The 70,641-nt window shown below is 46.1% G+C and overlaps 3 protein-coding genes, 1 long non-coding RNA gene and 1 other non-coding gene across 5 annotated transcripts; all 5 read left to right on the top strand.

Moving 5' to 3' along the window:
• Window positions 1-915: 915 nt before the first annotated feature.
• LOC117039773 lies at window positions 916-1,050 on the top strand. The gene has a single exon (XR_004425792.1).
• A 17,676-nt stretch (window positions 1,051-18,726) lies between these two features.
• LOC117039610 (disks large-associated protein 5-like) lies at window positions 18,727-24,196 on the top strand. The gene is made up of 6 exons (XM_033136783.1): window positions 18,727-19,002; window positions 20,197-20,321; window positions 21,304-21,433; window positions 22,695-22,780; window positions 23,546-23,706; window positions 24,063-24,196. Exons 1-6 carry the CDS (start codon window positions 18,914-18,916, stop codon window positions 24,162-24,164), a joined length of 693 nt encoding a protein of 230 aa, XP_032992674.1. The 5' UTR covers window positions 18,727-18,913; the 3' UTR covers window positions 24,165-24,196.
• Window positions 24,197-28,510: 4,314 nt separating this feature from the next.
• Window positions 28,511-30,255, top strand: LOC117039763 (tigger transposable element-derived protein 1-like). The gene has a single exon (XM_033136947.1). The coding sequence runs from the start codon at window positions 28,555-28,557 to the stop codon at window positions 30,253-30,255; it is 1,701 nt and encodes a 566-aa protein (XP_032992838.1). The 5' UTR covers window positions 28,511-28,554.
• Window positions 30,256-36,976: 6,721 nt separating this feature from the next.
• LOC117039464 lies at window positions 36,977-39,398 on the top strand. The gene is made up of 3 exons (XR_004425781.1): window positions 36,977-37,018; window positions 38,359-38,380; window positions 39,334-39,398. It is a non-coding gene; the product is annotated as an uncharacterized LOC117039464 (long non-coding RNA).
• Window positions 39,399-41,814: 2,416 nt separating this feature from the next.
• Window positions 41,815-43,515, top strand: LOC117039762 (tigger transposable element-derived protein 1-like). Its single transcript, XM_033136946.1, has one exon. It carries the CDS (start codon window positions 41,815-41,817, stop codon window positions 43,513-43,515), a length of 1,701 nt encoding a protein of 566 aa, XP_032992837.1.
• The last annotated feature ends 27,126 nt before the right edge of the window (window positions 43,516-70,641 follow it).

Below are 70,641 nucleotides of genomic sequence, written 5' to 3'. Positions count from 1 at the left end.
GTTTCATGGAAAAAATCACGAGGCACACCACCATTAGAAAATGTTTAAAAAAATTAACTCTGTGCCTATATTGACTATACATAAAGTAATTTTTCAATTTTTCCCACGGCACACCAGGCAACATCTCGCGGCACACTAGTGTGCCACGCAACAGTGGTTGAAAAACACTGAGCTAGACCACCAACTAGACCACCGCAATCAGTGGTTTGTCTTACATTTTTATTACTTTACATGTGGTTTGAACAGAAAAATGAGCCGCTAGAACTATGGCAGCTTGGTAATAAACCAGGGGTAGGTAGTCTTTATTGTTGGTCTTGTTATTTATTTATTTCTGCATATGGTCTTAGGTTTGTGTGTTATGTGTTTGCAGCTTGAAATTAAGGGTCATAGCCAACTCAAAAAGTTTGTAGCTTTGCAAATGTTTTGTTAATTTGAGCCCTTATAGAAATTTAATAGCAAAGCTAATCCTAACCTACCTATATATATGTGGCCAGAATATTTGCAAGTGGGCTTATTTGCAAGAATAGATGTAAGGTTCATATAACTGAGGCAATTGTCTCACCACAGGCTCTTATTTGGGAATTAAAGGAAGGCTCTGTAGAAGTAAAGGGGTGGTAAACTGTGTGTGTCTCCCAGTAACACAGGTATGCAGTTATGAAACCCTGGCTCCATTTCTTTCTATAGATGATACCTAGCAAGGGCTCCACTCTGCAAAAAGCTCAGCATAACCAGAGACAGATCTACGTAGACAAACCTCCCAAAGAGAGAAAAGGTATGCATCACCATACTGCAGGATTGCCCCAAACCTTTTGGGACTGCTGTACATGTGAGTTTCTGGATAGCGTAGTGCTAAAGCACTGCTCCTGGAGCTCTGAGTTCAAGTCTTCCATTGAACTCCTGGACATGTAAAGCAATGTGGCTGCAGTTGGAATTGGTTGCATTTGTTAATCGTATGAGTGTGACTCTCAACAGCCACATACAGAAATCTCTTGGCTCCCACGGCAGGTCCTGTCCAGTTATCAGGTCTTCTGTGAATTAATGCCACGTACAGGCTATGCTAAAACACAGTGGGACTTGATTCTGAGTAGGTTGTGCTTACGCCCAGAATGTGAAATGTTTTAAAGAGTACACATCATCTTCCCCCCCTTTCTCTCCTCCCTCATTTCAGGGGTGCAGCCTTCAACTTCCACTACTGCCGCTAGAAGAGCTACAAGGGCCACTGCTGCTGCTCTGACCAAAATACCACAGATATCTCGGCCCGCTGTGAGCACAGGTGAGTGAGGTAGCAAGTAGTTGTGGATTTAGGGAGTGAAACGTCAAGCAATCCATACAGCGACAACTTCTGCATTTTCTTCTTGGCCCAAATTGAACTTTCAACATGTTTCTTTCTCCAGGAACATAGGAAGCTGCCTCATACTAAGTCAGCCATTGGTCCATCTAGCTCAATATTCTGTACACTGACTGGAAGCAGCACTCTAAGATTTCTTTAGACAAGGTTCTATCCCAGCCCTAACTGGAAATGCCAGGGATTAAACCTTGGACTTTCAGCGTGCAAAGCAGATGCTCTATCACTGAACCCTCCCCAAATATCTGGGATGTATCCCCACAGAAAGCTTTTGAGAAACTTCTCTGACTTGTCCTTCCTTGTTTTGATGAGCTTTTCAGAACCCTGCAGCTCTTCTTGTTTTAGGTATTCCATTGCAGAAAAAGGAAGCAAGTAACAGCAAGCCGCAGCAGAGAGAGGTCAAAAATGCAAAGGTAACAGTAAGTGTCTTGGCTTTTCCTAGTGTTTCACACACACTGCAACCTTAATATCAATAAACTCTACAGCCCTGTTTGTTAGATTGATGTTATCAATACGTTGTGGGGAAAAGATTAAGAATCTTGAGCAGGGTTCGGGACCAGGTGGCTCTCCATACGTCAATGGACTTCACTTCCCATCAGCCAACATTTCCAATGTTCTCTGCTGTTCTAGTTCTCCTATCTGCATGCATATTTCTAGAAGTGTAACAATGATGGAAAGTGTGTGTGTGTGTGTCTGTGTATCACCCTTATAATGCATTTGGGGTGACAGGTTGTCTGCTCCTTACCGACTGAGAAAAGTCCATATCATTCAAGAAAAATAAACCTTTATGTCCTGTTACAGGTGGTTGTTTTTTTTTAATGTCCTGTTACAGGTGTTGTGTGGCGTGAAAGAGAATCATTCAGTGGAGCCTCTGATCACCCAAATCACTTTGGCTACAGCCACAGAGCTGGAGAAAGAGGGCTTCCTGTTTGGTGCCGGTTGATGGCGGACGGGAGCTGAACAGCTCCGGCCCTCCGAGGGGTTCTAGGGGTTTCCTTGCCTGCGCCAAGGGCCCCTTAAAGCCACGGGAAGAGCGTCCCGTGGACCGTGGTCTCGTGGGTCCCAGACGTGCCGTCTCTGCTCTTGATTGACCCTCGTAAGGGGGGGAAATCAAGCGAGCGGAGCTCCGACACGGGACTGAAGAGACGGATGCACCCCCCTGGAGATCAAAGCAGCGATTTCGCCAGACTCGAGCACCAAGCATTTCCTGGCAATTTAAAGAAAAAAAAAGAAAAAATCCTGGCTGCAGTAAGTACGGAATTAATTGGATTATAATTTAACAATTGGCAACCGGGAGGGATGTCAAAAGGAAGCCCGTCCCTTCCCTTTGTTGTGCAGAGAAGATAACTAAGTCTTAAGAAACTGCAGCTGCATTGCTAATTACAATGTTGCTTTGAAGTACTGTGATAATTGAGACGGATTAAGTCCCTGCGAGGGGATTGAAGACTATGGAAATATCTCTTTTGTGACTTCTGGGTCTTTCTTGGCACTCTGCCTCAGGGGAAAATGGCGCTGAGAAACTAACAGTCGAGGATGGAAAATTACTGACACTTGACACCCTTTATCTCCTTCGACCATGCTCGCTTTCGTTTTCAAACTGGCTTTAGATCCGGGCACCACCCAGGAACAAAAGACAATTCTTTTAAATTTTGAATTGATGAATCAGAAAATGGCTTGGATAAGTTTGAACCTCAAAGAAATGTTTTATGGATCAAGAGAAAACAGTCAGCTTTGGGAGCTCTTCTTGTTTTAGGTATTCCATTGCAGAAAAAGGAAGCAAGTAACAGCAAGCCGCAGCAGAGAGAGGTCAAAAATGCTTCGGAGCTCTTGAGATAACACGAGCGGTAAGTATCGCCCACTGCTCCCAGGGAAGTAAGCGGCTTTTAATTTCGCTAATTTTAATCATTATCCTTACCTTCCTATGGAATTTTACCGATAACACTTATAAGCTTCCACGAGACACCCTGGGCTGGCTGCCAGCCGATAGCCGCTACTCGTCGCTACTCGTCAACTCCCTTCTTTATCTTGGTTTTAGTTTTATGAAGTTGGGCTTTTATCTCTCTTCTCGTCTTTCTTGTCGTTTTGGCTTTCATCCCACTTCATTATGATACCTACTAGTAAACGCTGCAGAGACCCAGAGGAAGTAGTCTCAGCACCAGCTCCTAAACAAGCTAAATTGGAGGACTCTTTTAGTAAACTGACCTTCATGGTGCCAATAAAAAACAGGTTCTCTCCCCTTAAAGATGTCTGTGATGTCTGTGATAACGAGGTGGCTACTCTAGCGGAGGATTTGAATACTCCACAGACTATTAATGTAAATGGGAAAGATACAGGGGATGGATCCCCCCTGGCGTCAGGTCCAGAAATTGAACGGAGGGATTGTACTAGTTGGGAACAGCTCCATCTAATAATCAGAACTCTTCACTGTATTTTTGAAAGACTCGATGGACTATCCTCGCAATTCTGCAAACTTCAACAAAAAATCATTCTCCCTCCGTCGAAGGCAGCCCAATCTGTGGCAACAGATGTTCCAGGCAGACAGCGATACCTCCCTTCGATTAACAAAGAACTGGATAACCTTAAGTTTCAACTTAATCCCCTATTGTCCCACCAATCGCTGATCCTGCAACCAAGGAAACTATGCCTCACTATCTGGGATGGGTCTCCGCGGTGGGGTACCTTGCGTGGTGTTAAAGAGCAGCTAAGTAAACTTCTAAACATGGTATCATCTCAAGTTGACCTTATTGCAGTGCTACCACTGAACTATCAGCGCAGACACCAGAAAGTAATGCTCGCTTTTTATTCCTCAAGGATTCCCTCTATCTCCATCAGGCGGAAAGCATTCCTGGCAAGTTGCGGCATTATACCAACAAGAGTTTTCACCGATTCCAAGATAAAACCACTCCTAATCGATAGATCACCTGATAAGACCCCCTCATTTATTATCCCAGATACAATCCGGGACCCTGAGCCACCTACCTTAGACACGTATGTCCCGCAACAATCCATGTCCCATGCTTCCACTGTAGTAGCAAAGAATCATAGCTGTGAGGACAACCACTGGACACCCCCGGAGGAAAGATGTCTTATCGCCTCTTTTGGTGAGCTACCATCAACCGAACAACAGGAAATAATCTGTAGGCTGGACTCACTTAAACAACAGCTCTTGCACATCTTCTACACTAAATCGTTCATGAACATCAATCACCCCAATTCAGCAGAACCGTGTTCCATGGAAATGGATGAGTTAATCCCTCAAAGCCCTATGCCAAAGTGTGCGACACCCTTGCTGGGTGCCAGGGCCTCTCCCCAGGAAACAGATCCTCGCCCCATACCTCAAGCTGGACAGCTATCTCCACCATTAATAGATCTTCATTCATCCCTCTTGGATAACGAGCCAAAGAATGATGTTCAAAATCCTACCTCTCCCAATAAATCATTGCCATCCTACTCCTCTATGCCGGAACTGGAGTCTTCCTACTCTACCGACATACAAAGAGCGGATGCATTAGTGAATTCTCCTTGCTTAGCCCCAGAGGCAGTTCTAGATCTACAGTCTCCTCTGATATCGAGACAAACACAGGAGGATGCTGCCCCAGCCCTGAGAGTTAACACCGTGTTGATTGAAGATCCTGCAGGACATATAAATCAGATCATCTCAACTACATCTGGTTGGCCTACTAGGGGGCCTGCCTCTGCCATCCCTGTGAGAACTGATACACAAGCCCTTAAAGACCGACGACTCTACTTGGAGGCCCTCCACACATCGTCCCCTAACATCATGGAGGCGTGTGACCCGACTGTATCAGAAACTCCACCTAATAGAGAGAACGTCCATCTGCGTCAGCCTGTCTATACCTCCTTAAACTCTATGCCAATGCGGCCCCCACTCGAGCCACTCCTACAAAGTAAAATAACTGACTTCTTCGCGGGGTCCTACTTGGAGGCCCTCCACACATCGTCCCCTAACATCATGGAGGCGTGTGACCCGTCTGTATCAGAAACTCCACCTAATAGAGAGAACGTCCATCTGCGTCAGCCTGTCTATACCTCCTTAAACTCTATGCCAGTGCGGCCCCCACTTGAGCCACTCCTACAAAGTAAAATAACTGACTTCTTCACGGGGTCCTCTCAGCCACCTAAGGACACTACCTTTCCCCCTAAATGACAGTTAACTGCTGACCTGTTGCATGCACAACCTACACGGATCGGCGAAGCCCATAGCGAAGCTCCCGTTATTAAAAATCAGCTAATATCTTTGAAGAGGGGAAAATCGGAAAAGGTTGTAACTCAAGCCCAAGAAAAACAACACCCTGTATATCCAAAGAATGGTTGCGACATCTCTGAATTAGAGGGAGAGCTGATAACAACTTCCTCACCACAACAACGCCACGCCACTTATGGATTGAGTAGCCTCAACATTATTTCATGGAACATTGCGGGATGGGCCAACAAATTAGGGGATGAGGCATTTTGTGAATATATAACGCGGTTTGATATAATAATGTTACAGGAAACCTGGGCAACAGACAACATAGCTCTGGATGGTTACCAGGCCTACGAAATCAAGGCCTCCAAACCGTCAGGAAGGGGACGACCAAGTGGGGGCTTAGTAACTCTGGTTGCCACGCATTTGGCACCTCAGGTCTCTGAGTTCTCAGTCTTCGAGCAAATGGCGCTGAGGATCACATTGCAGTTGGAACCCAAGAGTATCATTATTATCTCAGTCTATATGCCACCACTTACAGTGCAAACACAGCGCAAATTCCACAGTTTCCTGTACGCCTGCCAAATTAAGTACCCCGGCTCATTATTTTACATAATGGGAGATATGAATGCTAGAATAGGCTCAAATGAAGACAGCCTCGAAATAAAATTCCCAGTATTAAGAGAGCTAAAGGAAAATAGCGCCCTTCTCCTAAATCCGCCCCCGTGCAGACATTCAAAAGACAGCCAAATCAATTATGCTGGCTTCTGCCTGGCTTCTTTACAAATAAGCCTTGACCTAATCATTGCAAATGGGGCGCTACCCGGGGATAGAGAAGGAGAGTACACATTTATAAATACAAAGGGAGCCAGCACAGTCGACTACTGTCTCACCAACAGGGAGGCTTTCGAATCGATCAAAAATTTCAGCATTGATAGTAGAACTGAAAGCGATCACCTACCTCTAATTGTCTGCACTACTGGACAAAATACAAGTCAGCGTGCTTACAGAGTAGAAAAAGACATAGATAAAGACAAAGTAAATGAGCCAGTAAGGTGCAGGAAAAGATGGACACCTGAGATAGCGATTGAAGCTGAGAATAGACTGAATCTACTAACTGTAATTAAGTTAAGATCAATTATTATCAACAATTCATCTACAGAATCCTCCCTGATGGCTTACGAAAATCTTATTGAGTCCCTGCAGGATGTGGTCTCCGTTAGTATAAACCCAGCAAGCAAGCCTCGCATAGCTAAAGGGCGTTATTGGTTTGATCAAGAGTGCCGTACAAAGAAGGAAGCTTTAAGGAAGGCCTACTTGGCCTTTAGAAATGCCAGATTAAATTACTTACCTCCATCCTATCTTAAAATGAAAAAAGAGTATAAAGCCCTTTTGGCCTTAAAAAAAAGGCAGCATAAACAACATTCTTGGTCCCTGCTACTGAACGCTTCACTAAATAACGAAACTAAACTCTTTTGGCAACTGGTCTCCGACTCAATGAAAAACAGCTCCCCAGCACCCAGATGTGCCATCCCAGCTCAAGTTTGGGAGAATCATTTTAGGAATATATTTATGGAAAACACAAACCTCCCTCCCAGCTTCCAGGATGATGACAGGGCTAAACTGGCACTGCTGCCACAGTGGAGACCTGTTACAGTGGAGGAAGCCTATACACTAATTGAGACCCTGAAGAATGGCAAGGCTCCAGGAAAAGACTTGATCCCAGCGGAACTGATTACATCAAATCAGCACTGGTGGGCTCCACTTCTGGCGGCTCTTTTCACAACAGTAAACAACTCGGGCAAGGTACCACATAGCTGGAAACATGCTATAGTCGTTCCAGTCTTTAAGAGAGGCCACCCAAATGTACCCTCCAATTACAGGCCAATTAGCCTGCTTTCAGTAATTGGGAAGCTGTATGCTCGGTACCTCAGTAGTAAACTGACAATGTTTCTAAATGAATATAACATTCTATCTGAAGCCCAGGCAGCCTTTCGCGAGAACCATTCAACATCAGACCACTGTCATATGCTGTCCTTCCTAGCCGAAAAGTATAATAAGCATCTACACAGCAAACTTTTTGTGGCCTTCATGGATCTGAAATCAGCATTTGATTCAATCCCCAGATCCCAGCTATGGTCCAAATTAGATTTGATATTGCAGGATAAAAGACTTCTCTTCCTTATAAAAGCTCTGTATAATGGAACTAAACTGCAGGTCAGATGCGGTCGACAGGGACAGCTTTCGAACAACATTGAGATGACTAGGGGGGTGAGACAGGGTTGTATCCTGGCCCCCACCTTGTTTAGCCTATTCTTAAATGACCTAGAAGAGAGCCTAATGGACCCAGACGGACACCTTCCCAAAATAGGAACGAGACGGACCCCCTTGTTGCTATATGCAGATGATGCAGCCATCATCTCACGTTCTAGACCAGGTTTGAAATATCTGCTAAGGAAGTTTTCTGATTATTGTACTGAAAATGGCTTATCCATTAACTATGGGAAATCAAAAATATTAGCATTCGAAATAAGCTTCTCCCAGTCAAACTGGGTGCTGGATGGCCATAACCTTGAACAGGTTAGGTATTTCAGCTACCTAGGGCTTACATTCCACCATACAAGATCATGGAGATTCCATTGGCAAACTTCCCTTCAAAAGGCAGAGATCACAAAGCTAGCCATAAGCAGATTCTTTTTCACAAAGGGCGGCAAGTTTGTACCAGCAGCCTTAAGGGTTTTCAACGCAAAATCCGTTCCCCAACTCCTGTACGCTGCAAATGTATGGCATATTGGGGACCTGCCTAAGATAGATGGCTTTCAAGCAAAATTCTTACGATCTTTGCTTCAGGTACCCAACTGTGTTCCCAACTCTATACTTTTGTTAGAAGCTGGTGAATGCCCAATTACAACTAAGGCATGGTGGGCTGCACTAAAACACTGGCTCAAGATTGCAGTGTTTGAGCTTGGAGAGGGTCTGTATAAACATCTGAACAACGAGGAGTATGTCAGCAACTGGAAGAAAACCATGGCTAGGAAAGCCACCTCCATTGGCCTGGCACCCCCCCAACTCTATTGCCTGGGATATGAAGGTGCCCTAAAGACCCTAAAGCAAAGACTCTGGGATATTGCACACGGTGAACTGCAGTGTCGCTCACACACAGTCTGTAGTCCGCTGGCAATGGGACTGCAGTATGGGCACGCCTTTAGGATGGCAGCTTATATCAAAAATTTGACAGTCCCTAATTACCGAAGGCTATTTACAAAAGCCAGACTTAATGTCTTCCCTTCTGCAGTGTTGGATGGCAGATTGAGAGGAGTTCCTTATCAGGACAGACTGTGTTCGTGTGCCCAAGACATTGACTCTGTAAAGCATATTTTGCTGCACTGTGTGAAATTCGAGCAAGCCAGGGATGAACTGATATTACCCCTGTTAAGACTTTTCCCGGGGAAATCAGAGGCTTACTATGTCAGGTTCCTACTGGAAGACCGGATAAATGATAGAACATTAGCAGTGGCGAAGTTTTTATCGGTGGTGGCAAGAACTAATGATCTCTCTTCCTAGGTCTGTACATAATGCTTATATAACCTGAAGGCGGGCAGCCAAAAACTGTGAACTGTTTTTAATGAATTGTTGGGTCTCTGGACCGTAATAAAGAAATATATATATATAAAGGTAACAGTAAGTGTCTTGGCTTTTCCTAGTGTTTCACACACACTGCAACCTTAATATCAATAAACTCTACAGCCCTGTTTGTTAGATTGATGTTATCAATACGTTGTGGGGAAAAGATTAAGAATCTTGAGCAGGGTTCGGGACCAGGTGGCTCTCCATACGTCAATGGACTTCACTTCCCATCAGCCAACATTTCCAATGTTCTCTGCTGTTCTAGTTCTCCTATCCGCATGCATATTTCTAGAAGTGTAACAATGATGGAAAGTGTGTGTGTGTGTGTCTGTGTATCACCCTTATAATGCATTTGGGGTGACAGGTTGTCTGCTCCTTACCGACTGAGAAAAGTCCATATCATTCAAGAAAAATAAACCTTTATGTCCTGTTACAGGTGGTTGTTTTTTTTTAATGTCCTGTTACAGGTGTTGTGTGGCGTGAAAGAGAATCATTCAGTGGAGCCTCTGATCACCCAAATCACTTTGGCTACAGCCACAGAGCTGGAGAAAGAGGGCTTCCTGTTTGGTGCCGGTTGATGGCGGACGGGAGCTGAACAGCTCCGGCCCTCCGAGGGGTTCTAGGGGTTTCCTTGCCTGCGCCAAGGGCCCCTTAAAGCCACGGGAAGAGCGTCCCGTGGACCGTGGTCTCGTGGGTCCCAGACGTGCCGTCTCTGCTCTTGATTGACCCTCGTAAGGGGGGGAAATCAAGCGAGCGGAGCTCCGACACGGGACTGAAGAGACGGATGCACCCCCCTGGAGATCAAAGCAGCGATTTCGCCAGACTCGAGCACCAAGCATTTCCTGGCAATTTAAAGAAAAAAAAAAGAAAAAATCCTGGCTGCAGTAAGTACGGAATTAATTGGATTATAATTTAACAATTGGCAACCGGGAGGGATGTCAAAAGGAAGCCCGTCCCTTCCCTTTGTTGTGCAGAGAAGATAACTAAGTCTTAAGAAACTGCAGCTGCATTGCTAATTACAATGTTGCTTTGAAGTACTGTGATAATTGAGACGGATTAAGTCCCTGCGAGGGGATTGAAGACTATGGAAATATCTCTTTTGTGACTTCTGGGTCTTTCTTGGCACTCTGCCTCAGGGGAAAATGGCGCTGAGAAACTAACAGTCGAGGATGGAAAATTACTGACACTTGACACCCTTTATCTCCTTCGACCATGCTCGCTTTCGTTTTCAAACTGGCTTTAGATCCGGGCACCACCCAGGAACAAAAGACAATTCTTTTAAATTTTGAATTGATGAATCAGAAAATGGCTTGGATAAGTTTGAACCTCAAAGAAATGTTTTATGGATCAAGAGAAAACAGTCAGCTTTGGGAGCTCTTCTTGTTTTAGGTATTCCATTGCAGAAAAAGGAAGCAAGTAACAGCAAGCCGCAGCAGAGAGAGGTCAAAAATGCTTCGGAGCTCTTGAGATAACACGAGCGGTAAGTATCGCCCACTGCTCCCAGGGAAGTAAACGGCTTTTAATTTCGCTAATTTTAATCATTATCCTTACCTTCCTATGGAATTTTACCGATAACACTTATAAGCTTCCACGAGACACCCTGGGCTGGCTGCCAGCCGATAGCCGCTACTCGTCGCTACTCGTCAACTCCCTTCTTTATCTTGATTTTAGTTTTATGAAGTTGGGCTTTTATCTCTCTTCTCGTCTTTCTTGTCGTTTTGGCTTTCATCCCACTTCATTATGATACCTACTAGTAAACGCTGCAGAGACCCAGAGGAAGTAGTCTCAGCACCAGCTCCTAAACAAGCTAAATTGGAGGACTCTTTTAGTAAACTGACCTTCATGGTGCCAATAAAAAACAGGTTCTCTCCCCTTAAAGATGTCTGTGATGTCTGTGATAACGAGGTGGCTACTCTAGCGGAGGATTTGAATACTCCACAGACTATTAATGTAAATGGGAAAGATACAGGGGATGGATCCCCCCTGGCGTCAGGTCCAGAAATTGAACGGAGGGATTGTACTAGTTGGGAACAGCTCCATCTAATAATCAGAACTCTTCACTGTATTTTTGAAAGACTCGATGGACTATCCTCGCAATTCTGCAAACTTCAACAAAAAATCATTCTCCCTCCGTCGAAGGCAGCCCAATCTGTGGCAACAGATGTTCCAGGCAGACAGCGATACCTCCCTTCGAGTAACAAAGAACTGGATAACCTTAAGTTTCAACTTAATCCCCTATTGTCCCACCAATCGCTGATCCTGCAACCAAGGAAACTATGCCTCACTATCTGGGATGGGTCTCCGCGGTGGGGTACCTTGCGTGGTGTTAAAGAGCAGCTAAGTAAACTTCTAAACATGGTATCATCTCAAGTTGACCTTATTGCAGTGCTACCACTGAACTATCAGCGCAGACACCAGAAAGTAATGCTCGCTTTTTATTCCTCAAGGATTCCCTCTATCTCCATCAGGCGGAAAGCATTCCTGGCAAGTTGCGGCATTATACCAACAAGAGTTTTCACCGATTCCAAGATAAAACCACTCCTAATCGATAGATCACCTGATAAGACCCCCTCATTTATTATCCCAGATACAATCCGGGACCCTGAGCCACCTACCTTAGACACGTATGTCCCGCAACAATCCATGTCCCATGCTTCCACTGTAGTAGCAAAGAATCATAGCTGTGAGGACAACCACTGGACACCCCCGGAGGAAAGATGTCTTATCGCCTCTTTTGGTGAGCTACCATCAACCGAACAACAGGAAATAATCTGTAGGCTGGACTCACTTAAACAACAGCTCTTGCACATCTTCTACACTAAATCGTTCATGAACATCAATCACCCCAATTCAGCAGAACCGTGTTCCATGGAAATGGATGAGTTAATCCCTCAAAGCCCTATGCCAAAGTGTGCGACACCCTTGCTGGGTGCCAGGGCCTCTCCCCAGGAAACAGATCCTCGCCCCATACCTCAAGCTGGACAGCTATCTCCACCATTAATAGATCTTCATTCATCCCTCTTGGATAACGAGCCAAAGAATGATGTTCAAAATCCTACCTCTCCCAATAAATCATTGCCATCCTACTCCTCTATGCCGGAACTGGAGTCTTCCTACTCTACCGACATACAAAGAGCGGATGCATTAGTGAATTCTCCTTGCTTAGCCCCAGAGGCAGTTCTAGATCTACAGTCTCCTCTGATATCGAGACAAACACAGGAGGATGCTGCCCCAGCCCTGAGAGTTAACACCGTGTTGATTGAAGATCCTGCAGGACATATAAATCAGATCATCTCAACTACATCTGGTTGGCCTACTAGGGGGCCTGCCTCTGCCATCCCTGTGAGAACTGATACACAAGCCCTTAAAGACCGACGACTCTACTTGGAGGCCCTCCACACAGGGGCGTCGTTGGGGAGGGGCGGTAGGGGCGGTACGCCCCCAGTGACAGAGTGATAAGTGGCGGGTTGGGGTGACAAGCGGCGGCCCCTCTCGCCACTCCCACGAGCCGCCGCTCCCTCCGTCACCAGGGCCGGTGCCTAGAGCGCCAAAATGGAGGGGGCGCTGGCCAGCCCACCCTCCCGCCGCCGCCCGGTGCCGCTCTGCCAGCAGCAGAGTGGCGGGGGAGGGGGAGCAGCCCAAAATCGGGCTTCTCCGCTCCGCCCCCTCCACCAGCGGCAGAGCGCTTGACAGGGAAAGAGAGCCCCGCCCAGGGGCGTAGCGAGGGGGAGCGGTCGGCTCCGAGTACCGCCCTGGGGGGGGGGTTTGACACTCAGGGGCCTGCCCCTGCGATTGGCGACTCTGAGCCCCAGCCGATCCCAAAACCTTGCTTGGCGCGTGGGGTGGCTGGCTTGTGCTTGCTCACACTCTCTCTCTTGGCCAGCTCGTGCTTTCCTTTATTTTTTTTATTTTCCGTTATTTTCGGCGCTGGGGTGGGCACCCTGGGCGGAGCCGCGGAGGGGAGGGGAGGGGAGGGGTGGGCCAGCGAGGAGGGGCGCCGCGTCACGCCAGCCTTCCGCAGCTCCGCCCAGCAGCAGGAAGGGAGAGCGGAGAGGCTGAGCAGGCACCGGCTGAGCGAGCAACCCGCGTCGGCGGTGGCTGCTGCCTGTCGGGAGAGACTTTTTTCCTCCGGAGGAGAGGTGTCCGTGCTGCCGGGGCGTGGACATGACTCTACGACGCCGCCTCCTTCCCCCCTCCCCACTCTCGTTCGCTCTCCTCCTTTCCTTCTTTCTTCCTTTGTCTCTTTGGCTGCTTCCCTTCCTTTCAAACACGCCACACAAAAGAATAAGCCAGGAGGAGGGTTGGAAGGAAAATATGCAAGGCTGGGAGAATTTGCGCTGTCTCTCTCTCTCTCTCTCTAGCTCCCTGTCTCTTTTTCTCTCCCCCCCCACCCCCTTCTCTCTTTACTGCTGCTGGGTGGGAGTGGGGGCGAAGGAAACGAAGACAAACCAGACCCTTGACTGTTTCTCCCTCCCTCCCCCTCTCTCTTTGCTGCTGCTGCTCAGCTGCGATTTCCCTCCCTGCTCGCTGCCTCCTCCTTTTCTCTCGCCTCCTGTCCTGCCGCTTTGCTGCTTTGCTTTGCTCGCAGAAAGGGGGAGGGAAAAAAAAAAAGTTGGCTGAGGCTATCCTCGGCTCCAGCTCCTTTAAGAGCTGCTGTCGCTGCCTTGGCTGCCTCCGAAGCTCTCTGATTACATTCGCTTGTCAGCGGCAGGAGCAGCATCCAGAATACCAGGGAGAGACCTGCAAAGCACCCTGGGGTGTGTAGTTCTTTCCACTAGAAAGGGGAGCGTGAGGGAGGGAAGGTGGTGGTGGTAGCAGCAGCAGCAGCAGAAGAAGACGACTTTAAAGGGGAAAAAGCAGCGCCGGCACGGAGGTCTGCTGGCGCACGCGCAGCCCGTCCTGACATGCGTCGTGACGTCAGGACGCGTGACGCTGCGGAGGGATGCCCCGCCCCCCAGGGGTGCCTCTTTGCTTCCCGCCCCCGGCGGCCAAGGGGCTAGGAACGCCCCTGCCTCCACACATCGTCCCCTAACATCATGGAGGCGTGTGACCCGACTGTATCAGGAACTCCACCTAATAGAGAGAACGTCCATCTGCGTCAGCCTGTCTATACCTCCTTAAACTCTATGCCAATGCGGCCCCCACTCGAGCCACTCCTACAAAGTAAAATAACTGACTTCTTCGCGGGGTCCTACTTGGAGGCCCTCCACACATCGTCCCCTAACATCATGGAGGCGTGTGACCCGTCTGTATCAGAAACTCCACCTAATAGAGAGAACGTCCATCTGCGTCAGCCTGACTATACCTCCTTAAACTCTATGCCAGTGCGGCCCCCACTTGAGCCACTCCTACAAAGTAAAATAACTGACTTCTTCACGGGGTCCTCTCAGCCACCTAAGGACACTACCTTTCCCCCTAAATGACAGTTAACTGCTGACCTGTTGCATGCACAACCTACACGGATCGGCGAAGCCCATAGCGAAGCTCCCGTTATTAAAAATCAGCTAATATCTTTGAAGAGGGGAAAATCGGAAAAGGTTGTAACTCAAGCCCAAGAAAAACAACACCCTGTATATCCAAAGAATGGTTGCGACATCTCTGAATTAGAGGGAGAGCTGATAACAACTTCCTCACCACAACAACGCCACGCCACTTATGGATTGAGTAGCCTCAACATTATTTCATGGAACATTGCGGGATGGGCCAACAAATTAGGGGATGAGGCATTTTGTGAATATATAACGCGGTTTGATATAATAATGTTACAGGAAACCTGGGCAACAGACAACATAGCTCTGGATGGTTACCAGGCCTACGAAATCAAGGCCTCCAAACCGTCAGGAAGGGGACGACCAAGTGGGGGCTTAGTAACTCTGGTTGCCACGCATTTGGCACCTCAGGTCTCTGAGTTCTCAGTCTTCGAGCAAATGGCGCTGAGGATCACATTGCAGTTGGAACCCAAGAGTATCATTATTATCTCAGTCTATATGCCACCACTTACAGTGCAAACACAGCGCAAATTCCACAGTTTCCTGTACGCCTGCCAAATTAAGTACCCCGGCTCATTATTTTACATAATGGGAGATATGAATGCTAGAATAGGCTCAAATGAAGACAGCCTCGAAATAAAATTCCCAGTATTAAGAGAGCTAAAGGAAAATAGCGCCCTTCTCCTAAATCCGCCCCCGTGCAGACATTCAAAAGACAGCCAAATCAATTATGCTGGCTTCTGCCTGGCTTCTTTACAAATAAGCCTTGACCTAATCATTGCAAATGGGGCGCTACCCGGGGATAGAGAAGGAGAGTACACATTTATAAATACAAAGGGAGCCAGCACAGTCGACTACTGTCTCACCAACAGGGAGGCTTTCGAATCGATCAAAAATTTCAGCATTGATAGTAGAACTGAAAGCGATCACCTACCTCTAATTGTCTGCACTACTGGACAAAATACAAGTCAGCGTGCTTACAGAGTAGAAAAAGACATAGATAAAGACAAAGTAAATGAGCCAGTAAGGTGCAGGAAAAGATGGACACCTGAGATAGCGATTGAAGCTGAGAATAGACTGAATCTACTAACTGTAATTAAGTTAAGATCAATTATTATCAACAATTCATCTACAGAATCCTCCCTGATGGCTTACGAAAATCTTATTGAGTCCCTGCAGGATGTGGTCTCCGTTAGTATAAACCCAGCAAGCAAGCCTCGCATAGCTAAAGGGCGTTATTGGTTTGATCAAGAGTGCCGTACAAAGAAGGAAGCTTTAAGGAAGGCCTACTTGGCCTTTAGAAATGCCAGATTAAATTACTTACCTCCATCCTATCTTAAAATGAAAAAAGAGTATAAAGCCCTTTTGGCCTTAAAAAAAAGGCAGCATAAACAACATTCTTGGTCCCTGCTACTGAACGCTTCACTAAATAACGAAACTAAACTCTTTTGGCAACTGGTCTCCGACTCAATGAAAAACAGCTCCCCAGCACCCAGATGTGCCATCCCAGCTCAAGTTTGGGAGAATCATTTTAGGAATATATTTATGGAAAACACAAACCTCCCTCCCAGCTTCCAGGATGATGACAGGGCTAAACTGGCACTGCTGCCACAGTGGAGACCTGTTACAGTGGAGGAAGCCTATACACTAATTGAGACCCTGAAGAATGGCAAGGCTCCAGGAAAAGACTTGATCCCAGCGGAACTGATTACATCAAATCAGCACTGGTGGGCTCCACTTCTGGCGGCTCTTTTCACAACAGTAAACAACTCGGGCAAGGTACCACATAGCTGGAAACATGCTATAGTCGTTCCAGTCTTTAAGAGAGGCCACCCAAATGTACCCTCCAATTACAGGCCAATTAGCCTGCTTTCAGTAATTGGGAAGCTGTATGCTCGGTACCTCAGTAGTAAACTGACAATGTTTCTAAATGAATATAACATTCTATCTGAAGCCCAGGCAGCCTTTCGCGAGAACCATTCAACATCAGACCACTGTCATATGCTGTCCTTCCTAGCCGAAAAGTATAATAAGCATCTACACAGCAAACTTTTTGTGGCCTTCATGGATCTGAAATCAGCATTTGATTCAATCCCCAGATCCCAGCTATGGTCCAAATTAGATTTGATATTGCAGGATAAAAGACTTCTCTTCCTTATAAAAGCTCTGTATAATGGAACTAAACTGCAGGTCAGATGCGGTCGACAGGGACAGCTTTCGAACAACATTGAGATGACTAGGGGGGTGAGACAGGGTTGTATCCTGGCCCCCACCTTGTTTAGCCTATTCTTAAATGACCTAGAAGAGAGCCTAATGGACCCAGACGGACACCTTCCCAAAATAGGAACGAGACGGACCCCCTTGTTGCTATATGCAGATGATGCAGCCATCATCTCACGTTCTAGACCAGGTTTGAAATATCTGCTAAGGAAGTTTTCTGATTATTGTACTGAAAATGGCTTATCCATTAACTATGGGAAATCAAAAATATTAGCATTCGAAATAAGCTTCTCCCAGTCAAACTGGGTGCTGGATGGCCATAACCTTGAACAGGTTAGGTATTTCAGCTACCTAGGGCTTACATTCCACCATACAAGATCATGGAGATTCCATTGGCAAACTTCCCTTCAAAAGGCAGAGATCACAAAGCTAGCCATAAGCAGATTCTTTTTCACAAAGGGCGGCAAGTTTGTACCAGCAGCCTTAAGGGTTTTCAACGCAAAATCCGTTCCCCAACTCCTGTACGCTGCAAATGTATGGCATATTGGGGACCTGCCTAAGATAGATGGCTTTCAAGCAAAATTCTTACGATCTTTGCTTCAGGTACCCAACTGTGTTCCCAACTCTATACTTTTGTTAGAAGCTGGTGAATGCCCAATTACAACTAAGGCATGGTGGGCTGCACTAAAACACTGGCTCAAGATTGCAGTGTTTGAGCTTGGAGAGGGTCTGTATAAACATCTGAACAACGAGGAGTATGTCAGCAACTGGAAGAAAACCATGGCTAGGAAAGCCACCTCCATTGGCCTGGCACCCCCCCAACTCTATTGCCTGGGATATGAAGGTGCCCTAAAGACCCTAAAGCAAAGACTCTGGGATATTGCACACGGTGAACTGCAGTGTCGCTCACACACAGTCTGTAGTCCGCTGGCAATGGGACTGCAGTATGGGCACGCCTTTAGGATGGCAGCTTATATCAAAAATTTGACAGTCCCTAATTACCGAAGGCTATTTACAAAAGCCAGACTTAATGTCTTCCCTTCTGCAGTGTTGGATGGCAGATTGAGAGGAGTTCCTTATCAGGACAGACTGTGTTCGTGTGCCCAAGACATTGACTCTGTAAAGCATATTTTGCTGCACTGTGTGAAATTCGAGCAAGCCAGGGATGAACTGATATTACCCCTGTTAAGACTTTTCCCGGGGAAATCAGAGGCTTACTATGTCAGGTTCCTACTGGAAGACCGGATAAATGATAGAACATTAGCAGTGGCGAAGTTTTTATCGGTGGTGGCAAGAACTAATGATCTCTCTTCCTAAGTCTGTACATAATGCTTATATAACCTGAAGGCGGGCAGCCAAAACTGTGAACTGTTTTTAATGAATTGTTGGGTCTCTGGACCGTAATAAAGAAATATATATATATAAAGGTAACAGTAAGTGTCTTGGCTTTTCCTAGTGTTTCACACACACTGCAACCTTAATATCAATAAACTCTACAGCCCTGTTTGTTAGATTGATGTTATCAATACGTTGTGGGGAAAAGATTAAGAATCTTGAGCAGGGTTCGGGACCAGGTGGCTCTCCATACGTCAATGGACTTCACTTCCCATCAGCCAACATTTCCAATGTTCTCTGCTGTTCTAGTTCTCCTATCTGCATGCATATTTCTAGAAGTGTAACAATGATGGAAAGTGTGTGTGTGTGTGTCTGTGTATCACCCTTATAATGCATTTGGGGTGACAGGTTGTCTGCTCCTTACCGACTGAGAAAAGTCCATATCATTCAAGAAAAATAAACCTTTATGTCCTGTTACAGGTGGTTTTTTTTAATGTCCTGTTACAGGTGTTGTGTGGCGTGAAAGAGAATCATTCAGTGGAGCCTCTGATCACCCAAATCACTTTGGCTACAGCCACAGAGCTGGAGAAAGAAAACCTTCCAGCCCCTATCATCCTGGCTCCTGCACCACAAAGGAGAGAGCGCTCATTTGCCCCTCAGAATTTTGTGTTCAAGCCTCTGGAGGGTTTGATGGCCTACAAAGCCAAGCCCATGTCACCTTCCAAGGCAGATGTATTCTTGTCGCCCAGTCTTTGCTGGAGCCCTGCAGAGACCACCAGGTAATGGGCTACCATAGGGTCCTCTGATGAGATAAGGAGTTGCCCAAATGTTTTTGTGACATCTCTCTGACCTCTGCAAAAATTGTCCTTTTTAGAAGTAAAAAAATGTTACTTCCAGCTCCCGAAGGTTTTACCGTGGCCTTTATCCCCAAAGACATTAGCCACTCTTGATGTGCATCTTTTGATAGAGCCATGAGATCTGGGAAGTTCTTTAATAGAGTTGGCACCTTGACCCAGGCCAGTACAGTGGTACCTCGTGTTGCGAACAGGATCTGTTCTGCAGCCCCGTTCGCAACATGAGCAGAACGCAACCTGCAGCGCCGCTTCTGTGCACGCACGGGTTGTGATTCGGCGCTTCTGCACGTGATGTCATTTCCGGCATCTGCACATGCGCGAACCGCCAAACCCGGAAGTAACCCGGAGGAGAAAGGTTGTTTTCTGCTGCTCCAGAGAAGCGGACACGGGGCAATGGATTCAAACTACAAGAAAGAAGATTCCACCTAAACATTAGGAAGAACTTCCTGACAGTGAGAGCTGTTCGACAGTGGAATTTGCTGCCAAGGAATGTCTCCTTCTTTGGAGGTCTTGAAGCGGAGGCTTGACAGCCATCTGTCAATAATGCTTTGATGGTGTTTCCTGCTTGGCAGGGGTTGGAGTGGATGGCCCTTGGGGTCTCTTCCAACTCTAGGATTCTATGGTACTTCCAGGTTCGGTGCATTCGTAACCCGTGCCAAATGCAACCTGCAGCGGCCGCAACACAAGGTATAACTGTATTATGAAGGCTCAGATCCAGTGTTCAGATTTCCTGAGTGATCTGAATATTTGCAAACCTGACTTCATTAAAAATACCAGTGGAAATCTGCCTACTGTTTGTTTTGAAGTAGCTGTGGCAAATGAGTGCACTGCCTTGACCCAGTCAAAAAATGCCATGTAAGAGAAGGTCACCCCCCCTGCCATTCCTTCCCTTGCAGGAGAGTTTCTGTGCTATGTCATTAATGGAACTTAAACTGCCTAAATGCTGTAATGTCCTGTCTATTCCGATGCTTGCCATATAATAATAATTAATTATTATTTATACTCCACCCACCTGGCTGGGTTTCCTCAGCCACTCTAGGCGGCTTCCAACAAAAGATTAAAAATACATTGAAACATACATGTAAAACATAATGCCAAGTAAATTATTATTCTTCCTAGCAAAGTCCCTGGAGAAGGTGCTCTGGAAGCTTTGCCACAGGACTGTGGGCTTAAACAGAAGGTCTCTAGCCCAGGAAAGATAAAGGAACATCCATCTGTACTTGAATTTCCAGATGCTAACACAGGTGTGTCTGGGGGGGGGGAGAGCGCTTTTGTAGCATAGTTGTCAACTTTCAGCCAAATGTCCCATATTCCACTTTGAACTCACAACTGGTCCTAGTCAAGTTGCCCTTCCTCTAGCCCCTTCACCTGCAATGCCAACCTGCCTTATAGGTTTGTTGTAAGCGGGTGGCACTGTGGGTTAAACCACAGAGCCTAGGGGTTGCTGATCAGAAGGTCGGTGGTTCGAATCCCCGCGACGGGAGTGAGCTCCCGTTGCTCGGCCCCAGCCCCTGCCCAACTAGCAGTTCGAAAGCACGTCAAAGTGCAAGTAGATAAATAGGTACCGCTCCAGCCGGAAGGTAAATGGCGTTTCCGTGCGCTGCTCTGGTTCGCCAGAAGCGGCTTTGTCATGCTGGCCACATGACCCAGAAGCTGTATGTCGGCTCCCTCGGCCTATAGAGCGAGATGAGCGCCACAACCCCAGAGTCGGACACGACTGGACCTAATGGTCAGGGGTCCCTTTACCTTTTTAAGGCTTTCCTAAGCTATCTGTTCATATGGAATATGTATCCTGCTTCATAGCCCCACAAGGCTTTCAAAGCAGCTAATGAAAGTTTCAAATTTAGGAACAGGAATTGCATGCTGTTCGTGTGATGTCCACCCAAAATACTTCAAACATTGTAAAACACAATTAAAATGCTAAACCTGTTTTTAAGATTGTGCCATTTAGTGGTCTGAACCTCAAGCTGATTTATCATTGCGGCTGAGACTGGAGAGTGATACAGTCTTGAACTGTAAGCCGTTGCAACTTCCTGTATCCTCCAATAGCACCTATATTATGGTTTTATGGATATACAGTATAAGTTTAAACTTGGTAAGTCGTCAAAAGGTAGACAATTAGTTCAACCAGGAGGACTGACAAGAGTTATATTTCGGCATGATGTTTCTCTGCACTTTTTACAGAGTTCTGCAGCTTTCTCTGTAAAAATATCCTTCATCTTTCAGAATGTGTAACTAAAGAAACAATGGATGCTGCTCCCTTTGAAAAGCAGGTCAATCCGCAGAAAGTGGATCTGCCAGCAAGCGATTCATCTGACCCAGCAGGAGAGCCACAACACGATGTGCCCTATTTCAGGTTTGTACAAAAGGGCAGAGGGGTCCAGACTGATACACTTGGGAGTGTGACTGAAGGGAACACTGGCTGATGGAACACTCTTGATGGGTAGTCCCTCTGCTTGTATGAGAGTCACTTTGCCATCAAAGTAACTGCAGAGCCAAATGCTAGACCCAGTAAAAGAGGCTTTAGCTAGCTGCCTTCTTCCCTTTTGAGCTGTAGTGTCTCTAAAGCTCCTTTTTAGCCCATTAATCTGGCACACTTTCCCTCTCAGCTCAGAGCCCATTGACACCTCAAACACATCTGAACTCTTAAATGGAGGGGTTGGCTCGGTTGGCATTAGGAAAGCCCGCCACAGATGTTTTGCGACTTAATAGAACAGCATGAGAACTTATTAACCATCCAAGGAGTTCACCTCTCTTCCAGATTCATCATTATTATTTCTCTCAAACCATTTTATGCTGTCCATCGTTAGTGCAATACTCAATATATGCAGCAATATCTATAACTGAATTAAATGCATCGTCATACTAACGGGGCCTCAAATGGTAAATAAGTTTTTGCGGACCATTTTATCCTCACAACAACCATGTAAGGTTGGTTAGGCTGAGAGACCAAGGTCATGTGTGTTGCAGTGGATGGTTGGTTGGTTGGGCCAGGGCCTGGCAAGACTGGGCTCAGATCCTTACCTGGACGCACAACTCCCTGAATGACTTCAAGGCAGTCACCCCCTTTCAGTGAAACCTCCAGTGCAGGGCACATTGTAAGGAAGAAGCGGGGAACCCCTAGGGATGCCACCTGAAGCTGCTGCTGAAGGGTGGAATGCAAATGCAAATTATTTTCAAGGGCTGGGGATTGGAGCAAGGTTTGTGTGATGTGGGTGGCGCTGTGGCCTAGGGCTTGCTAGTCGGAAGGTCGGCAGTTTGAATGCCTGCAATGACGGGGTGAGCTCCCGTTGCTCGGTCCCAGCTCCTGCCCACCTAGCAGTTTGAAAGCACGTCAAAGTGCAAGTAGATAAAGAGGTACTGCTCTGGCGGGAAGGTCAACGGCGTTTCCGTGTGCTGCTCTGGTTTGCCAGAAGCAGCTTAGTCATGCTGGCCACATGACCCGGAAGCTGCCTGTGGACAAACACCGGCTCCCTCGGCCTATAGAGCGAGATGAGCGCCGCAACCCCAGAGTCATCCTTGGCTGGACCTTACGGTCCGGGGTCCCTTTACCTTGCCTGAAGCCCACCCTGTCTCCAGTATTGCCAAGTACTCATTCCGTCTGTGCTTTTTTAAAGAAACCTCCTTCGGTGCGAGGCAGAGAGACTGGCATCGCATTGCCTTGAGTGGGATGGAGCAGCTGAGGCAGATATTCCAGAGGATGGTAAGCGAAGAAGCTGAAGGAGGAGTTGCAAAATTGCTGCCCTGGATGGGGCAGTTTACTTGAGTCTGTCAGCCTGAGTGGGTTTGGCTTTGACACGCCCAAGCTACACAAGCGAGATTTGTAAGAATGAGGCTTCTTAAATGTCTCGTCAAACACTTTACGTACATAAGCCCTATGCGGCTTAGGACCCACATACTTACGGGACTGCCTCTCCTGGTATGCCCCACAGAGGACCTTAAGCTCCACAAATAACAATAGCCTAAGGGTCCCGGGCCCAAAAGAAGCCAGATTATCCTCCACCAGGGCCAGGGCTTTTTCAGTGTTGGCTCCGACCTGGTGGAATACTCTGTCCCACGAGACTAGGGCCCTGCGGGACCTGACCTCCTTCCGCAGGGGCTGTAAGACAGAGTTATTCCGCCTGGCCTTTAATCTAGCCGGATCCCCTTTTCTTTTTCCCCTTCCCTTTTTTCTGAAGAAACCCTTCTGGGTCCCCACATTAAAATTCCTCTCTGGTCTCCCTACTGGCCTAGCATGACTAACCTCGCCAGTTAGCCCTGGGGATCCCACTGATGTTTGTCTTTTATGCTGCTTTTTAGTTGTTTTTAAGTTGTTTTAATCATTGTTTTATATTTGTTGTTAGCCGCCCTGAGCCCGGTCTTTGGATTGGGAAGGGTGGGGTAGAAATAAAAACTTATTCTTCTTAGTATTATTATTATTATTATTATTATTATTATTATTATTATTATTAAATATTCCTTTCTACAGCCAAAGATCTGGTCCGTACCACTGTTGGGCAAACCAGGCTGCTGATAGCAGAGAGATTCAAGCAGTTTGAAGGGCTGGTGGATAACTGTGAGTTCAGACGCGGAGAAAAGGAAACAACCTGTGATGATCTGGATGGATTCCGGGATATGGTGAACTTCCAAGTAAGATTTCTGTTTTTTTAAAGTTTGTCTCATATTCAGGTGGTTCTTCAAGAGCGCATTGTCACCCCACAACCTAAATACAGGACGCTTATCCTTCCTACTTGCATTGTGTGCAAATCAGCTTTGGGAAGCTGTTCCATGATTTCTGCAGGTTTAGCCCCTTTGCTTTTTACCCTGTGAGTTTCTTGGGCATTTAGGGCGTCAAAGAGTGCAGCCAAGTGAAGTTTTAAATTTAAGTCACTTGGGGACCTTTTAAATAACAAGCAACATTAATCAGTTTAATAACTAAGGCTAATTGAGCTGGTTAGTCCTGCAGTTGTTGTTTCTTTCTCATTGCTTTGGTTTTCTGAATATAGGTAGAAGACGTAAAGAAAAAATTTGAGAACTTGAGGAAGCTCCAGGAGAATGGATGGCAAATGGCAGATGATGTCCAGGCCAAGAGACCCCTCAAGGTATGAGAGGCTTCTGTAATTCTGCTCTTGGGTTGTCAATCTAACATGATTACCAAAAGACAGACTTTCCCAAAGGGGGGGCAGAACTAGTTGAGTATTTTTATTGATTTTGGGTGGGCAGGTGCCCCCCCCCCCTGACTATGCCCATTGGGGAGGGCAAGGGCCCCTACAGGAGCAAGAGGAACTCTGCATGTGCTTGCTGCCGTTCTGGAGAGGGGAGGCACTTTGCCCCCCTCCTGCCACAGTCTTTGGAAAAGCCGCTCCTGACATGCTCAGAGGCACCTTTCCTCTTCCCGTGTCACGCTTTTTCTCTTTTGCCTCCTTTCTGCCTCCTTAGGGGGAAGAATCGTGCCGGCAAGATACCTCAACTATAGAAAAGGACCTGGAAAGGTGAGATTTGGATGTGAAATTCCTCTTTTTGGCGTTTCCGCTTTAGGTTTGTGTGTTACTTGCTCTTGGTAAAATAAAATAATAGCTAATAAATGGGTTGTGGCTCCCCGTTTGTGGATTGCTCTTCTCCCAGGAGGTTTGCCTGGTGCCTTTATTATAGATTTTTAGACTCCTGGTGAAAATGTTTCTCTTCAGCCAGGCCTTGGGCTGATTAATATTCTACAGGCTTTTAAATGTGTCCGTGAGAAGGGGGCCATCATTGTTTTGCTGTTTTGTTTTAATTGATAATTTGTTTTTTATCCTGTGTTTTGCTCTGTGAGCCACCCTGAGGTCTTATGACAAAGGGCAGTTTATAAATGTAATAAATAATAATAATCCTTGAAATAAATGCCGTGCTTGGGGTGGGTGTGGGGAGAGGTGTTAACCTCTTCATTTTGATTTGTCCAGTTGCTGGAGTGTGCTGAAACACTCACACTCCCCAACCATGACATAACAGCACATGCCTAACTTGCCGTGTCTTACTCTTGTTTTCCAGGCCGCTGCCAAAGCCACAGCTGGTGAGTTTGGGGGGGGGGGTCAAGCACCTTGAAGGGGCTCCCTGGGGTGGACCTGCCTTTCTCAGGGGCAAGTTCACACAATGGTGGGGTTCCTTCAGACATGGTTTGAAAACTATGGACCTACGGTTAAATTTGTCGAGAAGGCGATCTGGGTTGGTAATTCCCTCCTGGAATACAAGACGTGCCCATCGCTTTCGGTATGCAACTGGCTCTTAGAAGACGTGTCTGCATAAATCAGCATCTTTCCGATCGCCTGCCCTGGTTAGTAGCAAGGTAAAGGTAAACGACCCCTGGACAATTAAGTCCAATCCAAGGTGACTATGGGGTTGCGGCGCTCATTTCGCTTTCAGGCCAAGGGAGCCAGTGTTTGTCCAAAGACAGTTTTCCGGGTCATGTGGCCAGCAGGACTAAACCACTTCTGGCACATGGTAGAAACCAGAGCAGCACACGGAAATGCCGGTTACCTTCCCGCCGCAGCAGTACCTGTTTATCCACTTGCACTGGCATGCTTTTGACTTGCTGGGTTGGCAGGAGCTGGGACAGAGCAACGGGAGCTCACCCCGTCATTGCAGGGATTCGAACTGCCGACCTTCTGATCGGCAAGCCCAAGAGGCTCACTGGTTTAGACCACAGCGCCACTCGTGTCCCACTCAAGGTTGTGTATGTGGCTGTACCCCCTACTCAAAATAATCCCTGCACCAGCCCTGTGAGATAGCCTAGGCTGAGAGGCAGTGACTAGCCCTTAGGGTTGCACCCAGCGAGCTTTGTGGCTGAGTGGGGATTCAGACCCTGGTCTCTCCCAAGTCCTAGTCCGACCCTCTAAACACTGTGGCACGCTTGCCGCTCAAACTGGGGTTGTTGATTTATATAAAGTGTTTATATATCAGCCTTTTTAATAAAAAAACCACAGCGGTTTACAACAGTTGTAATTGGGTTTTCCTCCCCTCCTCTAGACCCTCACGAGGTTTTGCAGCCCACTCTGGTGGAGAGCAACAGAAGATCCCGGCCCGAACCAAAGGTCTCTGCCATCAGAAGTACGTGTGTTGCCTCGAACTGGGTGCAGAGGTGCTGGCCTCCTTTCTCTCTGGGGGCGAGCTCAAGGGGAGAGCCAGTGTGGTGTAGTGGTTTAGAGCGGTGGACTCGTAATCTGGGGAACCGGGTTTGCGTCTCCCCTCCTCCACATGCAGCTGCTGGGTGACCTTGGGCTAGTCACACTTCTCTGAAGTCTCTCAGCCCCACTCACCTCACCGAGTGTTTGTTGTGGGGAGGAAGGGAAAGGAGAATGTTAGCCGCTTTGAGACTCCTTCGGGTAGTGAAAAGCAGGATATCAAATCCAAACTCTTCTTCTTCTTCTTGTTTCCCCAGGACATGTGACTGACTGATTAGATTATCTGTCTAGAAACAGTAGAAACGGCTCCCTTTCTTTAAGATTTTTCAGAAATGTGAGTTGAACCCCATAAAAATGGGGCTTTTCCTCTTTGCTTTTCCCCCTTTGCAAAAGGAGCTTTGCTTTTCCCCCTTTGCAAAAAAAGCTGCAAAACTGTTAGCTGATCCTCAAAAAAAGGGGGCGAAAAATGTGGTATATTTGTTTGGAAACCTGTTACGATGCCCTGCAGTATGCAAATGGATAATGTCAAATCTTTCCCCTTCCCTCTCCATCTTCGCCTCACCTGCCAGGAAGTCAGGGTTTTTTGTTTGTTTTTTTTTTTTTGGTTTTTTTGCACAAACCCCCATAAATGGGAACTTTATTAAACTAGCAAGATAAACTCAGAAATGTAAAAATGGTCCATTGAATATATTCAGTTCATTTTTACAGATACGTCTTATATAGAAATTTACTTAGTTTCCAAACATGTAACATTTAAAATATTTTCTACAGTGGTACCCCGCAAGACGAATGCCTCGCAACACGAAAAACTCGCAAGACGAAAGACTTTTTCGTTTTTCGAGCTGCTTCGCAAGACGAATTTCCCTATGGGCTTGCTTCGCAAGACGAAATCGTCTTGCAAGTTTGTTTCTTTTTCGTAAAACCGTTAATACCCAGGGTGCATTGCTTGAAGAGGTGCAGTTGCGACTTGACTTCAAGGAGCAACTCATAGCACGAGGTCTGGGAGCCTTTTTGGAGGTTTTTGAGGACTTTGGCGATTTTTCAAGCTTTTTGAGAACTTCTTTTGCAGCCATTTGGTAAGTTAAACTTTTAAAACTTTTTTTGTGGTTTTTGGATTTTGGATTGGGGTGTTTGGGATTCTAGGACTTGGTGTTGGGGAGGGGTTTGCAAGGTTCTTGAAGCTTGGGTGATTTTTTTTTTAATTTTTCTGCTTTTTTGCAACCATTTTTTAAGTTAAACTTTTAAAACTTTTTTTGTGGTTTTGGGATTTTGGATTGGGGTGTTTGGGATTCTAGGACTTGGTGTTGCGGAGGGGTTTGCAAGGATCTGGAAGCTTGGTTTTGTTTTTCTGCATTTTTTTGGTTTTTCCTGTGACCATTGGGGCACTCTGCTGTTGTTAAAAAAATGGTTTTTGGCTTTGGATTTCTGTGTGGTGGGTGGCTGGGGGGTCAGGGAAATGTGGGGAAGGGGTGTGCAAGGATCTGGAAGCTTGGTTTTGTTTTTCTGCATTTTTTTGGTTTTTCCTGTGACCATTGGGGCACTCTGCTGTTGTTAAAAAAATGGTTTTGGCTTTGGATTTCTGTGTGGTGGGTGGCTGGGGGGTCAGGGAAATGTGGGGAAGGGGTGTGCAAGGATCTGGAAGCTTGGTTTTGTTTTTCTGCATTTTTTGGGTTTTTCCTGTGACCATTGGGGCACTCTGCTGTTGTTAAAAAAATGGTTTTGGCTTTGGATTTCTGTGTGGTGGGTGGCTGGGGGGTCAGGGAAATGTGGGGAAGGGGTGTGCAAGGATCTGGAAGCTTGGTTTTGTTTTTCTGCATTTTTTTGGTTTTTCCTGTGACCATTGGGGCACTCTGCTGTTGTTAAAAAAATGGTTTTGGCTTTGGATTTCTGTGTGGTGGGTGGCTGGGGAGTCATGGAAATGTTTTTGAAGGTTTGGTGTGTTTTCTTGGATTTCTTTGCAGTTGGTCTGCAGACATTGGGGGACGGTGCTGTTTATAAAAACTGCAGCCTTTTGGTAAGTTAGACTTTAAAGCATTTTTTGGGTTTTCTTTTGGGGTGGGTGGTTGGGTTTGGAGTGTAGCAGTAGGGGGTGGAAGGTTCTGGGAGGTGAGGTTTGGTGCTTTCTTTTGAATTTTTTGGCAGTTGGTGTTGCTCTGCAACCATTGGGTGACACTGCTGTTTTTACCAAAAAAAATTGTTTTTCTTTTGGGGAGGGGGGGTGGTGGATTGTGAGTCTAGGAGTAGGGGGTGGGAAGGTTCTGGGAGGTTTGGTGCTTTCTTTTGAATCTGAAGCACTGATTTTTTTTGGGGGGGGGGTTGCGAAGGTAGGAGCTGTGCTGCCATGGGGCCCAAGAAGACTGCTGCTGCAGAGTCCGGCGAGAGGAAGAAGGAGAAGGTGACGCTGGAAATGAAGAAGGAGATCATCCGGAAGCACGACGGTGGAATGCGTGTGACAGACCTCGCCAGGGAGTACGGGAGGAATCCATCGACCATTGGGACCATCCTGAAGATGAGGGAGAAGATCCTTGCGACTGATGTAGCCAAGGGAGTCACCAGGATTGTGAAGAACCGCCCAGCTGTTCTGGAGGAGGTCGAGAAGTTGCTGCTCATCTGGTTAGAAGAGAAGCAGCGTGCAGGGGACACAGTGACTGAGGCCGTCATTTGTGAGAAGGCCAAGGCCTTGCACGCAGACCTCGTCCGGCAACAGCCAGGAACCTCAGGCGAGCCAGAAGTCTTCAAGGCAAGCAGAGGCTGGTTTGACCGGTTCAAGACAAGATCTGGAATCCACAGCGTGGTCAGACATGGAGAGGCTGCCAGTTCCGATGTTCCTGCGGCTGAAGACTTTGCAGCGGAGTTCCTGGAGGTTGTGACGACGGAGGGCTACCTTCCACAGCAGGTCTTCAACTGCGACGAGACCGGGCTGTTTTGGAAGAGGATGCCCAAAAGGACTTTCATCACTCAGGAGGAGGCCAAGTTGCCTGGCCACAAGCCCATGAAGGACCGTCTGACCCTGCTCTTCTGTGCCAACGCAAGCGGTGACCTGAAGATCAAGCCCCTGCTGGTGTACCACTCGGAGAACCCACGGGCCTTCAAGAAACACAAAGTCGACAAGGAGCAGCTGAGTGTCATGTGGCGATCCAACAGTAAGGCTTGGGTCACACGTGTGCTGTTTGTGGAGTGGGTCAATCTTGCTTTTGGCCCTGCTGTCAAACAGTACCTGCTGGACAACGACCTGCCACTGAAGGCTTTGCTTCTGATGGACAATGCTCCTGCTCATCCTAAAGGCCTTGAGGAGGACTTGTTGGAGGAGTTCAGCTTCATAAACATCATGTTCCTGCCGCCTAACACCACGCCACTGCTCCAGCCGATGGATCAGCAGCTCATCGCCAATTTCAAAAAACTCTACACCAAGGAGCTTTTCAGGCGATGCTTCGAAGTGACTGATTGCACCAACATCACCCTGCGGGAATTCTGGAAGGACCACTTTGACATCGTCACCTGCTTGAAGATGATCACCACGGCCTGGGACGGGATCACCCAGAGAAATTTGAATTGCGCTTGGCGCAGCCTGTGGCCAGACTGTGTGGCACCAAGTGACTCTGATGCACCAGAGTCAACAGTGGTGCAGGACATTGTTTCCTTGGGGAGGACCATGGGCCTGGAGGTCACCGAGGAGGACGTCAGCGAGCTGGTGGAGGAGCACGACCACGAGCTGACCACCCAGGAGCTGGTTGAACTGCAGGCAGAGGCTGCGCAGGAGCAGGCCTCGCTGGAAGAGGAGGAAGCAACTGAGGAACGGCTGTCCTCCAAAGAACTGAGGGACATCTGCCAGCAGTGGAAAAATGTGCAGGCTTTTGCACAGCGGCACCACCCTGACAAGGACCTGACACGTGACCTTGCGAACACTTTTGACACAAGGGTCATGTCGTCTTTCAGGGAAGTGCTGAAAAGGCGGATGAAGCAGCAGACCATGGACAAGTTCTTCAGCAAGAAGCAAAGAGTAGAAGAGGAACCTTCTTCGAGTTGTCCCCCAGAGTCTTAGAAAATGTATGTACTGTACAGTGTATACTTTGGTGATTTTTAAATGCTTTTCTGTCATGTTTAGAAACTTAATTTATTGTTCCTTCAATTTTTGAAATGCTCTTTAAAGTATGTGTGACTTTAAAGAGCACTTAATAAACTCTTTTTGTACCAAATTTGGCGTTGTTTGGACTTTTTTTGACCATAGGAACGCATTAATTGATTTTCAATGCATTCCTATGGGAAACCGTGCTTCGCAAGACGAAAAATTCGCAAGACGAAAAAACTCGCAGAGCGAATTAATTTCGTCTTGCGGGGCACCACTGTATTTTCAAGCTTACTACCATCAAAAGGTAAAGGCAACTTCCACATTGTGATAGTATATTCTTGGACAGAGCCTAACAGCACACTTGGTGACATTCTGGCATACAATACTTTCTGAGGAGTTCCTGAAAACCTTTTTTTTTATAATGGGACAAGGAAATAAAAATAAAAATGTAAGGCCGTGAACTGAATTGGTAGAATTGGTTGGTTGAGCATGGTTCCTCTCTGCTGATGAAACAGTCTGAGCCAATGGAGGCTCCATGAACTGAAATGGAGGGACTTTATATTTTAGCAAATCTCTCCTTTCTCCTGCAGACACCTGCCACTTCACTCTTGAAGTTCCCCCCCACTCCCTTGAGCAGATGAGAGTTGGATGGGGGTGGGGGTGGGGCTACAGAAGGAAGGGAGAATTGTCTTCCCTCTGCTAGTGGAGGCATCTGCTAGATCAAAGATTCTTCCATCAATGGAGGGACTTAACCATCAAGATTCAATTGTCACACCAGTGACAATTACACTTAGTAATTAGGTGAAGGAAGGAAGAAAGAAAAAGTGGGGAGTGCTAATGGGGAGGAATGACCAGCTCAATTTCATCTGTCCAACTATTTCCATTGCATGGGTATTTTTAATTTAAAAAAAAATCATAGATGACTTGGATGGCAACTATTTAAGTACATAGGCTGAGCAGCAACAGCCAGTTTCCTCACCTACATATATTTATCTGGAAAGGGACCAAAAGGAAGGCAGAACTCATAGCGACAGGTTTTTTCTCATTCTCTGTATCTTAGTCTGACCTGGTGCCATTTTTATTTCATTTTTGCAGTGAGCTATAGTCTTTTTTTATATATAAAAACAAAGCTCATCAAAAAGTGAAGTTTAAAAAGTAGAGTTAAAATCTGCATCAGGAGCAAAATAAGCTTAATTAAAAAAATGGGGGGGGGGTTGTCACACACACACACACACACACACACACATATAATCTGTGTTTTAAGACTAACTCTTTCTTTTTCATGTCCTGCTTTGTCCTGCTGTAGGGACATTTCTTTTTGTACCTGAATTCTATCCAAATGCAGAGATAGTCAAAATAGACAAGATGTAGAGGAGGCGAAGCTCTTCTCACACTTCCACAGCCACAAGTGTGCTCACTTCCTTGGAGCGAATCAGGAAGTGTGGATACTACTGGCAGCTCCTGAAGATAACAAAAATGCTTGGGTCACAGATGCAAACTATGCAGGAGTTTAACTGGGGGTACACCACCTAAGCTTTGAGCTACCTCTCCAATAGCTACCAGTCGACACCAAACACTTTCTTGTTGGCTGCCTTGCCATAGTTCTTCAAGTAGGAGGCTTCCTTTGCAAAGTAAACACTAGCAAAATAAACTGTGCTATTAATGGACCCTGCCAAGCAGGCATTAAAGTTGTCTATGCAAACAGGCTTTATCCAGGACGCTCCTGTGCCATGGAAAAGGTCTCTGTCCAAGGAGGTCTGGTCCTCTACTGAGTGTATCTGGAAAAAGTGCCTCTTCTGCCTTCTGATAGGCTACACCTGAAAAGAGCCACTTCTGCCATTGTGAAAGCTGAGCCCTCTTGAGGTGGTAGGAGGACCCATGCAGCAGGATAAAGCCCACAATAAACACCTAGAGGATTCTCTCCTGCGAGGGCTACAGTGGGAAGGGATGGAGCAAGCAACCATAAACCGTGAGCAGTAAAGGTGAACGTCTATAAAACGTCCCTGAGAATTTGTTGGGCTGCAGACTTAGGCAAATTTGGGCTGAGTCAAAAAATGTACTTAAAACCATTCCCTTAGAGTTTTTCCATTATTTGTTGCAATGATAAATGACGACGTGTCGAACAGAAGTGTGAAAATGAAGGGAAGGCCGCCCAGAGCATTCTAGGGGGCTCCTTTTATTGAAAACTCACAGCTAAGTTAACCATTAACATACACAGAGAACTCCAAAGACCAAATAAGGAAAGGTGTGCGCGTGCCATCTTGAATAAGAGGCGTGGTATGCCAGCGCCTGGCTAAACTATAATTCCCACATGATTCTCTTATGAATGTCCTATGAATGTTATAAATTTATAAACAGTTTTTATCAATGCAAAAATTTCAGCAATGTTCTACTTTCAAAGAGTAGATAAAAGAATAGGGCTTTGCTTCTCATGATCAGATTCTATTAAGTTTGGGCCTCTCCTAGCCCAGGGCCTCCAGTTGCTTGCCCAGAGATCTGAACTGACAACTTGCCATTTGCCTCTACAAAGCGGGTTCTCCCTCATAGAGAACACGTGTTGCAGTTGGGGCCTAGCAAGACACCCTTCTGTATTTGGGGCGGGACCCAGTTAGATAGCCAGGGCAGCTGATAGGGGCTTTTGGGTCGTTGGGGAGATTTGTATGTTGCAAATGTTGATAGACAGTTCAGGGGTTATATATTCTCGGTGCTTGCAGCGTCAGCCCCTCTTTGCTGCGTGCACCAGATCGCCCGCCCGCCCCCCCCCCCGTTAATTAGGCTTGCGCGTTGACCTTGCTATGCCTGTCATGGGGTCGTCTGCTTTAAGGCAGGGGCCTGGTAGGAATTTTCCATCTGGCTGATTGGCTGTTGCCACTTGGTTTTCGTCTACTGCGTAGCAATTAGTCACAAATTGTAAGGTTGGCGGTTAGGCATTGGTTCTTACGTTGGTTGGTGGAGGGGAAGTGGTTGGCTGTGCCTGCCCCTCCAATGCCGCTGCTGTGCGGGGAATTCCGTTAAAGGAATCCAGGGGCTCTCCATGCTTTTGTCCGTTCCCCTGGTCAGGGGCTAGGGCCACGCAAGAGCCCCTGGGAACATTAGGGGAGAGGTGAGGGTCCTGGCCACCCCGACCCCAATTCTCTCCCCAATGTGTTTTCCCTTTGCTGACTTCCAATAAGCGGGCGGAAGTCAGCCTGTCCCCTGGGTGGGACTGATAGTCGAACCAATGCCTAAGCAACCACTCACATTTTGCAATTTAATAAAAAAGTTGTGGCCAAAATTATGCCAATAACCTTAAACAAAATTCCTGTGTGCTGTGTGAGTTATTTGGGGGTGGTCTTGGGGACCTCTACACACAATTCAGAATAGATTGCAGCTTGGTGTTGAAGAAACAATAAACTTGAGCCCTGTGAGCCCCTTTAAGTACCCGCAAACTAATGGTGTACAGCTGCTACACAAGTTATCTGCTTTCAAAGAAGAGACCATAATCTCAGAGGCAGAGCACATACACTGCATGTTTAAGGTCCCAGACTGAAATCTTGGCATTTCCTGTTAAGAAGATCAGATAGCAACTGATTGAAAAGACTTCTGCTTGACACCTTGGAGAGGTGCTGCCAGTCAGAATAGACAACACTGTGCTTGATGGACAAAGCAGCTGACCTGGTATAAAACAGTTTCCTGTGTTCCTAAAACTCACTTGGAAACAGCCTGGTGTTCTCTGGACTGGCATAGTCAAGTAATCCAGGTTTTATCAAGGGTAGCAGCAGAGATGAATTTCTGAACAAACTTGACAAGACTGAGGGTTTTTGCTGTCAGACCTGCTAAGTTTGTCTGCAGTTTTGTGCTAGCTTCCTCCACCCCATCCCATCTCCCTCATTTATTCAATGAATGACACGTTTCAAAGTTGTAGGGGGGGAGGGCAATCTTAGGGAACAGACAAAGTGGTAAGTGCCAGCTAGCTGAAAATGAAAAAATATAGCATGCTATGGAGCCTGGCAACCCAACAAAGCAAGATGCATACGCGAGGGCACTAACAATGAGCAAAAAGAGAGAGGAGAGAGCACAATTTAGCCTTTTGGGAAGCAGAGGGGCTTATGGAATGTTTGTGTCAAGTTTTGCAACCTCTGGGGAACTTGCTTGTGATGCTGCAGAGTTACTTGGCACAGAGAAACGAAACATCCATAAGCTGTCGATTTCCCCCCTTTTTAAAGGGAAAGTCCCTTATTCTGAATAGGATTACTCGCAAGAAAATGGAAAAGCTGAAAGCTATGCAAAACATCACATCTCTCTTAACTGAACCATCCTACATACTGGAAGTACCGTACATTATGAGTGCATGGCGAGATGCTGCCAAATGTTTGCCTGCTTAATTTCCCTAGCACATAAGCAGACTTCAGCTGAAATCACATGTGGGCATGTAAGCATGAACTGAACTACTGATTGAAACACTGGCAGGCATTTCTGTGGACACAGATGTAATTTTCTTCCAACTATGATCATGGGGACAGCTGTACCTGACTCTGTTTACAGTCAAAATTGCATTAACATTTCCCTGGCTGGAAAGAGACACAGCCGAAGAGGGTACATCTGGTCAAGTGTAGAAGGAAGTCAGAAAATGGGTGATAGATACCCAAGTCATTTTTTCCCCCTGGGATGTAAACAGGTTTTGCCTTCTCACCCACACCCTACCACTTTCATGTGACAATTACACTTATCAAGTAAAGGCAAGGTTGTGTGAAATAAAGCACAGAGGGTATTTATCCACATATATATGTATTTGCTGGGCTTCTATGGGTGAAAGAAAATCAAAAAGCCTTTCTGCCTCGCCCTTTTCTCCTCTGTAAGAATGCTGAAGCCTTGTTTTCAACAGCTGTGTCTTTCTCCAGCTATCCTCCACTTGCTAACTTGGGGCCTCATTCTGGTGGCACTTAATCCCAACAGCATCCAAAAAAATATTAGATTCTCCATTACTATTGTAGATAGAAGCATAACCTACATATTATTTGGGATCCCAATGTAGAAAAATGGAACCATGATAGTGGACCCTCTGTCTAGCATTTTGTGAAATAGCTTTATTCCAATTTAAAATTACTATAAAGGAATGTAAACTGGTTGCATCTTAAGTATTTAACATTTTTGACTATACCTTATATTAGCAAACAATCATGGGAACTGTTTTCACAATCATTTGGAAACATTGGTTATGAAATTTTTGGTCTGGGCCTAAAGCTTAAGCTTGAATACTGCCTAAATGCAATAGGCTATGCAAAACTGCTTTTTGCTACTATAAAAGTATTAATATTTGGTTTTTATGTAATACAAAAGCAGACATAATATTTGTACCTACTTAACATTTTGTTTAAATAAACAATTCCCCCCCCACACACACACAAAGGTAGTTTACAATCTCATTGCTCTTTGCTAATCCTTTTTGGGTAGTCTGAAAGCTTTTTGGGGGGTGGGTTGAAGAAAGGTGGGGGGAACTCGAGATGAAAGTAGGAATGTGTTTAAGCTAATGTTGAACTGCAATGTTTGTTTATAAAGCTTCTGAATTTCATGCATTGGGAAAAGCCTCAATGACCTTGCTCCGAGCCCTTCCCTTGTTGCAGCAAAAACAATAAAAAATAAAAAAATACCTACAACCAAAGGAGTTTTACCCCCACATTGCCTGAGATGGCTAAGCTAACATGTTTAATTAGATAAAAATCATTAGTAGCATTTGTTAGGGATTTGAAGTTTCCTATGGCCTTTTGTGTGAAAGAGAAAATGAACTTGCAGTATCTGAATTTGAAGACTTTTAAAAAAACTGGTTTATAGAAGGTAGAATGTTTTAAAAAGTGAGTATCATATGTAGCTACTGAGACGCAGAAGTCCTTTTATTCTAGTCTCTTCCTTTAGTTTTTTTCCCCCTTTCCCTTTTGTTTTCTACTTTTGTTTTCTCTTTTTCTTGTATTTGCCTCCTTCTGACTTTGCTCTTTCTTAGCTTAAGTAGCTGTTTTATCTCAGTATATTATAAAAATACATTTATAATGGATATTATTTCTGTCAATAAATAAATAAAAACTTTTTTAAAAGGATTTTTAAAGCACACTTTCCCCAGTGATACATCACAAACTCTTCACCCCAAGGAACACGCCCTAGCAGTTTCTTGCTGCAGCTCCAGCCCCAAACCTCACCCTGTAGCCCACCATCCCCACAAATCCCACTCCCAGCCAAGTTCTGTATGCCTCACCCCTTCCTCCTCCTCCTCCATAAATAACCCAAAGCTTAATTTTCAGCAGCTGTGTCTTTACTCAGCTTCTCCTAATCTTGACTAGATCTCCACCTGCTGACTAGGGACCCAATACAGCATCTATGCGGGAGGGAAATCCAGAGGCCTGACATCAGCATGCCCTGTGGTATGACTGCACAGTCTATGGTGGCAAAGGGCAAAGTCGCAGCTAGTTGAGTATTTCTATTGATTTTGGGTGGGCAGGTGGCCCCCCCCTGACTATGCCGATTGGGGAGGGCAAGGGCCCCTACAGGAGCAAGAGGAACTCTGCATGTGCTTGCTGCCGTTCTGGAGAGGGGAGGCACTTTGCCCCCCTCCTGCCACAGTCTTTGGAAAAGCCGCTCCTGACATGCTCAGAGGCACCTTTCCTCTTCCCGTGTCACGCTTTTTCTCTTTTGCCTCCTTTCTGCCTCCTTAGGGGGAAGAATCGTCCCCTCGCGATACCTAGACTATCGAAAAGGATCTGGAAAGGTGAGATTTGGATGTGAAATTCCTCTTTTTGGCGTTTCCGCTTTAGGTTTGTGTGATTCTCTTAATCTCTTGACTTCCCCTCATCCCTTACCTAGATCCTTATGACTATTTTTCCAAGTTTACATATCAATACAGGTGCCCCCCCCCCGACTATGCCGATTGGGGAGGGCAAGGGCCCCTACAGGAGCAAGAGGAACTCTGCATGTGCTTGCTGCCGTTCTGGAGAGGGGAGGCACTTTGCCCCCCTCCTGCCACAGTCTTTGGAAAAGCCGCTCCTGACATGCTCAGAGGCACCTTTCCTCTTCCCGTGTCACGCTTTTTCTCTTTTGCCTCCTTTCTGCCTCCTTAGGGGGAAGAATCGTCCCCTCGCGATACCTAGACTATCGAAAAGGATCTGGAAAGGTGAGATTTGGATGTGAAATTCCTCTTTTTGGCGTTTCCGCTTTAGGTTTGTGTGATTCTCTTAATCTCTTGACTTCCCCTCATCCCTTACCTAGATCCTTATGACTATTTTTCCAAGTTTACATATCAATACAGGTGCCCCCCCCCCCGACTATGCCGATTGGGGAGGGCAAGGGCCCCTACAGGAGCAAGAGGAACTCTGCATGTGCTTGCTGCCGTTCTGGAGAGGGGAGGCACTTTGCCCCCCTCCTGCCACAGTCTTTGGAAAAGCCGCTCCTGACATGCTCAGAGGCACCTTTCCTCTTCCCGTGTCACGCTTTTTCTCTTTTGCCTCCTTTCTGCCTCCTTAGGGGGAAGAATCGTGCCCTCGCGATACCTAGACTATCGAAAAGGAACTGGAAAGGTGAGATTTGGATGTGAAATTCCTCTTTTTGGCGTTTCCGCTTTAGGTTTGTGTGTTACTTGCTGTTGGTAAAATAAAATAATAGCTAATAAATGGGTTGTGGCTCCCCGTTTGTGGATTGCTCTTCTCCCAGGAGGTTTGCCTGGTGCCTTTATTATAGATTTTTGGACTCGTGGTGAAAATGTTTCTCTTCAGCCAGGCCTTGGGCTGATTAATATTCTACAGGCTTTTAAATGTGTCCGTGAGAAGGGGGCCAGCATTGTTTTGCTGTTTTGTTTTAATTGATAATTTGTTTTTTACCCTGCGTTTTGCTCTGTGAGCCACCCTGAGGTCTTATGACCAAGGGCAGTTTATAAATGTAATAAATAATAATAATCCTTGAAATAAATGCCGTGCTTGGGGTGGGTGTGGGGAGAGGTGTTCACCTCTTCATTTTGATTTGTCCAGTTGCTGGAGTGTGCTGAAACACTCACACTCCCCAACCATGACATAACAGCACATGCCTAACTTGCCGTGTCTTACTCTTGTTTTCCAGGCCGCTGCCAAAGCCACAGCTGGTGAGTTTGGGGGGGGGGGTCAAGCACCTTGAAGGGGCTCCCTGGGGTGGACCTGCCTTTCTCAGGGGCAAGTTCACACAATGGTGGGGTTCCTTCAGACATGGTTTGAAAACTATGGACCTATGGTTAAATTTGTCGAGAAGGCGATCTGGGTTGGTAATTCCCTCCTGGAATACAAGACGTGCCCATCGCTTTCGGTATGCAACTGGCTCTTAGAAGACGTGTCTGCATAAATCAGCATCTTTCCGATCGCCTGCCCTGGTTAGTAGCAAGGTAAAGGTAAACGACCCCTGGACAATTAAGTCCAAGCCAAGGCGACTCTGGGGTTGCGGCGCTCATTTCGCTTTCAGGCCAAGGGAGCCAGTGTTTGTCCAAAGACAGCTTTCCGGGTCATGTGGCCAGCAGGACTAAACCACTTCTGGCACATGGTAGAAACCAGAGCAGCACACGGAAATGCCGGTTACCTTCCCGCCGCAGCAGTACCTGTTTATCCACTTGCACTGGCATGCTTTTGACTTGCTGGGTTGGCAGGAGCTGGGACAGAGCAACGGGAGCTCACCCCGTCATTGCAGGGATTCGAACTGCCGACCTTCTGATCGGCAAGCCCAAGAGGCTCACTGGTTTAGACCACAGCGCCACTCGTGTCCCACTCAAGGTTGTGTATGTGGCTGTACCCCCTACTCAAAATAATCCCTGCACCAGCCCTGTGAGATAGCCTAGGCTGAGAGGCAGTGACTAGCCCTTAGGGTTGCACCCAGCGAGCTTTGTGGCCGAGTGGGGATTCAGACCCTGGTCTCTCCCAAGTCCTAGTCCGAGCCTCTAAACACTGTGGCACGCTTGCCGCTCAAACTGGGGTTGTTGATTTATATAAAGTGTTTATATATCAGCCTTTTTAATAAAAAAACCACAGCGGTTTACAACAGTTGTAATTGGGTTTTCCTCCCCTCCTCTAGACCCTCACGAGGTTTTGCAGTCCACTCTGGTGGAGAGCAACGGAAGATCCCGGCCCGAACCAAAGGTCTCTGCCATCAAAAGTACGTGTGTTGCCTCGAACTGGGTGCAGAGGTGCTGGCCTCCTTTCTCTCTGGGGGCGAGCTCAAGGGGAGAGCCAGTGTGGTGTAGTGGTTTAGAGCGGTGGACTCGTAATCTGGGGAACCGGGTTTGCGTCTCCCCTCCTCCACATGCAGCTGCTGGGTGACCTTGGGCTAGTCACACTTCTCTGAAGTCTCTCAGCCCCACTCACCTCACCGAGTGTTTGTTGTGGGGAGGAAGGGAAAGGAGAATGTTAGCCGCTTTGAGACTCCTTCGGGTAGTGAAAAGCGGGATATCAAATCCAAACTCTTCTTCTTCTTCTTGTTTCCCCAGGACATGTGACTGACTGATTAGATTATCTGTCTAGAAACAGTAGAAACGGCTCCCTTTCTTTAAGATTTTTCAGAAATGTGAGTTGAACCCCATAAAAATGGGGCTTTTCCTCTTTGCTTTTCCCCCTTTGCAAAAGGAGCTTTGCTTTTCCCCCTTTGCAAAAAAAGCTGCAAAACTGTTAGCTGATCCTCAAAAAAAGGGGCGAAAAATGTGGTATATTTGTTTGGAAACCTGTTACGATGCCCTGCAGTATGCAAATGGATAATGTCAAATCTTTCCCCTTCCCTCTCCATCTTCGCCTCACCTGCCAGGAAGTCGGGTTTTTTTTTTGGTTTTTTTTGCACAAACCCCCATAAATGGGAACTTTATTAAACTAGCAAGATAAACTCAGAAATGTAAAAATGGTCCATTGAATATATTCAGTTCATTTTTACAGATACGTCTTATATAGAAATTTACTTAGTTTCCAAACATGTAACATTTAAAATATTTTCTACAGTGGTACCCCGCAAGACGAATGCCTCGCAACACGAAAAACTCGCAAGACGAAAGACTTTTTCGTTTTTCGAGCTGCTTCGCAAGACGAATTTCCCTATGGGCTTGCTTCGCAAGACGAAATCGTCTTGCAAGTTTGTTTCTTTTTCGTAAAACCGTTAATACCCAGGGTGCATTGCTTGAAGAGGTGCAGTTGCGACTTGACTTCAAGGAGCAACTCATAGCACGAGGTCTGGGAGCCTTTTTGGAGGTTTTTGAGGACTTTGGCGATTTTTCAAGCTTTTTGAGAACTTCTTTTGCAGCCATTTGGTAAGTTAAACTTTTAAAACTTTTTTTGTGGTTTTTGGATTTTGGATTGGGGTGTTTGGGATTCTAGGACTTGGTGTTGGGGAGGGGTTTGCAAGGTTCTTGAAGCTTGGGTGATTTTTTTTTGAATTTTTCTGCTTTTTTGCAACCATTTTTTAAGTTAAACTTTTAAAACTTTTTTTGTGGTTTTGGGATTTTGGATTGGGGTGTTTGGGATTCTAGGACTTGGTGTTGCGGAGGGGTTTGCAAGGATCTGGAAGCTTGGTTTTGTTTTTCTGCATTTTTTTGGTTTTTCCTGTGACCATTGGGGCACTCTGCTGTTGTTAAAAAAAATGGTTTTTGGCTTTGGATTTCTGTGTGGTGGGTGGCTGGGGGGTCAGGGAAATGTGGGGAAGGGGTGTGCAAGGATCTGGAAGCTTGGTTTTGTTTTTCTGCATTTTTTTGGTTTTTCCTGTGACCATTGGGGCACTCTGCTGTTGTTAAAAAAATGGTTTTGGCTTTGGATTTCTGTGTGGTGGGTGGCTGGGGGGTCAGGGAAATGTGGGGAAGGGGTGTGCAAGGATCTGGAAGCTTGGTTTTGTTTTTCTGCATTTTTTTGGTTTTTCCTGTGACCATTGGGGCACTCTGCTGTTGTTAAAAAAATGGTTTTGGCTTTGGATTTCTGTGTGGTGGGTGGCTGGGGGGTCAGGGAAATGTGGGGAAGGGGTGTGCAAGGATCTGGAAGCTTGGTTTTGTTTTTCTGCATTTTTTTGGTTTTTCCTGTGACCATTGGGGCACTCTGCTGTTGTTAAAAAAATGGTTTTGGCTTTGGATTTCTGTGTGGTGGGTGGCTGGGGAGTCATGGAAATGTTTTTGAAGGTTTGGTGTGTTTTCTTGGATTTCTTTGCAGTTGGTCTGCAGACATTGGGGGACGGTGCTGTTTATAAAAACTGCAGCCTTTTGGTAAGTTAGACTTTAAAGCATTTTTTGGGTTTTCTTTTGGGGTGGGTGGTTGGGTTTGGAGTGTAGCAGTAGGGGGTGGAAGGTTCTGGGAGGTGAGGTTTGGTGCTTTCTTTTGAATTTTTTGGCAGTTGGTGTTGCTCTGCAACCATTGGGTGACACTGCTGTTTTTACCAAAAAAAAATTGTTTTTCTTTTGGGGAGGGGGGGTGGTGGATTGTGAGTCTAGGAGTAGGGGGTGGGAAGGTTCTGGGAGGTTTGGTGCTTTCTTTTGAATCTGAAGCACTGATTTTTTTGGGGGGGGGTTGCGAAGGTAGGAGCTGTGCTGCCATGGGGCCCAAGAAGACTGCTGCTGCAGAGTCCGGCGAGAGGAAGAAGGAGAAGGTGACGCTGGAAATGAAGAAGGAGATCATCCGGAAGCACGACGGTGGAATGCGTGTGACAGACCTCGCCAGGGAGTACGGGAGGAATCCATCGACCATTGGGACCATCCTGAAGATGAGGGAGAAGATCCTTGCGACTGATGTAGCCAAGGGAGTCACCAGGATTGTGAAGAACCGCCCAGCTGTTCTGGAGGAGGTCGAGAAGTTGCTGCTCATCTGGTTAGAAGAGAAGCAGCGTGCAGGGGACACAGTGACTGAGGCCGTCATTTGTGAGAAGGCCAAGGCCTTGCACGCAGACCTCGTCCGGCAACAGCCAGGAACCTCAGGCGAGCCAGAAGTCTTCAAGGCAAGCAGAGGCTGGTTTGACCGGTTCAAGACAAGATCTGGAATCCACAGCGTGGTCAGACATGGAGAGGCTGCCAGTTCCGATGTTCCTGCGGCTGAAGACTTTGCAGCGGAGTTCCTGGAGGTTGTGACGACGGAGGGCTACCTTCCACAGCAGGTCTTCAACTGCGACGAGACCGGGCTGTTTTGGAAGAGGATGCCCAAAAGGACTTTCATCACTCAGGAGGAGGCCAAGTTGCCTGGCCACAAGCCCATGAAGGACCGTCTGACCCTGCTCTTCTGTGCCAACGCAAGCGGTGACCTGAAGATCAAGCCCCTGCTGGTGTACCACTCGGAGAACCCACGGGCCTTCAAGAAACACAAAGTCGACAAGGAGCAGCTGAGTGTCATGTGGCGATCCAACAGTAAGGCTTGGGTCACACGTGTGCTGTTTGTGGAGTGGGTCAATCTTGCTTTTGGCCCTGCTGTCAAACAGTACCTGCTGGACAACGACCTGCCACTGAAGGCTTTGCTTCTGATGGACAATGCTCCTGCTCATCCTAAAGGCCTTGAGGAGGACTTGTTGGAGGAGTTCAGCTTCATAAACATCATGTTCCTGCCGCCTAACACCACGCCACTGCTCCAGCCGATGGATCAGCAGCTCATCGCCAATTTCAAAAAACTCTACACCAAGGAGCTTTTCAGGCGATGCTTCGAAGTGACTGATTGCACCAACATCACCCTGCGGGAATTCTGGAAGGACCACTTTGACATCGTCACCTGCTTGAAGATGATCACCACGGCCTGGGACGGGATCACCCAGAGAAATTTGAATTGCGCTTGGCGCAGCCTGTGGCCAGACTGTGTGGCACCAAGTGACTCTGATGCACCAGAGTCAACAGTGGTGCAGGACATTGTTTCCTTGGGGAGGACCATGGGCCTGGAGGTCACCGAGGAGGACGTCAGCGAGCTGGTGGAGGAGCACGACCACGAGCTGACCACCCAGGAGCTGGTTGAACTGCAGGCAGAGGCTGCGCAGGAGCAGGCCTCGCTGGAAGAGGAGGAAGCAACTGAGGAACGGCTGTCCTCCAAAGAACTGAGGGACATCTGCCAGCAGTGGAAAAATGTGCAGGCTTTTGCACAGCGGCACCACCCTGACAAGGACCTGACACGTGACCTTGCGAACACTTTTGACACAAGGGTCATGTCGTCTTTCAGGGAAGTGCTGAAAAGGCGGATGAAGCAGCAGACCATGGACAAGTTCTTCAGCAAGAAGCAAAGAGTAGAAGAGGAACCTTCTTCGAGTTGTCCCCCAGAGTCTTAGAAAATGTATGTACTGTACAGTGTATACTTTGGTGATTTTTAAATGCTTTTCTGTCATGTTTAGAAACTTAATTTATTGTTCCTTCAATTTTTGAAATGCTCTTTAAAGTATGTGTGACTTTAAAGAGCACTTAATAAACTCTTTTTGTACCAAATTTGGCGTTGTTTGGACTTTTTTTGACCATAGGAACGCATTAATTGATTTTCAATGCATTCCTATGGGAAACCGTGCTTCGCAAGACGAAAAATTCGCAAGACGAAAAAACTCGCAGAGCGAATTAATTTCGTCTTGCGGGGCACCACTGTATTTTCAAGCTTACTACCATCAAAAGGTAAAGGCAACTTCCACATTGTGATAGTATATTCTTGGACAGAGCCTAACAGCACACTTGGTGACATTCTGGCATACAATACTTTCTGAGGAGTTCCTGAAAACCTTTTTTTTTTATAATGGGACAAGGAAATAAAAATAAAAATGTAAGGCCGTGAACTGAATTGGTAGAATTGGTTGGTTGAGCATGGTTCCTCTCTGCTGATGAAACAGTCTGAGCCAATGGAGGCTCCATGAACTGAAATGGAGGGACTTTATATTTTAGCAAATCTCTCCTTTCTCCTGCAGACACCTGCCACTTCACTCTTGAAGTTCCCCCCCACTCCCTTGAGCAGATGAGAGTTGGATGGGGGTGGGGGTGGGGCTACAGAAGGAAGGGAGAATTGTCTTCCCTCTGCTAGTGGAGGCATCTGCTAGATCAAAGATTCTTCCATCAATGGAGGGACTTAACCATCAAGATTCAATTGTCACACCAGTGACAATTACACTTAGTAATTAGGTGAAGGAAGGAAGAAAGAAAAAGTGGGGAGTGCTAATGGGGAGGAATGACCAGCTCAATTTCATCTGTCCAACTATTTCCATTGCATGGGTATTTTTAATTTAAAAAAAAATCATAGATGACTTGGATGGCAACTATTTAAGTACATAGGCTGAGCAGCAACAGCCAGTTTCCTCACCTACATATATTTATCTGGAAAGGGACCAAAAGGAAGGCAGAACTCATAGCGACAGGTTTTTTCTCATTCTCTGTATCTTAGTCTGACCTGGTGCCATTTTTATTTCATTTTTGCAGTGAGCTATAGTCTTTTTTTATATATAAAAACAAAGCTCATCAAAAAGTGAAGTTTAAAAAGTAGAGTTAAAATCTGCATCAGGAGCAAAATAAGCTTAATTAAAAAAATGGGGGGGGGGGTTGTCACACACACACACACACACACACACACATATAATCTGTGTTTTAAGACTAACTCTTTCTTTTTCATGTCCTGCTTTGTCCTGCTGTAGGGACATTTCTTTTTGTACCTGAATTCTATCCAAATGCAGAGATAGTCAAAATAGACAAGATGTAGAGGAGGCGAAGCTCTTCTCACACTTCCACAGCCACAAGTGTGCTCACTTCCTTGGAGCGAATCAGGAAGTGTGGATACTACTGGCAGCTCCTGAAGATAACAAAAATGCTTGGGTCACAGATGCAAACTATGCAGGAGTTTAACTGGGGGTACACCACCTAAGCTTTGAGCTACCTCTCCAATAGCTACCAGTCGACACCAAACACTTTCTTGTTGGCTGCCTTGCCATAGTTCTTCAAGTAGGAGGCTTCCTTTGCAAAGTAAACACTAGCAAAATAAACTGTGCTATTAATGGACCCTGCCAAGCAGGCATTAAAGTTGTCTATGCAAACAGGCTTTATCCAGGACGCTCCTGTGCCATGGAAAAGGTCTCTGTCCAAGGAGGTCTGGTCCTCTACTGAGTGTATCTGGAAAAAGTGCCTCTTCTGCCTTCTGATAGGCTACACCTGAAAAGAGCCACCTCTGCCATTGTGAAAGCTGAGCCCTCTTGAGGTGGTAGGAGGACCCATGCAGCAGGATAAAGCCCACAATAAACACCTAGAGGATTCTCTCCTGCGAGGGCTACAGTGGGAAGGGATGGAGCAAGCAACCATAAACCGTGAGCAGTAAAGGTGAACGTCTATAAAACGTCCCTGAGAATTTGTTGGGCTGCAGACTTAGGCAAATTTGGGCTGAGTCAAAAAATGTACTTAAAACCATTCCCTTAGAGTTTTTCCATTATTTGTTGCAATGATAAATGACGACGTGTCGAACAGAAGTGTGAAAATGAAGGGAAGGCCGCCCAGAGCATTCTAGGGGGCTCCTTTTATTGAAAACTCACAGCTAAGTTAACCATTAACATACACAGAGAACTCCAAAGACCAAATAAGGAAAGGTGTGCGCGTGCCATCTTGAATAAGAGGCGTGGTATGCCAGCGCCTGGCTAAACTATAATTCCCACATGATTCTCTTATGAATGTCCTATGAATGTTATAAATTTATAAACAGTTTTTATCAATGCAAAAATTTCAGCAATGTTCTACTTTCAAAGAGTAGATAAAAGAATAGGGCTTTGCTTCTCATGATCAGATTCTATTAAGTTTGGGCCTCTCCTAGCCCAGGGCCTCCAGTTGCTTGCCCAGAGATCTGAACTGACAACTTGCCATTTGCCTCTACAAAGCGGGTTCTCCCTCATAGAGAACACGTGTTGCAGTTGGGGCCTAGCAAGACACCCTTCTGTATTTGGGGCGGGACCCAGTTAGATAGCCAGGGCAGCTGATAGGGGCTTTTGGGTCGTTGGGGAGATTTGTATGTTGCAAATGTTGATAGACAGTTCAGGGGTTATATATTCTCGGTGCTTGCAGCGTCAGCCCCTCTTTGCTGCGTGCACCAGATCGCCCGCCCGCCCCCCCCCCCCGTTAATTAGGCTTGCGCGTTGACCTTGCTATGCCTGTCATGGGGTCGTCTGCTTTAAGGCAGGGGCCTGGTAGGAATTTTCCATCTGGCTGATTGGCTGTTGCCACTTGGTTTTCGTCTACTGCGTAGCAATTAGTCACAAATTGTAAGGTTGGCGGTTAGGCATTGGTTCTTACGTTGGTTGGTGGAGGGGAAGTGGTTGGCTGTGCCTGCCCCTCCAATGCCGCTGCTGTGCGGGGAATTCCGTTAAAGGAATCCAGGGGCTCTCCATGCTTTTGTCCGTTCCCCTGGTCAGGGGCTAGGGCCACGCAAGAGCCCCTGGGAACATTAGGGGAGAGGTGAGGGTCCTGGCCACCCCGACCCCAATTCTCTCCCCAATGTGTTTTCCCTTTGCTGACTTCCAATAAGCGGGCGGAAGTCAGCCTGTCCCCTGGGTGGGACTGATAGTCGAACCAATGCCTAAGCAACCACTCACATTTTGCAATTTAATAAAAAAGTTGTGGCCAAAATTATGCCAATAACCTTAAACAAAATTCCTGTGTGCTGTGTGAGTTATTTGGGGGTGGTCTTGGGGACCTCTACACACAATTCAGAATAGATTGCAGCTTGGTGTTGAAGAAACAATAAACTTGAGCCCTGTGAGCCCCTTTAAGTACCCGCAAACTAATGGTGTACAGCTGCTACACAAGTTATCTGCTTTCAAAGAAGAGACCATAATCTCAGAGGCAGAGCACATACACTGCATGTTTAAGGTCCCAGACTGAAATCTTGGCATTTCCTGTTAAGAAGATCAGATAGCAACTGATTGAAAAGACTTCTGCTTGACACCTTGGAGAGGTGCTGCCAGTCAGAATAGACAACACTGTGCTTGATGGACAAAGCAGCTGACCTGGTATAAAACAGTTTCCTGTGTTCCTAAAACTCACTTGGAAACAGCCTGGTGTTCTCTGGACTGGCATAGTCAAGTAATCCAGGTTTTATCAAGGGTAGCAGCAGAGATGAATTTCTGAACAAACTTGACAAGACTGAGGGTTTTTGCTGTCAGACCTGCTAAGTTTGTCTGCAGTTTTGTGCTAGCTTCCTCCACCCCATCCCATCTCCCTCATTTATTCAATGAATGACACGTTTCAAAGTTGTAGGGGGGGAGGGCAATCTTAGGGAACAGACAAAGTGGTAAGTGCCAGCTAGCTGAAAATGAAAAAATATAGCATGCTATGGAGCCTGGCAACCCAACAAAGCAAGATGCATACGCGAGGGCACTAACAATGAGCAAAAAGAGAGAGGAGAGAGCACAATTTAGCCTTTTGGGAAGCAGAGGGGCTTATGGAATGTTTGTGTCAAGTTTTGCAACCTCTGGGGAACTTGCTTGTGATGCTGCAGAGTTACTTGGCACAGAGAAACGAAACATCCATAAGCTGTCGATTTCCCCCCTTTTTAAAGGGAAAGTCCCTTATTCTGAATAGGATTACTCGCAAGAAAATGGAAAAGCTGAAAGCTATGCAAAACATCACATCTCTCTTAACTGAACCATCCTACATACTGGAAGTACCGTACATTATGAGTGCATGGCGAGATGCTGCCAAATGTTTGCCTGCTTAATTTCCCTAGCACATAAGCAGACTTCAGCTGAAATCACATGTGGGCATGTAAGCATGAACTGAACTACTGATTGAAACACTGGCAGGCATTTCTGTGGACACAGATGTAATTTTCTTCCAACTATGATCATGGGGACAGCTGTACCTGACTCTGTTTACAGTCAAAATTGCATTAACATTTCCCTGGCTGGAAAGAGACACAGCCGAAGAGGGTACATCTGGTCAAGTGTAGAAGGAAGTCAGAAAATGGGTGATAGATACCCAAGTCATTTTTTCCCCCTGGGATGTAAACAGGTTTTGCCTTCTCACCCACACCCTACCACTTTCATGTGACAATTACACTTATCAAGTAAAGGCAAGGTTGTGTGAAATAAAGCACAGAGGGTATTTATCCACATATATATGTATTTGCTGGGCTTCTATGGGTGAAAGAAAATCAAAAAGCCTTTCTGCCTCGCCCTTTTCTCCTCTGTAAGAATGCTGAAGCCTTGTTTTCAACAGCTGTGTCTTTCTCCAGCTATCCTCCACTTGCTAACTTGGGGCCTCATTCTGGTGGCACTTAATCCCAACAGCATCCAAAAAAATATTAGATTCTCCATTACTATTGTAGATAGAAGCATAACCTACATATTATTTGGGATCCCAATGTAGAAAAATGGAACCATGATAGTGGACCCTCTGTCTAGCATTTTGTGAAATAGCTTTATTCCAATTTAAAATTACTATAAAGGAATGTAAACTGGTTGCATCTTAAGTATTTAACATTTTTGACTATACCTTATATTAGCAAACAATCATGGGAACTGTTTTCACAATCATTTGGAAACATTGGTTATGAAATTTTTGGTCTGGGCCTAAAGCTTAAGCTTGAATACTGCCTAAATGCAATAGGCTATGCAAAACTGCTTTTTGCTACTATAAAAGTATTAATATTTGGTTTTTATGTAATACAAAAGCAGACATAATATTTGTACCTACTTAACATTTTGTTTAAATAAACAATTCCCCCCCACACACACACAAAGGTAGTTTACAATCTCATTGCTCTTTGCTAATCCTTTTTGGGTAGTCTGAAAGCTTTTTGGGGGGTGGGTTGAAGAAAGGTGGGGGGAACTCGAGATGAAAGTAGGAATGTGTTTAAGCTAATGTTGAACTGCAATGTTTGTTTATAAAGCTTCTGAATTTCATGCATTGGGAAAAGCCTCAATGACCTTGCTCCGAGCCCTTCCCTTGTTGCAGCAAAAACAATAAAAAATAAAAAAAAACCTACAACCAAAGGAGTTTTACCCCCACATTGCCTGAGATGGCTAAGCTAACATGTTTAATTAGATAAAAATCATTAGTAGCATTTGTTAGGGATTTGAAGTTTCCTATGGCCTTTTGTGTGAAAGAGAAAATGAACTTGCAGTATCTGAATTTGAAGACTTTTAAAAAAAACTGGTTTATAGAAGGTAGAATGTTTTAAAAAGTGAGTATCATATGTAGCTACTGAGACGCAGAAGTCCTTTTATTCTAGTCTCTTCCTTTAGTTTTTTTCCCCCTTTCCCTTTTGTTTTCTACTTTTGTTTTCTCTTTTTCTTGTATTTGCCTCCTTCTGACTTTGCTCTTTCTTAGCTTAAGTAGCTGTTTTATCTCAGTATATTATAAAAATACATTTATAATGGATATTATTTCTGTCAATAAATAAATAAAAACTTTTTTAAAAGGATTTTTAAAGCACACTTTCCCCAGTGATACATCACAAACTCTTCCCCCAAGGAACACGCCCTAGCAGTTTCTTGCTGCAGCTCCAGCCCCAAACCTCACCCTGTAGCCCACCATCCCCACAAATCCCACTCCCAGCCAAGTTCTGTATGCCTCACCCCTTCCTCCTCCTCCTCCTTAAATAACCCAAAGCTTAATTTTCAGCAGCTGTGTCTTTACTCAGCTTCTCCTAATCTTGACTAGATCTCCACCTGCTGACTAGGGACCCAATACAGCATCTATGCGGGAGGGAAATCCAGAGGCCTGACATCAGCATGCCCTGTGGTATGACTGCACAGTCTATGGTGGCAAAGGGCAAAGTCGCAGCTAGTTGAGTATTTCTATTGATTTTGGGTGGGCAGGTGCCCCCCCAACTATGCCGATTGGGGAGGGCAAGGGCCCCTACAGGAGCAAGAGGAACTCTGCATGTGCTTGCTGCCGTTCTGGAGAGGGGAGGCACTTTGCCCCCCTCCTGCCACAGTCTTTGGAAAAGCCGCTCCTGACATGCTCAGAGGCACCTTTCCTCTTCCCGTGTCACGCTTTTTCTCTTTTGCCTCCTTTCTGCCTCCTTAGGGGGAAGAATCGTGCCCTCGCGATACCTAGACTATCGAAAAGGAACTGGAAAGGTGAGATTTGGATGTGAAATTCCTCTTTTTGGCGTTTCCGCTTTAGGTTTGTGTGTTACTTGCTGTTGGTAAAATAAAATAATAGCTAATAAATGGGTTGTGGCTCCCCGTTTGTGGATTGCTCTTCTCCCAGGAGGTTTGCCTGGTGCCTTTATTATAGATTTTTAGACTCGTGGTGAAAATGTTTCTCTTCAGCCAGGCCTTGGGCTGATTAATATTCTACAGGCTTTTAAATGTGTCCGTGAGAAGGGGGCCAGCATTGTTTTGCTGTTTTGTTTTAATTGATAATTTGTTTTTTACCCTGCGTTTTGCTCTGTGAGCCACCCTGAGGTCTTATGACCAAGGGCAGTTTATAAATGTAATAAATAATAATAATCCTTGAAATAAATGCCGTGCTTGGGGTGGGTGTGGGGAGAGGTGTTCACCTCTTTATTTTGATTTGTCCAGTTGCTGGAGTGTGCTGAAACACTCACACTCCCCAACCATGACATAACAGCACATGCCTAACTTGCCGTGTCTTACTCTTGTTTTCCAGGCCGCTGCCAAAGCCACAGCTGGTGAGTTTGGGGGGGGGGTCAAGCACCTTGAAGGGGCTCCCTGGGGTGGACCTGCCTTTCTCAGGGGCAAGTTCACACAATGGTGGGGTTCCTTCAGACATGGTTTGAAAACTATGGACCTATGGTTAAATTTGTCGAGAAGGCGATCTGGGTTGGTAATTCCCTCCTGGAATACAAGACGTGCCCATCGCTTTCGGTATGCAACTGGCTCTTAGAAGACGTGTCTGCATAAATCAGCATCTTTCCGATCGCCTGCCCTGGTTAGTAGCAAGGTAAAGGTAAACGACCCCTGGACAATTAAGTCCAAGCCAAGGCGACTCTGGGGTTGCGGCGCTCATTTCGCTTTCAGGCCAAGGGAGCCAGTGTTTGTCCAAAGACAGCTTTCCGGGTCATGTGGCCAGCAGGACTAAACCACTTCTGGCACATGGTAGAAACCAGAGCAGCACACGGAAATGCCGGTTACCTTCCCGCCGCAGCAGTACCTGTTTATCCACTTGCACTGGCATGCTTTTGACTTGCTGGGTTGGCAGGAGCTGGGACAGAGCAACGGGAGCTCACCCCGTCATTGCAGGGATTCGAACTGCCGACCTTCTGATCGGCAAGCCCAAGAGGCTCACTGGTTTAGACCACAGCGCCACTCGTGTCCCACTCAAGGTTGTGTATGTGGCTGTACCCCCTACTCAAAATAATCCCTGCACCAGCCCTGTGAGATAGCCTAGGCTGAGAGGCAGTGACTAGCCCTTAGGGTTGCACCCAGCGAGCTTTGTGGCCGAGTGGGGATTCAGACCCTGGTCTCTCCCAAGTCCTAGTCCGACCCTCTAAACACTGTGGCACGCTTGCCGCTCAAACTGGGGTTGTTTATATATCAGCCTTTTTAATAAAAAACCACAGCGGTTTACAACAGTTGTAATTGGGTTTTCCTCCCCTCCTCTAGACCCTCACGAGGTTTTGCAGTCCACTCTGGTGGAGAGCAACGGAAGATCCCGGCCCGAACCAAAGGTCTCTGCCATCAGAAGTACGTGTGTTGCCTCGAACTGGGTGCAGAGGTGCTGGCCTCCTTTCTCTCTGGGGGCGAGCTCAAGGGGAGAGCCAGTGTGGTGTAGTGGTTTAGAGCGGTGGACTCGTAATCTGGGGAACCGGGTTTGCGTCTCCGCTCCTCCACATGCAGCTGCTGGGTGACCTTGGGCTAGTCACACTTCTCTGAAGTCTCTCAGCCCCACTCACCTCACCGAGTGTTTGTTGTGGGGAGGAAGGGAAAGGAGAATGTTAGCCGCTTTGAGACTCCTTCGGGTAGTGAAAAGCGGGATATCAAATCCAAACTCCTTCTTCTTCTTGTTTCCCCAGGACATGTGACTGACTGATTAGATTATCTGTCTAGAAACAGTAGAAACGGCTCCCTTTCTTTAAGATTTTTCAGAAATGTGAGTTGAACCCCATAAAAATGGGGCTTTTCCTCTTTGCTTTTCCCCCTTTGCAAAAGGAGCTTTGCTTTTCCCCCTTTGCAAAAAAAGCTGCAAAACTGTTAGCTGATCCTCAAAAAAAGGGGGCGAAAAATCTGGTATATTTGTTTGGAAACCTGTTAGGATGCCCTGCAGTATGCAAATGGATAATGTCAAATCTTTCCCCTTCCCTCTCCATCTTCGCCTCACCTGCCAGGAAGTCGGGTTTTTTTTTTTTTTTGTTTTTTTTTTTTGCACAAACCCCCATAAATGGGAACTTTATTAAACTAGCAAGATAAACTCAGAAATGTATAAATGGTCCATTGAATATATTCAGTTCATTTTTACAGATACGTCTTATATAGAAATTTACTTAGTTTCCAAACATGTAACATTTAAAATATTTTCTATTTTCAAGCTTACTACCATCAAAAGGTAAAGGCAACTTCCACATTGTGATAGTATATTCTTGGACAGAGCCTAACAGCACACTTGGTGACATTCTGGCATACAATACTTTCTGAGGAGTTCCTGAAAACCTTTTTTTTTAATAATGGGACAAGGAAATAAAAATAAAAATGTAAGGCCGTGAACTGAATTGGTAGAATTGGTTGGTTGAGCATGGTTCCTCTCTGCTGATGAAACAGTCTGAGCCAATGGAGGCTCCATGAACTGAAATGGAGGGACTTTATATTTTAGCAAATCTCTCCTTTCTCCTGCAGACACCTGCCACTTCACTCTTGAAGTTCCCCCCCACTCCCTTGAGCAGATGAGAGTTGGATGGGGGTGGGGGTGGGGCTACAGAAGGAAGGGAGAATTGTCTTCCCTCTGCTAGTGGAGGCATCTGCTAGATCAGGCATAGGCAACCTTCGGCTCTCCAGATGTTTTGGCCTACAACTCCCATGATCCCTAGCTAACAGGATCAGTGATGATGGGAATTGTAGTCCAAAACATCTGGAGAGCCGAAGGTTGCCTATGCCTGTGCTAGATCAAAGATTCTTCCATCAATGGAGGGACTTAACCATCAAGATTCAATTGTCACATCAGTGACAATTACACTTAGTAATTAGGTGAAGGAAGGAAGAAAAAGTGGGGAGTGCTAATGGGGAGGAATGACCAGCTCTATTTCATCTGTCCAACTATTTCCATTGCATGGGTATTTTTAATTTAAAAAAAAATCATAGATGACTTGGATGGCAACTATTTAAGTACATAGGCTGAGCAACAACAGCCAGTTTCCTCACCTACATATATTTATCTGGAAAGGGACCAAAAGGAAGGCAGAACTCATAGCGACAGGTTTTTTCTCATACTCTGTATCTTAGTCTGACCTGGTGCCATTTTTATTTCATTTTTGCAGTGAGCTATAGTCTTTTTTATATATATAAAAACAAAGCTCATCAAAAAGTGAAGTTTAAAAAGTAGAGTTAAAATCTGCATCAGGAGCAAAATAAGCTTAATTTAAAAAATGGGGGGGGGGGTTGTCACACACACACACACACACACATACACACACACATATAATCTGTGTTTTAAGACTAACTCTTTCTTTTTCATGTCCTGCTTTGTCCTGCTGTAGGGACATTTCTTTTTGTACCTGAATTCTATCCAAATGCAGAGATAGTCAAAATAGACAAGATGTAGAGGAGGCGAAGCTCTTCTCACACTTCCACAGCCACAAGTGTGCTCACTTCCTTGGAGCGAATCAGGAAGTGTGGATACTACTGGCAGCTCCTGAAGATAACAAAAATGCTTGGGTCACAGATGCAAACTATGCAGGAGTTTAACTGGGGGTACACCACCTAAGCTTTGAGCTACCTCTCCAATAGCTACCAGTCGACACCAAACACTTTCTTGTTGGCTGCCTTGCCATAGTTCTTCAAGTAGGAGGCTTCCTTTGCAAAGTAAACACTAGCAAAATAGTGTCTGCTTTAAGGCAGGGGCCTGGTAGGAATTTTCCATCTGGCTGATTGGCTGTTGCCACTTGGTTTTCGTCTACTGCGTAGCAATTAGTCACAAATTGTAAGGTTGGCGGTTAGGCATTGGTTCTTACGTTGGTTGGTGGAGGGGAAGTGGTTGGCTGTGCCTGCCCCTCCAATGCCGCTGCTGTGCGGGGAATTCCGTTAAAGGAATCCAGGGGCTCTCCATGCTTTTGTCCGTTCCCCTGGTCAGGGGCTAGGGCCACGCAAGAGCCCCTGGGAACATTAGGGGAGAGGTGAGGGTCCTGGCCACCCCGACCCCAATTCTCTCCCCAATGTGTTTTCCCTTTGCTGACTTCCAATAAGCGGGCGGAAGTCAGCCTGTCCCCTGGGTGGGACTGATAGTCGAACCAATGCCTAAGCAACCACTCACATTTTGCAATTTAATAAAAAAGTTGTGGCCAAAATTATGCCAATAACCTTAAACAAAATTCCTGTGTGCTGTGTGAGTTATTTGGGGGTGGTCTTGGGGACCTCTACACACAATTCAGAATAGATTGCAGCTTGGTGTTGAAGAAACAATAAACTTGAGCCCTGTGAGCCCCTTTAAGTACCCGCAACTAATGGTGTACAGCTGCTACACAAGTTATCTGCTTTCAAAGAAGAGACCATAATCTCAGAGGCAGAGCACATACACTGCATGTTTAAGGTCCCAGACTGAAATCTTGGCATTTCCTGTTAAGAAGATCAGATAGCAACTGATTGAAAAGACTTCTGCTTGACACCTTGGAGAGGTGCTGCCAGTCAGAATAGACAACACTGTGCTTGATGGACGAAGCAGCTGACCTGGTATAAAACAGTTTCCTGTGTTCCTAAAACTCACTTGGAAACAGCCTGGTGTTCTCTGGACTGGCATAGTCAAGTAATCCAGGTTTTATCAAGGGTAGCAGCAGAGATGAATTTCTGAACAAACTTGACAAGACTGAGGGTTTTTGCTGTCAGACCTGCTAAGTTTGTCTGCAGTTTTGTGCTAGCTTCCTCCACCCCATCCCATCTCCCTCATTTATTCAATGAATGACACGTTTCAAAGTTGTAGGGGGGGAGGGCAATCTTAGGGAACAGACAAAGTGGTAAGTGCCAGCTAGCTGAAAATGAAAAAATATAGCATGCTATGGAGCCTGGCAACCCAACAAAGCAAGATGCATACGCGAGGGCACTAACAATGAGCAAAAAGAGAGAGGAGAGAGCACAGTTTAGCCTTTTGGGAAGCAGAGGGGCTTATGGAATGTTTGTGTCAAGTTTTGCAACCTCTGGGGAACTTGCTTGTGATGCTGCAGAGTTACTTGGCACAGAGAAACGAAACATCCATAAGCTGTCGATTTCCCCCCTTTTTAAAGGGAAAGTCCCTTATTCTGAATAGGATTACTCGCAAGAAAATGGAAAAGCTGAAAGCTATGCAAAACATCACATCTCTCTTAACTGAACCATCCTACATACTGGAAGTACCGTACATTATGAGTGCATGGCGAGATGCTGCCAAATGTTTGCCTGCTTAATTTCCCTAGCACATAAGCAGACTTCAGCTGAAATCACATGTGGGCATGTAAGCATGAACTGAACTACTGATTGAAACACTGGCAGGCATTTCTGTGGACACAGATGTAATTTTCTTCCAACTATGATCATGGGGACAGCTGTACCTGACTCTGTTTACAGTCAAAATTGCATTAACATTTCCCTGGCTGGAAAGAGACACAGCCGAAGAGGGTACATCTGGTCAAGTGTAGAAGGAAGTCAGAAAATGGGTGATAGATACCCAAGTCATTTTTTCCCCCTGGGATGTAAACAGGTTTTGCCTTCTCACCCACACCCTACCACTTTCATGTGACAATTACACTTATCAAGTAAAGGCAAGGTTGTGTGAAATAAAGCACAGAGGGTATTTATCCACATATATATGTATTTGCTGGGCTTCTATGGGTGAAAGAAAATCAAAAAGCCTTTCTGCCTCGCCCTTTTCTCCTCTGTAAGAATGCTGAAGCCTTGTTTTCAACAGCTGTGTCTTTCTCCAGCTATCCTCCACTTGCTAACTTGGGGCCTCATTCTGGTGGCACTTAATCCCAACAGCATCCAAAAAAATATTAGATTCTCCATTACTATTGTAGATAGAAGCATAACCTACATATTATTTGGGATCCCAATGTAGAAAAATGGAACCATGATAGTGGACCCTCTGTCTAGCATTTTGTGAAATAGCTTTATTCCAATTTAAAATTACTATAAAGGAATGTAAACTGGTTGCATCTTAAGTATTTAACATTTTTGACTATACCTTATATTAGCAAACAATCATGGGAACTGTTTTCACAATCATTTGGAAACATTGGTTATGAAATTTTTGGTCTGGGCCTAAAGCTTAAGCTTGAATACTGCCTAAATGCAATAGGCTATGCAAAACTGCTTTTTGCTACTATAAAAGTATTAATATTTGGTTTTTATGTAATACAAAAGCAGACATAATATTTGTACCTACTTAACATTTTGTTTAAATAAACAATTCCCCCCCCACACACACACAAAGGTAGTTTACAATCTCATTGCTCTTTGCTAATCCTTTTTGGGTAGTCTGAAAGCTTTTTGGGGGGTGGGTTGAAGAAAGGTGGGGGGAACTCGAGATGAAAGTAGGAATGTGTTTAAGCTAATGTTGAACTGCAATGTTTGTTTATAAAGCTTCTGAATTTCATGCATTGGGAAAAGCCTCAATGACCTTGCTCCGAGCCCTTCCCTTGTTGCAGCAAAAACAATAAAAAATAAAAAAAAAACCTACAACCAAAGGAGTTTTACCCCCACATTGCCTGAGATGGCTAAGCTAACATGTTTAATTAGATAAAAATCATTAGTAGCATTTGTTAGGGATTTGAAGTTTCCTATGGCCTTTTGTGTGAAAGAGAAAATGAACTTGCAGTATCTGAATTTGAAGACTTTTAAAAAAACTGGTTTATAGAAGGTAGAATGTTTTAAAAAGTGAGTATCATATGTAGCTACTGAGACCCAGAAGTCCTTTTATTCTAGTCTCTTCCTTTAGTTTTTCCCCCCCTTTCCCTTTTGTTTTCTACTTTTGTTTTCTCTTTTTCTTGTATTTGCCTCCTTCTGACTTTGCTCTTTCTTAGCTTAAGTAGCTGTTTTATCTCAGTATATTATAAAAATACATTTATAATGGATATTATTTCTGTCAATAAATAAATAAAAACTTTTTAAAAAGGATTTTTAAAGCACACTTTCCCCAGTGATACATCACAAACTCTTCCCCCAAGGAACACGCCCTAGCAGTTTCTTGCTGCAGCTCCAGCCCCAAACCTCACCCTGTAGCCCACCATCCCCACAAATCCCACTCCCAGCCAAGTTCTGTATGCCTCACCCCTTCCTCCTCCTCCTCCTCCTTAAATAACCCAAAGCTTAATTTTCAACAGCTGTGTCTTTACTCAGCTTCTCCTAATCTTGACTAGATCTCCACCTGCTGACTAGGGACCCAATACAGCATCTATGCGGGAGGGAAATCCAGAGGCCTGACATCAGCATGCCCTGTGGTATGACTGCACAGTCTATGGTGGCAAAGGGCTGAGGGCTCCCGAAATTTTAAAAGGGGGGTGGGCCCCTTCAAAATTCCCTGGGACAGTGAGACATTAACACTCCCTAGGGTGTGCGCGTGCCATCAAGGGGGTCACGGACCAAGGTACAATACTCCCAAAATTTTCAATAGGCGTGGGCCCCCTCAAAATTCTCTGGGATCACACAATGTCAGCACACCCCCATGGTGTGCCTGTGCCATATACAGAATGGGGAGGGCAAGGACCCCAAGTTTTCAAGGGGGTGCCCCCTCAAAATTTCCTGGGGCTGTGTGATGTCAGCACACCCCATGGTGTGCTCATGCCATCTAGGGGGGCATGGGCTGAGGCCCCCAAAATGTTGAAGGCCCCCCTTAAAATTCCCTGGGGTCATGCAATTTCAGCACACCCCATGGTGTGCTCATGCCATCTAGGGGGGCATGGGCTGAGGCCCCCAAAATGTTGAAGGCCCCCCTTAAAATTCCCTGGGGTCATGCAATTTCAGCACACCCCATGGTGTGCTCATGCCATCTAGGGGGGCATGGGCTGAGGCCCCCAAAATGTTGAAGGCCCCCCTTAAAATTCCCTGGGGTCATGCAATTTCAGCACACCCCATGGTGTGCTCATGCCATCTAGGGGGGCATGGGCTGAGGCCCCCAAAATGTTGAAGGCCCCCCTTAAAATTCCTTGGGGTCATGCAATTTCAGCATACCCTATGGTGTGCTTGTGTCATATAAAGGGTGGGGGGCAAGGGCCCCAACATTTTCAAGGGGGTGGCCCAGATTTTTTTTTCCAATGGTGCCCTCTCAAATTTCCCTGGGATCATGCAACATGAGCACTCCCTGTGGTGTGCTCTAGGGGGTTGTGGTCTGAGAGCCTCCCATAATTTCCCTCATATTTCCCTAGGGCCCTATGACATAATCATGACGCATGGTCATGACCCATGGTGTGTTCATGCCGTTCAAGGGGCAGGAAACAAGTGCCCCCCCCCCGAAATTTTCAAGGATGGGGCATTCCTCCTCAAAGTTCACTGGGACCGTGTGACGTCAGGATTCCTTGTTGTGTGCTTGTGCTATCTAGGGCTGCACAATGCTTTAGCTATTAACTATTAAGTAGTTCCTGAATTATCCTTCCCTCTCCCTCCCCCCTAACCTTTGTGGTATACATGGGAGGTGTTGTGCAATATCTGTGGCCTTCCTGGTGTCTCTGGCTTCCAACTCACATAATCTGATGGCAATTATGTGTCCAGCAACATATTAAAGGTTCAGGGCCGTCTCAAAGGGATCGTGCGCCCTGGCGCGACGATCCCTCGGCGCCCCCGGTGGGCCGCCTCTCCGCCCACCTCCCTCCCGCGCTGGCCGCCCCTCGGGAGGGGGGGGTGGGCGAGCGGGGGATGGGGGCGTGGCGCTGCAAGCCGGCCACCCTCCGGCGCCCCAGCTGGAGCGCTGGGAAGGGCGCGCAAAGCCCCACGCTGCTCCAGCGCCACGTCCATCATCCCCCGAGGGGCGGCCAGCGCGGGAGGGAGGCGGGCGAGCGGGGGATGAGGGGCGTGGCGCTGGAGCGGCGCGGAGCTTTGCGCGCCCTTCCCAGCACTCCAGCTGGGGCTCCGGAGGGTGGCCGGCTTGCAGCGCCACGCCCCCATCCCCCACTCGCCCACCTCCCTCCCGCGCTGGCCGCCCCTCGGGGGATGATGGACGTGGCGCTGGAGCAGCGCGGGGCTTTGCGCGCCCTTCCCAGCGCTCCAGCTGGGGCGCCGGAGGGTGGCCGGCTTGCAGTGCCAGGCCCCTCATCCCCCGCCCCATAGGGGCGGGGGCAGGTTGGGGAGGGGGCGCCCGGTATGCCGGCGGGCTCGCGGGGGCGCCCCTGGGGGGCCTGGCGCCCTGGCGCACCGCGCCACCTGCCCCTATGAATGAGACGGCTCTGTAAAGGTTACAGATTCCCACCCCTATTGTAGATGGTAAGCTTGAGGACAGGAAGGGGGCTGGGGACTTTAAACAAATAAATAAATAGGTTAATGCTGTTGTAAGCCAATTAAACTATAATAAGGAGAAAATAGGGCCCGTTTCCCAAGGGGGAGTTCCGGAATTTTTTACCCTGGGGAGAACCCCGTAATTTGCAGAGCCTCCCACTTACGCTGAAATGACAGAGACGAACCGTAGCTGAAAAAGCAAAGCGTAGCCTTCCCATTTATTCCAAGATCTGTTGCAACAGAGGTTCCCCAGACGAACAGAGAACCCCGACTTAGGGTACAAGGAGACTTATATACATTTCTGTTTCCATACAAGTCAATGACACGAAAAGAGCGGGAAAAAGGGATTTTACATAAGGTAAGTACATTTTACTGTGTGATTGGATTTGACAATGGTGGTTGAGTGCTTTTTCCTGTCCATCCTTTGACTAGATAACAGTCCTGTATATCTCTGTATGCAGGGTGGAGCCGGCGATTGGAATTTCCTGAATTGCAAATGTCCATGCTTTTGTTATGAATAAAGGTGGTTGTCCTTGTTTATAGTTGACGTCTCGATGTTTAATTCTTGCTGCTTTGGTAGTAGACCCAACAGGTGGCGCGGGTCTGGCTGATGGGTTTAGATTATGCAAATGGTCAAGAGGCTGGGTGGAGAGGCTAATCCAGCTGCAGGCGATAGGCATGGGTGGGGTGCGGAGATGTGATCAGATAATGAGCGGTCAGATTTGCATCTGAACATCAGGATTGTCGCTGTCCGTTCCCCCCCCCCCAACCTGCCCTTCTGCTTCCGGAAAGAAATGGATCAACATGGCTCTCTCTCCCTCCAGGTGGCCTTGCCTTGGACCTGGGTTCTGGGGGTCCCCTCTCTGTTCATTGGGGTGATAGTGGGGTGCAGATGGGGTACAGGTGGGGTGCACTCCTATTACATTCCCCTCTCTGCGGCTTAATTTTGGTACAAAATTATTGCCGCACATCCTTTGTTGAATACACACCTCCCCCTAAGTGGTACATGGGGATGGACACAGGGGCTCCCCGGGGCTGCATCAAGGGAGCCTGGATGGGAATAGGGGAGGGTCGTGCCGAGCGCATTATAGCAGGAAAACATTGTAAGCAGCAACAGAGGAAAACAGCGATGGCAATCAAAGAGGCAGCAATAAAAATGAACCCCTTTACGGTCTCATGTATCCATGAGGAATTAGGGAGCCATGACCAAAGATCCCGATCAGAAATACCTTCATGTAGGATATCTTGGAGGTTACCGGTGAGGGAGGCGATGGCACTGAGGTGGGCTGAAATGTTAAAGGTCTGGCCGGTCACATAAGAACAACACTCTGCCCCGATGACCTTACAAGCTCCGCCTTGTTACTTGTGGTATTCTAGCACTTTGGGATAAACATTTTCTCCCTAGTGGTCTATGCTTTATTTACCAGGAAGGTCCACCAGTGACTGAAAATGCAGTTTGTTTTGTTCCTGTCTTTTTTGTGTGTGTTTCCAGGTGTCAAAGCTAGCTGTCCTATGGTCTTTTGACCTTCAGCATGCCACAGCAACACCCATACATGCATCCCTGGTGTAAGGGCTTGCATTGACTTGACCTAAAGCCTTTTAACCCCATGTGGTTAGGTGTGACACTCCCTGGAGAGAAAATGCCCCATCCTGCCCATCCTTGGGCCTCTGTGGCTTTGGTTCTGCTCTCAAAGGGGTGGGCCTGCGCTCTTGCTATTTATAGGGACGTAAGCCAATGACACCTTGGATTTGTTGTTGTTGTTGTTCAGTCGTTCAGTCGTGTCCGACTCTTCGTGACCCCATGGACCAGAGCACGCCAGGCACGCCTATCCTTCACTGCCTCTCGCAGTTTGGCCAAACTCATGTTAGTAGCTTCAAGAACACTGTCCAACCATCTCATCCTCTGTCGTCCCCTTCTCCTTGTGCCCTCCATCTTTCCCAACATCAGGGTCTTTTCTAGGGAGTCTTCTCTTCTCATGAGGTGGCCAAAGTACTGGAGCCTCAACTTCAGGATCTGTCCTTCTAGTGAGTACTCAGGGCTGATTTCTTTGAGAATGGATAGGTTTGATCTTCTTGCAGTCCATGGGACTTTCAAGAGTCTCCTCCAGCACCATAATTCAACACCTTGGATACAATTGTCCAATTCAAATGAAGTCCAATTAAAATTTATACATGCCCATGGTTCACGTTCCAAACCAATCTGTGAAAAACCATTCTAAAAGGCAGTGGTCCAAATAATAATTTAACATATAAGGAAACATTCCTGCAAAATCAAAGCATAAACACCTTCATGTATCTGGGGTTTTGTTTTTTGTTTTGGATTTCGAAGTTTCTTCTTGGTAAATGATTCAAACAATCATAAATGTGTAGATGAGGTTGGAGTATCCAGTGGGTCAAGGAAATGTGGTCATAAATTGGTCTAACCTAAATACTGGACTATGCAATAGCCTGATCTATTGAAACATAAAATGCATGGCAATACGCTATACATTAAACATAAAAACAAAACAATTAAACACAAAAAGAACACACTATCAGACACATTTCAGCATTCCTACATAATAACACATAATATACACAACATACAATTATTAATTCAACAGCAGTTGGATGTCTTTGAGGAACTCATGTGATTTTGAGACCATTCTGGCTGCTTTTACATCCTTTCAATCCTAGGGCACAGAATCTTGGTCAAAAGAAAAGAAAAATGTCCTTACAATTCAACTCCCCCCTTTTCTCAAAAAAGAAAAGAAAAGAAAAATAAGCTCCTGAAGAGAGCACTCTCATTTTTACCTGTGGAAATAATTTGGCATGTTAGGATTTTAAAGCCCCAATACTTAATTCTTTTATTGTTATTCAGGGGGGCCCTGGAGCAATCTCCTTGCAGGGATAAGCTTTGTCAGTAGCCTCTGTGCATGTACAGAGTTCATGATTTAGAAACCTATTGTACCATTTGAAAGAGTTGCATCCCTTGGCTAAATTATTTTTTTTATAAAGGAAGGGAAGGGTGAGGAGACTTTGAAAGAGTAGGTTTAGATTTTAAACAGAAACCCAGCAATTTACGCTTTCACAAAACCAGCACTAAAGATTGGTCAAATTAAATTCCTAATGAAGTCTCGGCACTGATCGTGTTTACTGTACCAAATAAACATATCATACCCCAGGCAAAATAAATTGGGAGCTATGCCTCCTTTATCTACAGGAAATTGGGGTGCAGGTTTCTATTCTCAATTGTACCATTTGCAGACAAAATTATTCTGCCCTTTATTTACAGGAGAAAATGGTGAAGGCTCATTGATTAGTCTACTTGAGTATGTGGGCTATCATTTTGTGTGCGCCCCCTCTGGTCATTTAGCAGAATACCTGCTCCCTTATATATGAGTAAAAATGGCCAGAGTCAGAATGAATAAAATCCAAATATTCACAGTGATTTTAGCCAAGGCAGACTAAATTCTCTGCTCCCTCATGTATGGGAAAATGGCTCTTCAAGGCTCTTGTATGTGCTTAAACTTTAAAACTTAAAATAGGTGAATTGGTAATCACTCCTTTTATAAAACAAAACACAGCACTCTACTCTCAACTCTGAAAGCTGGGTTGAATTTCAACCCACCACCACACCAGGATTTAAAAATTACCCTCCAATGCTTGCAGACACATGGCCTTCCACATAGTTATAAAGTGGGAGTTGAATGTACCCTGAGGTCATCTAGTCCAACCCCCTAAAATACAAGGTTCACAAGATTTGTACTACCAGAAACACATTCTTATATACAGACACAACTATCATGCAAGTACACGTGTACTAAAAGCAAAAGAAAAGTACCATCTTTATACAGAACCCTTTAGCAGACTTTAAGATAATTTGATTGAGGATTTTTCCTTAGACTAGAGATGGCAAGTTCTTAGAGATTTTTTTTTTTTTTTAAGATACAAGTGAACAGACGGTTTTCCTAAGATTTGATAGGGAGATAGTCTTTTATAAGGAATACTAATTCAAGAGTTGATATAACCACCTACAAATAATAAAACAGCCATAGATTTGATAGAAGTGGTTTTTTTTAAGAAGGTAAAAGTGAACAATTTTCTTGAAGCCTAGTGAACCAATGTATTAGCAGCAAATTAAGATTTAAAACAACCATACATAGGAAAGTGAGATGGGGGGTACCTTTAGCAAAAATCCCCCCCTTTTTCGATGGGGAAGGAAAAGCTCAGACAGAACAAAGAAAACCTTTTTTTTTTAAGGCTTAAGGCTGATGAAAATCAGACACTGCAATTCATCTTGTAAAACTTTAGACTTCTGCAGCAGAAAAAATTGTGTATTGAACACTGAGTTCACAAGTTCAAAGTTTTATATAAAAATTCAAAGTTACAAATCTCCCTTTTCTACAGCCTCCTTAAAACAAAAAAAAAAAACATTTACACACAAATTCCATCACTTACATAAGATTATTTAAGCAAGCTTGCATTTTCTAAACCTTGATTACTTCTCTTATTTACTTCAAGGAAAACAAAGATCTCTAACATACAGGCTCTCAGACTGTATAATATTTGGGGGGGGGGTTTCTCTCTGGCCTTTTAAAACTCACTGAAGTTACACAAGGAAAACAAAATGACAGACACAAGGAACAGACTCACATGTATAACAGACAACACACATAACAGACATGTAACATGTAAACATATATTTCCATAAAGGAGTTGGCTCACTTCCTGTTTCATTAAGCGAAGTTAGTGGGAAAGTCCCACATGAAGTGGTTTTATGAGCCTCCTTTAAAGGACCAATTTCAAAGTTTGAGCAAACATTTCCACAGTTACAACCCTTCATTTTTCTTCATCCTGTACCAATTGCAATTTTATAAGTTGGTCATGTCAATTTTAAAGTAGAAATTGGAGAGAACTGACTCAGAGTTCCAGCCAGGACCAAGCCAGATGGGCTTTGTTCTGACCAGGAGTCTGGGAAAGGAATTCCTTGGATTGGGGTGCACCCATTATCTAAAAGTGTGGTCTGACCTTTTATCCTGCAGTCGGGTTAGGAGAACCCTCTATCCTGGGACACGTTTCTCCCGGATCTTCTAGATCCCACAGCCCCCGGCTGTGATCTGCCTACCGTTCGTCTGCGCTAACTACTAGGTGGCCAGCCGTTGGCCTCTAGCTACTAGGCTGTGGTGCGATCAAGTACCTTCGAGACCCCCCTTACTAGTGTCAATAATAATTGCTGAGGGTCCGACAGCAACGTTCCTGCCTCTTACAAACTAAGGAAAAGGACTACCTGCCTTCGAACGCTTGCATGTGCAATGCCGAAGCGGTAAGCCCAGGATAGAATTTGTGAAAGGAAAAGGCAACCTTGCGTTCTGACAGCAGCCCGTCAGATTTAAAGAGGAAACATAGTAAATTTTGACAAGAGAGTCAGAGTGGACCGGGTCAGTTGCCACGTTTTGGACGTGAGCACTGTACCCCAGGACTTTGGTTCTGCTTTATCACCCTGCCCTACAGCTATGCTGTTAACCAAAAGTCCGAGCGAAGGGAAAGAAAAGGGATAGAACAGAATTTTTCGTTGCTGCGGTCACTTATCCACCCCTTACACCGTGTCCCTTATACTCACTTAGCGCTCTCTCGATGGCTTCCCGGGTTTCTTAACCTGCAAATTAACGAAAAAAAAGGAAAAACAAAAAACAAACTTCCTTCCCGGTTGCGTTGCTTTGCTTCGGTGCGTCCCGCTGGAACTCCAAATTACTGCCGGAGATCCTGGTTCCCGGGGCGGGGGAAAGCTCTCCCTGCAAAAAGGCTGGGTGCGCGCTGAGCTCCCTCGTCCCCAGACCCCTCAGATCGCCGGAAAACTTGGGTCCCTTCGTTGGTTGCCAATTGTTGTAAGCCAATTAAACTATAATAAGGAGAAAATAGGGCCCGTTTCCCAAGGGGGAGTTCCGGAATTTTTTACCCTGGGGAGAACCCCGTAATTTGCAGAGCCTCCCACTTACGCTGAAATGACAGAGACGAACCGTAGCTGAAAAAGCAAAGCGTAGCCTTCCCATTTATTCCAAGATCTGTTGCAACAGAGGTTCCCCAGACGAACAGAGAACCCCGACTTAGGGTACAAGGAGACTTATATACATTTCTGTTTCCATACAAGTCAATGACACGAAAAGAGCGGGAAAAAGGGATTTTACATAAGGTAAGTACATTTTACTGTGTGATTGGATTTGACAATGGTGGTTGAGTGCTTTTTCCTGTCCATCCTTTGACTAGATAACAGTCCTGTATATCTCTGTATGCAGGGTGGAGCCGGCGATTGGAATTTCCTGAATTGCAAATGTCCATGCTTTTGTTATGAATAAAGGTGGTTGTCCTTGTTTATAGTTGACGTCTCGATGTTTAATTCTTGCTGCTTTGGTAGTAGACCCAACAGGTGGCGCGGGTCTGGCTGATGGGTTTAGATTATGCAAATGGTCAAGAGGCTGGGTGGAGAGGCTAATCCAGCTGCAGGCGATAGGCATGGGTGGGGTGCGGAGATGTGATCAGATAATGAGCGGTCAGATTTGCATCTGAACATCAGGATTGTCGCTGTCCGTTCCCCCCCCCCCAACCTGCCCTTCTGCTTCCGGAAAGAAATGGATCAACATGGCTCTCTCTCCCTCCAGGTGGCCTTGCCTTGGACCTGGGTTCTGGGGGTCCCCTCTCTGTTCATTGGGGTGATAGTGGGGTGCAGATGGGGTACAGGTGGGGTGCACTCCTATTACAATGCTTTGCTGGATCATCACATCAGATTTTTTCCAGCCCAGAGATGTGTTGAATATCAAAAGTGTCCCCAGCTTTTGATATCATGAAACCTGAGAACTCTTCAGATGCATGAAATTCTGATCTAAAACAGTGGCCCTTTGAACTGGACTCGTCAGGGTGTCCTGGGCTTCCTGATTCCAAACCGAGCTGCAAATTAAGTGGGAGGGGGGAGAGAATGTGAGGAGACACAGAGCTAGCCTCACAATGTTCATTTAATATAAATGCATCATGAGAAATTCTAGACTTAATTATATTCTGGTTTTCCCCTTCAAAACAGTAGAGAGAAAGGTGGTGGTGGTGGGGAGAGAGCTTTTTTAAAAAAACTATCCCTTTAAGCCCTAAAAAGGAAAAAATCTACATGTAGGTCAGGAAGGTGAACATTGCTTTGCAATGAAAAGTCAGCATTGCAATGTGCGTGTGCTTTCCCCAGCGAACAGTTTTGTCACGCCCTTTGCATGCACACTTGATTTGAAAGCCATTAAGGAGTTCTGGCCCTCTGTGGCTTCAGGTGGAGACCTGACATATTTTGGCTGGAGGGAGAAGGTAAACTTTGACTCTGGTTTTTTTTCTAAGAAGCCAGCTGTCTACAATATGCTTAGAGGTTTGAATTGTGAAAAACTATCCCAGTGGAGGTGAAAAAGTGTTGGTTAGAGAACCAGTGGTAGAACTTTTGATATTCTGTCCCCTATTCTCCCCCCCTTTTTTTTCTTCTTTTTAAACACACCCATGAATAAATAGTCCAGAGCAGTGTTTTTCAACCTTTTTTGGGCAAAGGCACACTTGTTTCATGGAAAAAATCACGAGGCACACCACCATTAGAAAATGTGAAAAAATTTAACTCTGTGCCTATATTGACTATATATAAAGTAATTCTCTTGAATAGGAATCAAATAAACACAAAGAAAGTATTTTATAATTACTTTATTATGAAATAGTAAGTAAACAGAAATATGAAAAATTATAAAATACTTTATTGATGACCCCTGGGACTCCCTTCCAACTCTACCATTCTGTGACTGCAGCTCGCCCAAAGCCCATATTCACAGGTGGGGAATTACCCCTGAGTGGATTTCTACCAAGGGACCCCTTCTCAGAGTCTCCCAGGGTGCAAGGACCCCGAAAGTTCCCCAGCCCAGTCCCAGAGCGTGCAAAGAGCAGAAATGCCCAAAGTGCCGCCGCGACTCTCGGCAAGCGAAGCGCCGCATTTGCGAAAGGAGAAGACGCGAGTTCGGGGGCACCTCAGCTCCACTCGATTACTCCCCCACCCCCAGGCTAGCGAAACCACGCGGGCGGAGGCGGGTGGCGAGGACGTGCACATGCCTCGCATGCCCGAAAGATCAGGGCTGGCGACGTGGAGAAGCGGCTGCTGTCGACTTCACGTTGCCGTCGTTGGTTGGACCCGACGCCCAAGAAGGCAACTCAACCTTCGCTACTGCGGGCAGCTCTTGGGACCTTTTCGTCGAGGGTCTTTCCCCGCCGCCAAAGGTCCCAGGAGCTGGGGTGTGCCCCCCCCAAAGTCCCGAGGGTCCTTCCCCGCAGTGCTGCGCCACTTCGGAACCGCGGGGAGGAGGGAGAGGCGTCCGTCCCCCCCGAGGCTTCGTCGCCTGTCTTGGCTGGGGCATAGGCGGGACGGACGCAGTTTCCACCTCTCCCCCTTCCCCTCCTGGGACACAAGGTGACCTCCGTCGGGCGGGCCGTGGAGGCTGGGACTTGCAGGACAGGCGCTCCGCCGGCGGCCTCACCCTGCGGCGCCCCAGAGCAGCGCGCAGAGCGGGAAACGCCGCACCGGATCCGAAGCAGTCCGGGGTGAAACAGTCGCAGCGGCAGTACGAGCTGCCGCATGTCACGAAGGCTGCAAGCCAGGGCACAGCGCCGCAGCCCGGCGAGAGCGGAGAGCGGCAAGGTTTCGCTGCTGCTGCTGCATCTGTGGCTTGACAGGAGGAATTTACAGCCCTGCACCGAGAATGGGGCAGGGGGGGCGCGCAAAGATCCCTTCGGAACACCAGGCAACATCTCGCGGCACACTAGTGTGCCGCGGAACAGTGGTTGAAAAACACTGGTCCAGAGCACACTTGAAGAGCAATAGGAACTTTTGCAAGGTTGACTACACTTTCATAGACATAAAGTATAAAAGACAGAATGCCCCATGGCGTGTTTATATATCAAAAGCATTTTTGTCCCATTTCTCAGTTAAAAATACTCAACAGTGGTTAAAGATGCAATTAAAACAATGAAGGCATAACAATACAAGTGGTCGTATGAAACAAATATATGGGGTGGGAGGGTCAGCAGGTACCATTTTAAAAGCAAAAGGGCCTGGGAGACCATTAAAACCCATCAATAGCCTAGAAAGTCAGATGAGAAAAGGTATCAGAACGAAGACTGAGCAGGCTTTCAAGGAGTTTCAGAGCCTGAGGAAAGACACAGAGAAAACACTCTCCCACCTCTCAAACGAATGCATTTCAGGGCCTAACTTCACTTGATGGAAGTGTCTTTAGGGTAGAACCTCGACCAGCACAGCATCTATGGGCAAAGTGGCACCCTTTACATCTTCTCCCAGTACCCACGGCGTTCCTTTGAGCAATCCCCTCTACCTGCCAATTAATTGCCCCCTCAGTCATGAAGTAGTAAAGTTGATTACCCTTTTCTCCCTTGAAAAGTACATAAAGCTGAAGGGGGAAGCTGGAAGGAGAATGCTGTTTCCAATTTTCTTTTTCAACTCTCATATGGTTTTCATGGCTATTATTATTATTATTATTATTATTGAGCCAATTTTAACTCGGATTCCTGCGGAAACTGAAGAGGGTGGTTATGCATGCACTTGCCATCTTTCTATCTGTCCGTGGTGGAAGGAGATACAGGAGAGAGGGGAGAAGCAGTGCCCACTATACTCATTCAAAAATCTGAATGTGTCCATAGGCCTGGACTCTCCTTCCCTGGAGGTTTTTAAGCAGAGGTTGGATGGCCATCTGTCATGGATACTTGAGCTGAGATCCCCGCATTGCAGGGGGTTGGACTGGATGACCCCTGGGGGTCCCTTCCTACTCTATAATTCTTGGATTGTGTGATTATGCCTGATGTGAAGAAAGCGAACAGGTGGAGAATGTGCTCTCACTGTCCTGTTCATAGGCATCTGTGATAACAGGATGGTGCGCTAGGTGGCATTTTGGCTTGGTCCAGAAGGATCTTTTTAAATTTTAATTCAATGTTGTGTATTCTAAAATATACGTATTTCCAAAAGACAGAAAGAAAATAAAACAAACAAAGCAAAAATGCACATCATGGACATAGCAGGTATACGACAGTGAGAGAAAGCGTAAATATAGATTCTACAGTCCTGAATATATATAATACACATTTATTTTAAAAAAAAAACTAAGAAAAGAACATTAACTTCTAATTGTAAAGAAAATAATAAGGTGGGGGGAATAGACAAGCAAGGTAGGTCATTGATGAGGAAAACAAATGAGGGAAATATTAGTTTTAGTTGCTTCCAGATGAATTCATATTCTGTGGGGACTATATTGAGATAGGGGTGATTACTAAGCTACGTCATGAAGGTCCACCAGATACCTGCTAGTCCCCAAAGCCCACACAGATGATGAGTAAGCTTTTCCATTACTGTGCACTTTTTGAGCCAGTTATCAGTAGTGAGATTTGAACCAGCTTTCCACCACTGAGTTATGAGAAGGTGGGCTGTCACTATAAGATAAAAGGACAAATGGTTTTGGTGTTACTGAGGAGTTGTTGCTTTTAAATATGGAGAGGAGGCACAGAGCCAGATCTGGCTGGATTAAATTACCAATAATGGTACTAATTTTCCCCATAACTACAGTCCAGACAGCATGGAAAAATGGACACTTCCACCTTAGGTGCCAATGCTGTTCTTACGTATTTGTGTTTCAAATTATACATTGCTTAACATGGAGACTTTGACAAAAACAATAGAAAGGAAAAGTGAAGATTAAATCAGATATACTTAAATCTAATCAATTGGCAATTCAAACTTGCCTCCCTTTTTCTTCCACCCAGACTCAACCAGAATCTTAACATTCTGAGTAGTAAATCTACCAGTTTACCAGTACTGAGATGATGTTG

Source organism: Lacerta agilis, chromosome 18 (assembly GCF_009819535.1).
Source record: "Lacerta agilis isolate rLacAgi1 chromosome 18, rLacAgi1.pri, whole genome shotgun sequence".
NCBI lineage: Eukaryota > Metazoa > Chordata > Lepidosauria > Squamata > Lacertidae > Lacerta > Lacerta agilis.
The sequence above is the reverse complement of the archived record's forward strand: the minus strand, read 5'-3'. Positions and strand labels throughout refer to the sequence as shown.

What these genes read in the sequence shown, in the direction of transcription:
- LOC117039763 (XM_033136947.1), top strand. Translation starts at nt 28,555, where the DNA reads ATGGGGCCCAAGAAGACTGCTGCTGCAGAGTCCGGCGAGAGGAAGAAG.
- LOC117039762 (XM_033136946.1), top strand. Translation starts at nt 41,815, where the DNA reads ATGGGGCCCAAGAAGACTGCTGCTGCAGAGTCCGGCGAGAGGAAGAAG.
- LOC117039610 (XM_033136783.1), top strand. Translation starts at nt 18,914, where the DNA reads ATGGCCTACAAAGCCAAGCCCATGTCACCTTCCAAGGCAGATGTATTC. An exon ending in ATTTCCAGATGCTAACACAG is followed by an intron (nt 20,322 to 21,303) that starts GTGTGTCTGGGG and finishes TTCATCTTTCAG; the next exon opens with AATGTGTAACTAAAGAAACA. An exon ending in GGGATATGGTGAACTTCCAA is followed by an intron (nt 23,707 to 24,062) that starts GTAAGATTTCTG and finishes TTCTGAATATAG; the next exon opens with GTAGAAGACGTAAAGAAAAA.